We start from the raw sequence: 63744 nt of genomic DNA on the forward strand, positions 1-63744 counted from the left end.
CATAGCGTATATTGATGACTGCCACAACAAGAGTTTTCCTCATAGCACAAGCGAGTGAGGCCGAACATTAGACATCACAAAGAAATAATTAAAACTGAACTGACGTAATACCCATCTGGCTATTTACAAGCCCGATCGAGGAGTTTCACTCGGGGCTACCGAGAAACAACTCCAGCCAGCGGCCCCGGAGTCAAGCGCCCTAACCGCTCGGTCACCTCTTAATTAAATGTTATCACCAGGTTAAAATGTCTTGATTTTAAACGTATTCTTCAATCTAAAATCGTAAAAATATATTGCAAACGGTGAGGAGAGTAGGTTAGTACGGCGCAAAAAGGATTATGGAGCAAAATTGCGCCAATAAAGGAAACATATGACACTGGAAAACAATCGTTTTCGTTGCAAAACATTTCTAGATATCGCGGCACCAGGTAATTCCGCTTGTGTTTAGGTGTGTATAAGAAGTAGGGATGCGTTTCCTTTTGGGAGTATCCAAAAACGGATTTGTGATCTCAGATCATTCGGATCATGGTACATCAAAGGAACCGACGAATCCTTAGCCAGAGTGGATTCGTCGGTTTCTCTGATGCACCATGATCCGAATGATCTGAGATCACAAATCTGTTTTTGGATTCTCCTAAAAAAACGCAACCTAGGTATTTTATGAATCGAATGCTAACGCTCCTACCATTAAATCTTATAAAAGAAAACAAACCCACTTATTCTCAAACTGACATATTACCTTTTTATAGAAAGAGGAGAATACTTGTCCGCAAGGGATCGCTGTCTTGCCTTACATTGATGACCAATGTCACGTTGGTAAGTAATCGAAATCCACATTTTGGGGGAGAAACCACTTTGTCAGCCTCTTCGATTTGCAATTATACAGCGTTTTTTCCAGTGTCAAAAAAACAAAATTCTCAGTCGATTATACCTAAATGTCTTTTACGCGAAATTCAGGTTTCTATTTTATTTCCTTTGTAGAAACCAGTCTCATTATACTAAGCAAAGGTGAAAGGAACGTAACGGACATTACTCACGCATCTTTCAACCCGAGGTATGTGTTCAACTTTTCTGAGGCCGTGCGGGTGTGTCAGATTTTGGGCGGATCTATGGCGTCCTTCGAACAAATGCAAGTTGCGTGGAAGGCGGGATTTCAAAAATGCAGGTTTGTTATATTCTGTTTTGGCTGTGCTAACGACTCGTTAAGTCCGTTAAGTCTGCTGTGACAAGCCCAAGTGCCAAAGCCCCTACAAACATCAGAAAAACATTCTGAAGCGCAAACACGATGTTTTGATTCTTAAAAACGAGAGTAACTTTGCATGATCGAAATATATATTTTTAAAAAATTGTATTTATTTTTCTGACTGACTGGGTCTCCTGTCTGTCTTTTGGTGAATTTATTGATCTTTTTTATTACAACTATTTTAGGGATGGCTGGCTAGCTGACGGAAGAATAGTTGTCCCGATGCATAAGGGCCATGAAAACTGCCGTAACTACAGCGTTGGCCCGAACCCATCAAGCCCCAATATCGACAAAAGCAGGGGCGCTGATGCCTATTGCGTTGGTGTTCGTGTCTAGAAACGTTAATCGCAAGACCCTCTTACTTCTTCTAATCTGTAGATAAGGTAGTTTGGTGTGTCTATTCTAATCATGATTGTTCAGCGTAGGTAGCGTAGCGATGGCAATGGCAGTAGCACTGACAATCAAATTACGACTCAACCACAGGAGTGGGTGTGCAGCTCGAACTGTGAACTGCCCGAGTGTTTAATGCTGTCATCATGCATAAATACAAGATGCTGAAGACATGATTAGAAACAAATTAAGATCAAAAGCCTACATCTCGGGCTAAATATGTGCATCTGCCTGATACGAAAACCTAAAAACCCAGTGGGAAAAATGGGAATGTATTCCCAGACCAAATGCACCCGCACAAACCTCAGGGAGTTAGACGTAAACTAACAGACTACTAAAAATTCCAACATAGATATAAAAGCGATAATATAGATATTTAACAAGGCTCAAGTGTCAAAATTCCAACTTCTGAAAACTAAAGTTTGAAAGTTCGAAAGATGAGATGAATAAATTACAACCGTCAAAACCTTATATACAAGAGACTCAATTAACACCATTCCAACACGAAATCGTTCATACCAACAGGAAAATATTTACGTTAGACCAGGGCTAAGGGGTTAGTCCAGCGTTTTTGGTCAAAAAGGACAAAATTTTGAAGTCGGCATTTTTACAGTAGTTTATGTCCCTAGGGATCTCAGCGTATCGTAAAACTCCCTTGGGAATGATTTTTAAGTGCAAATAACGCCATGACAAAGAATTTTCTGTTAAACTCATTACTTATTTTATTTATTTATTAATTTATTCACCACGACATACATTCATAGAAAGTTACAGTGAATAATACACTAGATCTTACATAAGTTCACAGTGAATAATAATAGTAAAAGAAGAAGTACGAAGTGGCAAGCAGACCTCAAGAAACCCCCAAACTTATACTCTCACGTTAACTTCATCGTTTTTTGGCTATTTCTTTGTCCCTCGTCCTTGGGAGGAGAGTGAAAGGCAAACAGAAAATTCTTTGTCAGGGAGTTATTTAAACTTAAACATGATTCCAAAGGGAGTTTTACGACACGCCGAGATCCCTAGGGACATAAACAAGTGAAAAATGCCCACTTGAAAATTTGGTCATTTTTGGCCAAAAAGCATGGACTTACCCATTAGAAAAAAGTCGATTTTTGGACGAAATACAAATATTCTTTTTAAAGCTTCCAATCGAATCAGTGTGTCCAAAAATATCCCCTGAGATACTTTTTAGGCCTCCCAAGGGACCAGGGACAAAGAAATAGCCCAGAAAAGTTGAAGTCAGGGTGAGAGTTAAACAGAAAATTCTTTGTGAGGGAGTTATATGCACTTAAAAATGATTCCCAAGGGAGTTTTTCAACACGCCAGGATCCCTAGGGAGATAAACAAGTGAAAAATGCCGACTTGAAAATTTTTGTCATTTTTGGCCAAAAAGCATGGCTTACCACTTAGCAAAAAGTCGATTTTTTAACGAAATACAAATATTCTTTTTAAAGCTTCCAATCAAATCAGCGTGTCCTAAAATGTCCCCTGACACACTTTTAAGCCTCCCAAGGGACCAGGGTCAAAGGAATAGGCCAGACAAGATGAAGTCAGGGTGAGAGTTAAAAAGAAAATTCTTTATCATGGCGTTATTTGCACTTAAAAATGATTCCTAAGGACGTTTTTCGACACGCCGGGATCCCTAGGGACATAAACAAGTGAAAAATGCCCACTTGAAAATTTGGTCATTTTTGGCCAAAAAGCATGGACTTATCCTTTCAAAAAAGTCGATTTTTGGGCGAAATAAAAATATTCCTTTAAAAGCTTCCAATCGAATTAGTGTGACCGAAAATGACCCTGAGACACTTTTTAGGCCTCGCAAGGGACCAGGGACAAAAAAAAAAGCCCAGAAAAGATGAAGTCAGGGTGAGAGTTAAACAGAAAATTCTTTGTCAGGGCGTTATTTGTACTTAAAAATGATTCCCAAGGGAGTTTTTTTGACACGCCGGGATCCCTAGGGACATAAACAAGTGAAAAATGCCCACTTGAAAATTTGGTCATTTTTGGCCAAAAAACATGGACTTACCACTTAGCAAAAAGTCGATTTTTGGACGAAATACAAATATTCTTTTAAAAGCTTTCAATCGAATCAGTGTGTCCGAAAACGTCCCCTCAGACGCTTTTCAGGCCTCCCAAGGAACCAGGGACAAAAAAAAGCCAACAAAAGATGAAGTCAGGGTGAGAGTTACACAGAAAATTCTTTGTCAGGGCGTTGTTTGCACTTAAAAATGATTTCCAGGGGAGTTTTAAGACACGCTGAGATCCATCTAGGGTCATAAAAAAGTGCAAATGCCGACCTTAAAATTTCGTCATTTTTGGGCAAAAAACCTTGGTTTTACCCCTTGGAAAAAAATCGATTTTTTGACGAAATACAAATATTCTTTTTAAAGCTTCTAATCGAATCAGTGTGTCCGAAAATGTCCCCTGAGACACTTTTCAGGCCTCCCAAGGGACCAGGGACAAAGAAATAGCCCAGAGAGGATGAAGACAGAGTGAGAATTAAACAGAAAATATTTGGTCAAGGCTTTATTTGCGCTTACTAAAGATTCCCAAGGGAGGTTTTCGACACGCCAGGATCCTTAGGGACATAAACAAGTGAAAAATGCCGACTTGAATATTTGGTCATTTTTGGCCAAAAAGCACGGCCTTAAAGCGGAAGTATCACGAAAATTTGGTGTCATTTCAAAACCCAAAAATGTTTGACTGTCAGCAGAAACAACAAAATAATTGTCAAGTTTGTTAAAAATTATCACCCCAGTACAATAAAACTGTCGATTAGTGCCTCTGGCCGGGGACAGGGTAGGCCGGTCTCGATTGAAACTTAGGCTAATGTTTTTCAAGTTCTCGCATTTTTGTTTTCAAAATGCGCTAGAACAGATCACAAGTTGTTTCTTTTAAGAATTGAGTTGATTTCGATCCTCTCGTCATTCTTGAATTATTTGGCAGGTGATTAAAGGTCTTATTTCATCATTTTTAACAAAAGATATCAAAAACCCCATGATACTTCCCCTTTACCCCTTAGAAAAAGGTCGATTTTTGGACGAAATAAAAATAATCTTTTCAAAGCTTGCAATCGAATCATTGTGTCCGAAAATGTCCTCTGAGACACTTTTTAGGCCTCCCAAGAGACCAGGGACAAAGACATAGCCAAGAAAAGATGATGTCAGGGTAAGAGGTAAACAGAAAATTCTTTGTCGGGGCATTATTTGCCCTTAAAAATGATTCCTCAGGGCAATTTTCAACTTGCCGGGTTCCCTAGGGACATAAACAAGCGAAAAATGCCGACTTGAAAATTTGGTCATTTTTGGCCAAAAAGCATGGACTTACAAAAGCCGATTTTTGGACGAGATACAAATATTCTTTTAAAGCTTCCAATCGAATCAGTGTGTCCGAAAATGTCCCCTGAGACACTTTTTAGGCCTCCCAAGGGACCAGGGACAACGAAATAGCCCAGAAAAGATGAAGTCAGGGAGAGAGTCAAACAGAAATTTTTTTGTCAGGGCGTTACTTGCACTTAAAAATGATTCCCAAGGCCGTTTTTCGACACGCGGGGATCGCAAGGGACATAAACAAGTGAAAAATGCCGACTTGAAAATTTGGTCATTTATTTACTCCTTACAAAAAATATCTATTTTTTGACGAAAAACAAATATTCTTTTTAAAGCTTCCAATCGAATCAGTGTGTCCGAAAATATCCTCTGAGACACTTTTTAGGCCTCCCAAGGGACCAAAGACGAAGAAATTTCCCTAGCAAAGATTTAGTCAGGGTGACAGGTAAAAAGAAGATTCTTTGTCAGGGCGCTAGTTGCACTTAAAAATGATTCCCAAGAGCGTTTTTCGACACGCCGGGATCCCTTGGGACATAAACAAGTGAAAATAGCATATTTAAAAATTTTGTCATTTTTGGCCAAAAAGTATTGAGCAGACTTACCCTTAGAAAAAAGTCGATTTTTGGACGAAATACAAATATTCTTTTTAAAGCTTGCAATCAAATCAGTGTGTCCGAAAATGTCCCCTGAGACATTTTTTGGGCTTCCAAGGGACCAAGGAGAAAGAAATAGCCCCGAAAAGATAAAGTCAGGGTGAGAGTTAAAAAGAAAATTCTTTGTCAAGGCGTTATTTGCACTTAAAAATAATTCTCAAAGGAGTTTTTCGACACGCCAAGATTTCTAGGGACATAACCAAGTGAAAAATGCCGACTTGAAAACTTGGTCATTTTTGGCCAAAAAGCATGGACTTAACCCTTTGAAAAAAGTCGATTATTAAACGAAATACAAATATTCTTTTTACGCGGGATGCCCTGAGGGGGCATACCGTGTCTAAAAACGGGACGATTTCTTTTTCTTCGTCGTAGCTTCAAATCGGTACATTAATTTATTCATTAAACTCACCCCTCTCCTACTCGGGGTGTATTGTTCTGATTGTCTTCAACAGAAGCAGGCTAATCAAAATCCATTCTTGTCGCTTACATTGCGAGGGAGGGGACCCACTCACCCCTACCTGTGTGACGTCAACGCATCATTTGATCTATTTATTAAAAACGGGTTAAATTTGGGGCCATATTGTTTATAACATGTTCTGGACTCAAGTGTGCCGTTTTCAAACGGAAATTTCACCATTTTAAAGCGGCAAATCGAAAGAATAACTTCTAAGAAGCACTCGACATTTGAAACGGTAGAAATTGGTGAGTTCATGGCGAAGGAATCGTGCTTTGTTTGACAGTCCTTGACCACGACGCGAGACTAAAAAGAGGTCATTGAGAAGCTTACGTTATCGTAATGGAATTCCACACATTTCCGGTGAAAGTCTGAGTCGCGTAACACAAGGAAAACAACGTAACGCGATCGTCGTGACTCAAACTATTCCATTAGCAAGGATAGTTTTATCAATCGGCGAAGCATACAGTTGGAAAAAATGAATCAGCCCCAGCATCACGCGTAATGCCAGTAAAGCAGGCATCTTGTTAAAGCTTACAATCGAATCAGTGTGTCCAAAAATGTCCCCTGAGACACTTTAAAGGCCTCCCAAGGGACCAGGGACAAGGAAATAGCCCAGAAAAGATGAAGTCAGGGTGAAAGGTTAAAAAAAAATCTTTATCAGAGCGTTATTTGCACTTAAAAATGATTCCCAAGGGAGTTTTTCGACACGTCAGGACCCCTAGAAACATAAACAAGTGAAAAATGCCGACTTGAAAATTTGGTCATTTTTGGCCAAAAAGCATGGACTTTAATACTTCTTAGAAAAAAAGTCGATTTTTGGACGAAATACAAATATTGTTTTTAAAACTTCCAATCGAGTCATTGTGTCCGAAAATTTCCCCTGAGACACTTTTTATGCCTCCCAAGGGACCAGGGAAAAAGAAATATCCCAGAAAAAATGAAGTCAGGATGAGAGTTAAACAGAAAATTCTTTGTCAGGGCGTTATTTGTACTTAAAAATGATTCCAAAGGGCGTTTTTCGACACGCCGGGATCCCAAGGGACATAAACAAGCGAAAAATGCCGACTTGAAAATTTGGTCATTTTTGGCCAAAAAGCATGGACTTACCCCTTAGAAAAAAGTCGATTTTTGGACAAAATACAAAGATTCTTTTTAAAGCTTCCAATCGAATCAGTGTGTCCGAAAATGTCTTTTTAGACACTTATAAGGCCTCTTAACGGACCAGAGACAAAGAAATAGCTCAGAAAAAGACGAAGTCAGGGTAAGAGTTAAACAGAAATTTTTTTTTGTCAGGGCGTTATTTGCACTAAGAAAAGATTCCCAAGGGAGTTTTTCGACACGCCGGGATCCCTATGGACATAAACAAGTGAAAAATGCCGACTTGAAAATTTGGTCATTTTTGGCCAAAATGCATGGACTTACCCCTCAGAAAAAAGTCTATTTCTGGACGAAATACAAATATTCTTTATAAAGCTTCCAATCGAATCAGTGTGTCCGAAAATGTCTCCTGAGACACTTTTTAGGCCACTTAAGGGACCATGGAAAACGAAATAGCCCAGAAAAGATAAAATCAGGTTGAGCGTTAAACAGAAAAGTCTTTGTCAGGGAGTTATTTGCACTTAAGAATCATTCCCAAGAGAGTTCTAAGGGATAAGTCCATGCTTTTTGGCCAAAAATGACATAATTTTCAAGTCGGCATTTTTGACTTGATTATGTCCTTAGGGATCTCGGCGTGTCGAAAAAATCACTTGGGAATCATTTTTAAGTGCAAATAACACTCGGAATAAGCATTTGCTGTTTAACTCTCACCCTGACTTAATGTTTTGTGGGCTATTTCCTTGTCCCTGGTTCCTTGGGATGCCTAAAAAGTGTGTCAGGAGACATTTAAGTACACACTGATTCGATTGGAAGCTTTAAAAAGAATATTTGTATTTCGACCAAAAATCGACTTTTTTCTAAGGGGTATGTCCATGCTTTTCAGTCAAAAATGACCAAATTTTCAAGTCGTAATTTTTAACTTGATTATGTCCCAAGGAATCTCGGCGTCTCGAAAAACTCACTTGGGAATCATTTTTAAGTGCAAATAACACCCGGAATAAGCATTTGCTGTTTAACTCTCACCCTGACTTAATGTTTTGTGGGCTATTTCCTTGTCCCTGGTCCCTTGGGATGCCTAAAAAGTGTGTCAGGAGACATTTAAGTACACACTGATTCGATTGGAAGCTTTAAAAATAATATTTGTATTTCGTGCAGAACTTTTTTCTAAGGGGTAAGTCCATGGTTTTTGGCTAAAAATGACCAAATTTGCAAGTCGGCATTTTTCAGTTGTTTATGTACCTGAGGATCTCGGCGTCTCGTAAAACTCCCTTGGGATCTTAAAAGGTGTCTAAGGGGACGTTTCCGGTCACACTGATTCGATTGGAAGCTTTTAAAAGAATATTTGTATTTCGTCCAAAAATCGACTTTTTTCTAAGGGGTATGTCCATGCTTTTTAGTCAAAAATGACCAAATTTTCAAGTCGTAATTTTTAACTTGATTATATCCCAAGGGATCTCGGCGTGTGGAAAACTCACTTGGGAATCATTTTTAAGTGCAAACAACGCCCTGACAAAGAATTTTCTGTTTAAATCTCACCCTAACTTTATTTTCTCTCGGCTATTTTCTTGTCCCTGGTCCCTTGGGAGGCCTAAAATTTTTTTCCATGGACATTTTTGGACACACTGATTCGATTGAAAGCTTTAAAAAGAGTACTTGTATTTCGACCGAAAACAGACTTTTTTTTAAGGTGTAAGTCAATGCTTTTTGGCCAAAAATGACCAAATTTTCAAGTCGGCATTTTTCAGTATTTTATGTACCTAGGGATCTCAGCTTTAAACTCCCTTGGGAACTTAAAAAGTGTCTCAGGGGACGTTTCCGGTTACACTGATTCCATTGCAAGCTTTTAAAAGAATATTTGCATTTCGTCCAAAAATCGACTTTTTTCTAAGGGGTAAGACCATGGTTTTCGGCCAAAAATGACCAAATTCTCAAGTCAGCATTTTTCACTTTTTTATGTCCCTTGGGATCTCGGCTTGTCGTAAAACTCCCACGGAATCATTTTTAAGTGCCAAAACGCTCGGACAAGGAATTTTCTGTTTAACTCTCACCCTGATTTTATCTTTTCTGGGCTATTTCCTTGTCCCTGGTCTCTTGGGAGGCCAAAAACGTGTGTCAGGGGACATTTGCGGACTCACTGAGTCGATTGGAAGCTTTAAAAAGAATATTTGTATTTCGTCCAAAAATCGACTTTTTTCTATAGGGTAAGTCCATTGGTTTTGGCCAAAAATGACCAAATTTTCAAGTCGGCATTTTTCACTTGATTATGTCCCTAGGGATCTCGTCGTGTTGAAAAACTCCCTTTGGAATCATTTTTAAGTTTAAATAACGCCCGGACAAAGAATGTTCGTCCAAATCGACATTTTTCTAAGGGGTTAGTAAAGGGGTTTTGGTCAAAGATGACCAAAGTTTGAAGTTGGCATTTTTCACTTGATTATGTCTTTAGAATCTCAGCATATCGTAAAAATCTCTTTTGAGTGATATTTAACTGCAAATAACGCCCTGACAAAGAATTTTCTTTTTAACTCTCACCATGACTTCATCTTTTGTGGGCTATTTCTTTGTCCATGGTCCCTTGGGAGGCCTTAAAAGTGTCTCAGAGGAGGTTTTGGGACACCATTATTTGATTGGAAGCTTTTAGAAAAATATTTGTATTTCGTCCAAAAATCGACTTTTTTTAAAAGCTTGTAATCAAATCAGTGTGTCCGAAACGTCCCCTGAGATAGTTTTTGGGACTCCCAAGTGTCCAGGGACAAAGAGATAGCCCACAAAAGGTGTAAGTCCGGGTTATAGTTAAACAGAACGTTCTTTGTCATGGCATTATTTCACTTAAAAATCATTCTCAAGGGAGTTTTACGACACGTCGAGATTCCTAGGAAGATAAACAAGTGGAAAATGCCAACTTCAAATTGTGGTCATTTTTGACCAAAAAGCCAGGACCGGGTTAGAAAAAACTCGATTTTCGGACGCTTTCAATTGAATCAGTGTGCCTGAAAACGTCTCCTGAGACACTTTTTAGGCCTCCCAAAGGACCACGGACAAAGAAATAGACCACAAAAGACGACGTCAGGGTGAGAGTTAAACAAATTTCTTTGTCAAGGCTTTATTTGAACTTAAAAATCATTCCCAAGGGATTTTATGACACCCCGGGACCAACTTCAAAATGTTGTCATTTTTGACCAAAAACCCTGGACTTTAGAAAAAAGTCGATTTTTTAACGAAATATAAATATTGTTTTAAAAGCTTCCAGTCGAATCAGTGTATCCGGAAACGTCCCCTGAGACACTTTTGAGGTCTTGCAAGGGACCAGGGACAAAGAAATGTCCCAGAAAAGATGAAGTCAGGGTGAGAGTTAAACAGAAAATTCTTTGTCTGGGCGTTATTTGTACTTAAAAATCAACACGAGATACGTAGGGACATAAACAAGTGAAAACTGCCGACTTCAAAATTTGGTCATGTGTGAGCAAAAAACCCTGGACTTACCGCTTGGAAAAATGTCCACTTTTGGAGGAAATACAAATATTTTTTAAAAAGTTTCCAATCGGTCAGTGTGTCCGAAAACGTCACATTAGACACTTTCAGGCCTCCCGAGGGACCAAGGACAAAGAAATAGCCCACAAAAGATGAAGTAAGGGTGAGAGTTAACCACTGTAACATTTCTTTCTCAGAGCGTTGTTTGCACTTGAAAATCATTCACAAGGAAGTCACACGGTGCTGGTCTTGTTGAGCCCAGAGTACTTTGTTGTAACATGGTTATTTAAAGTGACAACCCCCTTACTTGCACTTTGCGTCTTGATACGACACTAAGTGAGCTCAGCAAGGCTTGTGCCAACTACCCCACCCCTCTAAATCCTTATCATTTACTTAGATTTACACAAAACTTTGTAGTGTTAGTAGTACTACAAGTTATTATTAGTTTGCATAGTTTGCGACATCACAATGGAAATATACTAACGAAAAGAAAATTATTAATAGATAATAACTGTTGGTTTTGAAACGTGATCGATGTTTTTTACTCCATTTCCCATTTTTTATTCCTTATACTGGATGTTACTATGTCTTAGAAATTACTGCATCCGTTAGGGAAATGCAAACATCTCTAGGTTTTTCTGCACACGTACGCCTTTGTTAGATAAGCAAGCTTTCGATTCACTAACATCACTTTTGGTGAAGAGTCTACGGTGTCAACTACTACTACTCGGCAATCGGGCCGCTCTACTCTATCCACACTGGTATCAGTCTTCTTCATTTAGTGCGTGTGCAAACCAAAGTGAGTACTGTCTTTTCTTGATTTTAGTTTTTCTGTAATTCGGTTTATTGTTACTAGTTTCAGTCTAAGATTTTTTATTCGCTATTAGATTTTAGGAGTATCGTTGCCAATTTAGTCTTCGTATACTCGGAACGCTGTATTACTATTTTCGCTAGGTTTATATCATCAAGTAATTAGTTTTTATTGGTCGTAAACTTTTTAAGGATCCATTATCACTACATACTAGTTTTATCGTTTTTACTTCAATATATTATGCACTGTAGTAAGTACATAATTCTTCTTGGTCTCCAGTCATTTCGCACCAAAACAAGGTGCAAAAGGATCAGAATTCTGACTGACAGGGGATAGATATAGGACTCCGGTCCGATTTCGCACCACTAAATATTGGGATCGGAATAAGGATTCTGACCTGTGTGGGATAGGGTTATTGAACTGCAGTCATTTCACTCTACATCAAAGCGGTCTGTCTGATGTGGGAGGGCGATATTAGAATCGAGTCATTTCGCACAATGCCAACCGGCGATCCTAACCAAAGCTAATTTACACGCACCAACTTTCCAGTCCGGGGCAAGTTTCAGGAAGCCCTCCTAACTGAACAATAGTCTATTGTTAGTCTAACAATAGGCTTTTGTTACGAAACAATACTTAGATCTACTTCAGATATACCGTAAAATTCCAAGAATAAGTCCCGGTGCTTATATTTTCCAAAGGCCCTTTTTGAGGGACTTATGTACGGAGGGAGTTTGCGTTAGAAAATCGGCTGGGCTTATACTTGGAGGGAAACTTGTGTCTCAAAATCGATTGGGCTAGCTTATAATTGGAAGGAAATTTGTGTCAGTAATTTTGTACTGTGCACGGAGTTTTTACTGAAGCTCATGAGAAGGTAGATCCTTCTAAACACTCAGCCATGCAAACTTAAAACACAACAGCAAATTACTTTATTGAGAATGCAATACTCAGTTCAAAAGAAAGATAACATCAGTAATAAGGTACGCTGTTCACATGTACAAATAAAACTAAACAAAAAGCTCCTTTTTGGTTTATTTTGTAGTTGATGGTAATTTCCAAGGACAAGCCCCAGGGGGCTTATATTCCGAGGGGCTATTTAACGGAGGGTTTTTTGTGTTTCGAGTTTGGGGGGATTATATTTGGAGGGGTTTATTTTCGGAATTTTACGGTATGTTAACACAGGAGGACTTAAATCTATGAATTTTGTACCATTTTTATGTCACTAACCTTTTTTCATCGGAGATTTTACTGCTAAACATACATCCATTAATGACTTAAAGTTGTTTTGATTCGTACTGTCAGATATATCTACTAAACTTGAAATGAAAACTATTTATCTAAAAAATTGGACTTTAAGTGAACTTCATTGATTGCAAATTCTTAAAATTTATCACAGGATAAGCATAGATTCGAATGTTTTATTACATTTTCAATCATTCCATTCTTTTTTCGATTGTTCTGATCGAGCCGTGTGAAGTTCAGCCATTAATTACAGCAAAATTTACGCAGGAAAATTTTCCTAGCTGCGAAAGTCAAACACAGACGGCCTTAGCGGCGCAAACTAATTATTTTCTCTCACTGCTTATTGGCTTCATTATTATATTGGTGACAGTATGGATAATGTATCAGTCCCATACAGTTTGTTCAGTTATTTAGCTGTAAAAGCAAGAATTTGTCTCCATGGTTACATGATTTGCCCAGCTGGGTCCTCGCATGATAGACATTTTCTCCTTGATGAGTTCTTAATCACAGATTTATTCTACAGGAAAAGAAGATGTTGCTCTTTCTGTTGTCTTTGTTCCTGTTTTCCAGCACTGTTCAAAGCAAAGGTTAGCAATGAATTTCTTTTGATTACGGGAAATCGTTTTATTCTGAGGGGGTCTTTTTTGCAATTGAGCCCTGATCCAAAACAAAAAGCTATGGGGCCTTGGGATCCTGATTTTTCTGTCTAAGAGCACAAAAGCCCTGCGTTTATTTTTTCATGCCAGAGTCCTGGAGCGCTAAGCCTTTTGGAACCCTGAAAAGTCAGTGAAAAAGTCTCCCACAAGGAGACGCGAGGCCTCGTGGAAGGTAATTCTTGCGCGCGCTCGGTTAGTATCCTATCCGTAGGAAAAATGCACAGAACGTGTGCAGAGTACCAAAAGGATACAGCGTCCTTAAAAGAAATGAATTCATTTTTCATTACAGTTTCTTGCTCACAAGGATACATGGTCAACAGTCAAGGTTACTGTGATGGTAGGTTTGTATCCTGTGTTTCCTCGGGGGTTTGCCTTGGTCTGTTTGTTTATATATTTTTTTTCAACCAAGGCGCATATTGTTGTGTCTTGCTGTTATTTCCTTTAAAAAGATGTGATATACATCAGGAAATTAAATAGAGCAATTAGTTAGTTAAACCTTTTTCAGTCATGAACAGTTGAGATCAAGAATTGATCAATACCACGCAGATTCCCAATTTTAATTTCGGTTCGGTGGTTTCCTGGCTCATGTATAATTTGACCTGATTAAAATACTCTTTCCATTATTTCATTTCATCCCCCCAAATTTCTTGACTCGGCTTAGCCCCTTTAAATAGTGATATCATAAGCAGAAGTTAGACGTCGGTGAGGATTTTCCAACAACTAAGGAGTATAGAGACTAACATTGATTTGTCGCTTTGATCTGTTCCCCAGCATGTGTTTTATCGGGTCTAAAATATTAAGTCAGACTGTAAGAACTGTGCTGGTGGTTTCCGCTGCAATTGTAAGCGCGAAGCCTGATGCCGAGTATCGTAGTCCGTTCAAAGCCTGGGCAGTGTTAATCGCAATCTCGTACCCAGTCCCACGGTGATACGGAAACACAAAATCGATTGTGATCTGGGTACGAATTATGTTACTCGGTGACATCTCCTCGCTAAGCAAAAGGAGCAAGCGGGAGATGAACTATTTGAAGTTTGAATCTCTTAGTTTTCTTACTCTTTGATTTCCAGCGTCAAATCAATGGCCGTGTTTTTCTTCCATTTTTGATCCTCTGGATTCTCTTTTTGGATTTGCTATCCAAATGAAAGCAACTGAACCGTATTTTAATTTGGTGCTGTTTACTCGGCTGCCTAAGGAAATTCTACCTTTCAGGTAGCGGATAAAATTCTTAAGAGCAACCATTCAAAGGAAAGCTCGGAGCCAAATGAACTTATTTCCTGTTGAGGACACAAATGACGGCTCAGAGAATTAACCCTGTAGTGTATGTTAAAGTGCTAAGTGAAATACCTTCTGAGCATTAACCATAGTTAAGAAACGGGAGACAACACGGCAAAGAAAAACTATTTGACCTCACCGGGAATCGAACCCACGATCTCCAAATTTGATCGGATTTGACGTGAATTTCTTGTGGTGCTTTTTATTATCCTGTACAAGGTTGATCTAACTTTTTGAGTTGGTGAGAATTGAATTTCTTAGTTTTCTACCAGGGCTGTTTACTCAGGCTACATTGCTTAATGAGTTACAACATTTTTTGTATTCTGTACCATTCTTCAGCCCTGCTCACTATACTAGTATGTCATATGCGAATTACATTAGATAGCAAAAAAGTAAATTTAAGTTACAATGTCAAACGACAATGCATGTGAACTTGACGAATTTAATCGGAGTATTTTGTTATTGCAGCCAGACACACACTTACAATTCATAGTTATGTTGATCATGAAATTCAATTCCCACCAACTCAAAAGTAAGCCCTTAATTGTACACCATAAAAAGCACGACAGGAAATCCACGTCAAATCAACAGATAAAATGTTGGAAATGAAATAAATTTTGCAATATAACTCGATCCTCGAATACCGTAGACTTAGTCCTTTTGACTATTATATTCCAAGAAAATCGTTCCTTGTGTACTAAAACGGGCAAACCTCGGCCTTGAGTTAAGTCTCCAGTCCTTGGCATTAATTTAGGTCCGTGTAACAAAGGAGTTTGAGGGCCTACATCCGCACACATCTTTATATTATTCTGACGAACTGAAGACGACTGGAAGAAGTTATCTCTCTCACCAATTTCTAACAGTACACTTTGTAACATTAAAAAAAAATTCCGGTGTTGGTGCATGATTTCTCCTAAAGTTTCAAATCTCTTAAGTTTGAAGTCGATTCCACTGAAACTTTATTAGGATATTGGCGGTTGATAAATTACATCGTGGTTGTGTTTTCACTAGGACCAAGAAAGAATGTTCAGCTAGTAAATTGGCCTAGTGAAAACACAACCCGTGATTGTCGTTTTACAAGCGAGTCGCGCTTTGTGGCGATATATAGACCTTTTTCATAAATGGCGGCCGATTTATTATTCTTTTCAATATATGATAATTAGCCCTACTAACCTCATTTCAGCGTAAAAATTCTCTTGAATTTTACACACGCTGACGAGGCTAGTAGGGCTAATTTTCATGAAAACAAAAGAATAGTTTCTCGGCCGCCATTCATGAAAAAGGTCTTTTGAGTTGCTAAAGTAAGAACAGCGGAAATCAATTTTTGTATCCACGCTTTCAGCTTGAGAAGCTTCTCTAGTTGAAGTTGGTTTTTCCCAGACGTGAATCAACCTCTGGTGATGTGAAAGAAGCAGCTTTTGCATTTTCAAGACTCGTTGAAAGTTATTCACTACTAAGGGAGTTAAAACGTAAAATATTAATTAGACTTTTGAAACATTTGCCCGTCTTTCTGGAAGGCTTTTCTACTTAACTCAGGCTTCTGTTACATTCCAAAATGTTACTCTGAAGCCCCATTAACACAAACAAAACATATTCAAGAACCGCCCTCTATAAATAACGAGTATTCAGGCGTACGTGTCGTTTCGTTTTCGTCCACCACATATCATCATCATCATCATCACTATCAACTGTCACCATTATGAAAAAACTTTTAGTAGTGAAGGCCCTCCCATGGACAAAACAAACAATAACTGTTCGTTTCTCGTAAATACACGATTTGGTCGTTACTTAGAAGATATTTGCCTTTAGATTTGGATGAATGTTCCCTCGGCACACACTCGTGTGATCAAAAGTGCATCAACACTCTAGGATCATTCAAATGCCAGTGTGTAGCCGGATACGAGAGCGTGTCACAACACAAGTGCCAGGGTGGGTGGACAGACAGACAGACCCACAAACATACAGAATGGTAGACAGATAGATGAATGATAGACAACTCTTACCTAGACGATATCCAAAACGAACAGACGGTTGGCCACATACAAAGATAAACAGATGGATGATCTGCACATAGTCCAATCGATTTACATGAAAGCCGTAATAAGTACAAAAAGGACAAATATTTTCAAAATAAAAAATATTATTTTATAGGTAAAACGATAAGATATTGCGATATTGAGGATAATCAAATGTGTAGAGGGTAATAGACAATTTCTTATTTACGTTTCCCCAAGCAGCAACACAGAAGTCGATGAACTACGAGAGTAGATGCCTTTCCTGGCTTTTGAATCAAAAACCGGGAAAGAATTAATAAAAGAAAGATGAAAGAATGGTTAAATGTGAGAGCATCGTACAACAGTATGCATCTAAAGAAGCGGTCAGTCAGTCAGTCGGTCAGTCAGTCAGTCAGTCAGTCAGTCAGTCAGTCAGTCAGTCAGTCAGTCCGTCAGTCAGTCAGTCATTTCATTTCATTTTCATTTCATTTCAGTCAGTCAGTCAATCAGTCAGTAAGACAGATAGTTGGGTAGACAGACGGAGGGACAGCCAGCCAGCCAGCAAAACAGACTGACAGATGGCACTGAACAGACAAGCCGCCGTTAGAAAGAAAAGTCGTGGATATTGCCACCTGTAGGCTATACAGCTTTAGTATAAATCTACTAGTGTTCTATCACGAATGCCGTTCTCTGATTGGCTACGCTACTCGCTATCTATTCTGTGATAGATAGTGAGTAGCGGTTTTCAACAAAATGGCGGCCGCTGCGTCGCGTTTTCGAGGTGTCTACGATGAGGAAATAGATAATTTACTTGTTTAGTTTTGAACGACTAGTAGATTTATACTAAAACAATTAGATTATTCGCTCTCGATTTCTATGCGTGATAGTTTATTCGGGCTTCGCCCTCATCAACTATCACGCGATAGAAATCTCGAGCTCACAATCTAATTGTTAATTAGTATATTCTCAGCCCCGACTATTGCATTTCTAGCTCTCTAATTGGCTCAAAAACTCCGACTATGAGCCAATAGTCGGAGTTTTACCTAATATGGAAAATAGTGCGCCAAGTTTAAAAATTTTCCGCACGAAGTTTTTTACTTCAGCTCTCCATAATGACTGATACTGGCAGGTTTCAGGAGCTGTCTCCCACTAAACTTCAAGAGATACTAGACAATGCTGTTCCAGAAAAAACGAAGAAAGCCACAAAGTTCGGCATGAACATATTTAATGGTACGTATCTGGGAGTTTTACTCAAAAACAAGCAACAATTGTTACGTTCACTGTCGATATTTTGATAATTTTATAACTGCGTAACAACGACAAAAATTCTCACCTTGCTATTTACAGAATGGCTGTCAAGTCCTGTTGCCACAAAATTTTCAAAACGAATTGAAGACATGTCCAAAGAGGAGCTAAGTGAATGCCTTAAATGTTTCTACACCTCCGCAAGGAAGAAAGACGGCACGTACTACAAAAACACACCCATGAAGTCCATTCGAGCCGCCATAGATCGCTTTCTTCGCTCGCCACCAAACAACAAGCCTTTTTCTATCATCTCCGACGCTGTGTTTACCCAAGCCAATAAAATTTTGGATGCGTTTGTAAAGGATCTCAGAAAAACGGGTAAAATAGCTGGAATTGTCCACAAGAAAGCAGTGTCACAAGATCAAATCCAGAGGCTCTTTGAAAGCGGTGAACTTGGGCCGGCCGACAGTCAAAATCCAGCCCAACTGCAGAGGACCGCATGGCTTTATCTCACCCTTTTCTTCGGACGACGAGGAAGAGAAAATCAGCGGCAGTTGAACCCTGGAATGCTCTCCCTAAGAACAACGCCACAAGGTGTCGAGTATTTTGAGTTAAACAGACGACAGCCAGGTTCGCTGCTCAGCACAAAAAATCATCAAGGCGGCCTTGGAGACTCTGAGGACGAAAGCGACGCGAAGATCTTTGCCGTTGCTGGTTCTCAGAGGTGCCCAGTGAAAACAATCAAGAACTACCTAGATCACCTGAACCCGAGTTCCGACGCTCTTTTCCAAAAGCCGAGAGACGGCCAAAGTCAGAAATTCAGTCCAGCAGATGACAAAATCTGGTATTGCGATTCGCCGGTTGGCTCGAGCACGCTGGACAACATGTTGAAAAATATGAGCAGGCGAGCTGGCATAGAGCCCCATCTAACCAACCACTGCCTCAGGGCGACAGCAGTTACAGTTCTGTCTGACCACAACTGTGAAACCAGACACATAAAATCTGTTACGGGACATAGATCAGACCAGGCGGTCGAATCGTACAATGATCGCCCATCCATAGAACAGCAGAAGAAGATGTCACACGTTCTCAGTGATTTTGTCTCAGCCGGAGCCTCTAAAGCTTCCCCATGCACTGGTATCTCTGCAGCTAAGAAAGAAAACGAATGCCATGGCCAGCAAGAACGGCAACCTCAAAGTGAAGGGACAGTTTTAGTCCAAAATCAGTTCGTAAATACCGAGGTTCGGCAAAGCGAGCGAAGAAGCTTTCCGCAGGTTTTCTTCAACTGCAATGTCCAAGTTCACAACCATTACGGAGGCGGAGAATCAGGAAAATCTTCCTGAACTTTGAACACTATTTGACCACTTGAGAGCTTCCGAAACTGTCTTTTTTCCTTGCATTTGAACGGTTGAATATTTCAAGGTTGATTTTCGTTAACAGTTGACCACAGTTTGTCGTAGCTGTCAAATTTCATTCAGCTCATCCAGTGATGTAATAATCAGGTGACCACGGCGCGCATGTGACCGGAAGTTGTATGCTCTTTTGACCGCTTTGTAAAATTGTTGAAATAAAAATCAGCGGCAAAAACTCGATTTGAGAATATACTAAAACAATTATTCCATTCGACCTTGTTGGATATGAAGTGATCATAACCAACTCGCGCTACGCGCTCGTTGGTTATTTATCACTTCATATCCAACGCGGTCTCATGGAATAATTGTTATGTAGACGTGGGGTGAAAAGGGGGTATTTAACTACGATCTGATTTTCCTGTATACTTAGATATAGATGAATGTATGACTGGTCTTCCCTCCTGTGATTTGTGTGTGAACACTCTGGGATCATATACATGCCAGTGTAGGCCTGGGTATGAGAAAATATCACAAGACAAGTGTCAGGGTGAGTAAACAGATAGATAGACCAAAATCTCTGGGATCTTTTTCATGTCGCTGTGTGGATCGACATGTCAATACGTATCTACACAAGTGTCAAGGTGGCTGAACTTACAGTAGAACAGAAACTGGCAGAAAAATGCTTAAGGCGCAGCTGTGCATCCTTTTTGAATAAATGTTAAGTTTTAGTTATTTCTTTGTTGGTTGATTGTTAAATGTTTCAGCTGCTTCTTCAAACTAACGTTAAAGCACGTTAAGTTAAGGTGTATCCTAAGTACTGTTTCTTAACAATGGTCTATTGTTGGAATAACAATTTCCTATTGTTAAGAAACAAACAATGCTTAGGATGCATTTTAACATACAAGGGCCTCGTGAATCCATGCACAGTACTTGAAGACTCTTTTAATCCCTTAGATTTGGATGAATGTGCTTCTGGAAGGCACTCGTGTGACGTAGGAACTTCAATATGTGTGAACACTCTGGGATCCTATACATGCCAGTGTAGGCCTGGGTATGAGAAAATATCACAAGACAAGTGTCAAGGTGAGCAGACAGATAGGTCGACCAAAATCTAGGGATGGATGATTGACAGACAAACCGACAACCAGATAGACAGTGAGACACACAGACATATAGATGGGCCGACGGACCGACAGACAACCAGACTGGTAGACAGACAGACAGACAGACAAACAAACAAATAGATGTAACGATTAAGTATAACGTCATACCGATAAAAAGGCAAATAGAAATACAGACAAGCAGAGGAGCAGATAAATTGACGGATAGATAGCCAAGCAGACTGATAGACAATTAGACCAACTACTAAACTACTAAATGTACAGGAAGAAGCTACGACGAAAGAGGGAAAGCCAGACGGTCAGATAGCAAGTAGCCAGACTGAGAGTCAGACTGACAGGCTGTCTTGTTAGCGGGTATAATTGAGTCAAACTGAGCTCAGTTTTCATATGTATACTTATCCTAACAGTGAGTCACGATGAACTTTCTTGTTCAATGCATGTGATAGTTAGTTTTTGTTTATGGGGCTTTACTGAGCAAAACTAGATCAGTTAACAACAGAACTAAAAAAAAATAATTATTTATTCAATATTCATGGATGTGAATGAATGTTTAACTGGTGACAACAGCTGTGACCTGGCAACAACGGAATGTGTAAACAAACCTGGCTGTAGCTTAACAAAATTTCAAGCGGGGAGCTTCTTCATGCCCTCCACATTTTTAAGTCACCAGATGTCACTTTTATTAAGAGTAAGAAGGGTACCTCCACCCTGACAACAACTTGACGTTAAATTGTGGGAAATAGTGTCTAAATTGTAAATCTTATTTTAAAATGTAGAAATGGTATTCACGGTTGCTAAAATAGGATGTGATTATCACCTATTTTAGCTTTTAGATTTACTGCGCGACCCCATTTTGGATTTTATGACGTGATACGGTTGCCGCTATTGTCAGTAAGCAGAAGCTCTTGTGTGAAACAATTGGGTAATCGATGACGTCACGAAATTTGGCAATAATCAAATCCTGCTTTGTCCGACACTAAAATAATTATTTCCAGGTTTTCCGACGAAATTTCAAATTAGATCGCATTTTTAAGAACTTAACACTTATCTATTTCAAGAGTGGAGGTTTGCTTTAAAAGAAATTTTGTCTATGGTATTTTTTTCTGATGGCGCGCATATTTTGTTTTATCTGAATTAGCAATCTCATGCAGACCTCTTGCTGGGCCCACCGGTGGCATTTTAGTACCTGCGCGCTGCACGCAAGCCAACGCTAACGTATATGGAGACAGATGCGTCATGAAATGCCAAGTGGGTTACGTTATTTCCGACGCTTCGCATGGAACTCTCACGTGCGGTAGCAGCGGAATGTGGGAAGGCACCATGGGAACATGCAATGGTAAGATAATGTCGCTCACCTTATGAGATGAGGTCTTACTATCGATCGATCTGCGAGCGGCAGAATATTAGAAAACAAATAGCATCCTATACTATATTCTTTTATATCACGGTAATTGAGTGAGTGAGCTTGGAGGTGAGTCTCCGTACTGATAAGCCAGCCCCCCGGTTCCTTCAGTACATTGAAGTGGAAGCGGACCTTTGTTGCCATCACATACTATGCTGATAAAAATCTGTTTTAACCTAGCTGTAACATCCCCTCGCTAGGCAAAAGGAGCTAGCGGGAGTTGAAATTTCGCTAATATTTGGAATTTTGAATTTCTTAGCTTTCTTTCTCTTTGATTTCCAGAGTCAAATCGATGGCCGTGTGGCGTTTTTCTTACATTTTTGATCCTCATGATTCTTTTTGGTTGTGATCCTAAAATGCGACCATTCAAATGAAAGCAACTGAACCGTATTTTAATTTGGTGCTGTTTACTCGGCTGCTAAGGACGTTCTACATTTGAGGTAGTGGATAAATTTCTTTAGTGCAACCATTCAAAGGAAAGCTCCGGAGCCAAAAGAACTTATTTCCTATTGAGGACACAAATGACGGATCGGAAAATTAACCCTGTAGTGTAATTCGCATATGAACATACTAGTATAGTGAGCAGGGCTGAAGAATGGTACGGAATACAAAAAATGTTACTCATTAAGCAATATAGCCAGAGTAAACAGCCCTGGTGGTAACGCAAACCGACGTCTGTGTTACTCTGGTTTTCTCTAGTCATTGGGCGGATGATCATTTGTATTTCACATTGATCCACAACATGCAGCGATTATTGGCTGGTTATTTACGAAACCTGGGTAACCGGACTTAACAGGGTTACCAGGGTAACCCCGGTTGACAAAGAAGGCTTTGATAATGAAACGCGCGGACAGAAATTTCACTGGTATCATTATCATTATCATCATTGACAACAACATCATAGCTCGATCGTAATACGTCTCAAATAAATATAATAACATTAATTTCAGAATAGTGCCAAGGTATATATATTGAAGAGAAAGTAATATAACTTATTTTCTTATTTTATAATTTAAAAGAAAAATACATGATCAAACAATGCTTTCTTGAAACGTGAGGTTGACTTTCTCCAGCGTTAATAATAATAATAATAATAATAATAATAATTTACCAATTTATATAGCGCGTATTTACATGTGCTGATCAATAGCGCTTTACAATCATATGTTTAAAAGAAAACGAAAATACATTAAAAGAAAACGAAAATACATTACCGTGAGAATAAAATAAACTAAGTTACAAACTATAAAAATACTTCTTAAAAAGATAGGTTTTAAGTCGAGATTTAAAACTGTCAAGTGATGTTGCTTGACGAAGCTCCAAAGGTAGCTCATTCCAGAGTTTCGGAGCTGCTGCTGAGAATGATCTTGCTCCCAATGTTCTTTTAATTTGAGTACAAAAACAACAGCAATAATAATAATAATAACAATAATAATAATAATAATAATAATAATAATAATAATAATAATAATAATAATAATAATTTAGATTATATCCGGGGTGTAAACAACAAGATATTTGAAAGTACGTACCCGTAAAAGGAAGCAAGGGGGAATGGGGGGGGGGGGGGGGGGGGAGGGTGGCTCGGTTCTCTTAACACTGACCCTATTTCAGACCAAAAATTTATTGTTTTTCTGTGGTGTAGCGGTTATCACGTCTGCCTTGAATGCGGAAGACCAAAGTTCGAGTCCTCGCCAGTGAACCATATTTCCACAATGTTTGTTGGTCTTGCTTTTCCACGTCACCTATTTTGTTTCTTTCGCATAACAGATCATTAATTTCAGCGTGTAAAAATATGGCAAAGATTCCTTCTTGTCTGTTTCTGGTTGCTAGAATCCTTACCCATTTCCATACGCATTTTCAGACTTTAAGACCAAAACGGTGAAAATCTTTATCCTATTTCACACCTAAACGGCTTAAAAAAACATACCTTTTAGCGCCGCACATACCAATACAGCTTATATGGGGGGGGGGGGGGGTACTTAACCCTTGAAAACGTCTGCTTATTTCCCTTTTTTAGTTCTCTTCATTTTTTAACATCAATAGCGACAGGAAGTGATTGTAACCATGTACCATTCTTGACAACAGAGATCGAAAAACCTTTACATTCATTTCTGTTTCTAGATCGACAATTAAGTTCACCCCCAGGGAGTTGTGAGGTCAAATATGTCCTCACACTACAGGAAAATGCTATCTTTTTGTCAGGCGGTAGCTGTCCCTGTAAAGAAGGCTATGAACAAACAAACAGCACCCCCTGTACTATTTAGTAAGGAATCCAACTATCTGAGTTAAACCTGCTGCGTTATTTACCCAGTGGCAGTAAAACCAGGCTTGTGCCCTGGTTCAAGTCTGGTTTAAAACCAAGGATATCCTGGTTCGTGAACCAGAATTACCAGGCTTTAGCTGCAACCTATGTGCAAAAAGTCTGGTTAACCCTGGTATTAAGGGGTAAGACTGGTAACCCTGATCTTACAAATAACCATGGCTACCAGGGTATACTTACTTACTTATCCTCTTTGGGCCCACGTGGACTCTTAAGGCCGGGCTACCAGGGTATAAGCAGGCTCAAACCCTTCTTGGTCAACCGGGGTTACCCTGGTAACCCTGTTAAGTCCGGTTAGCCAGGTTTCGTAAATAACCAGCCAAAAATACATTCGAAGAGCTACGATCACCAAGCATACAACAAGGAACTCCCAGATGCTAAATATTCTTTTGTATAAAACAGCCACAGGGCAAAGAACTTTCTACTCCAGGACAGTCAAAGTCTGGAACTCACTGAATTCTTCTCTTAAGTTGAAACCGACACTACAAGATTTCAAACGTTCCCTGAAGAGAAGCCTTGTCTCAAACTTTTTGGTGACTTAATTGTTCCACTTTTGTCGTTTTTATCAATTAATTAATTTATTTATTTATTAATAATTAATCGGTTTGATTAAGTCATTTTACTTTCTAGTTAATTACTTAATTAATTTATTTGTATATAGTATTAATTACCTTTTTATTCTGGAAAAGCCCATTTGGGACGAATAAAGTATGTATGTATAAAGTATGTAACGTATAAATTATGTATAATCGCTTCATGGTGTGGATCAAAGTGAAATACAAAGGATCATCCGCCCAATGACTAGAGAAAACCGGAGTAACACAGACGTCGGTTTGCGGTACCACCAGGGCTGTTTACTTAGGCTACATTGCTTAATGAGTTACAACATTTTTTATATTCCGTACCATTCTTCAGCCCTGCCCACTATACCTAAAAAGTAAATTTAGGTTACAATGTCAAACGACAATGTATGTGAGCTTGACGAATTTAATCGGAGTATTTTGTTTCTGCAGTTCAGACACCCACTTATAATTCATAGTTATTTGATCATGAGGATTTTCGAAACTAAGAAATTCAATTCATAACCAACTCAAAAGTTAGACCTTGTACAGCATAAAAAGCACCACAGGAAATCCACGTCAAATCCGATCAAATTTGATGGTCTCCGCTGAGGTCAAATAGTTTTTCTTTGCCTCGTGTGCTCTCTCGTTTCCTAACTATGGTTAATGCTCAGAACGTTTTCTTTAAACGGCCTGAAATTTCTCGTTTCTACACGTTTCTTCCTTTGCTCGCTTATTATGTCTTTTGCTTTCATTTAGACTGTTATCGAACTATTGCCTAGATTTGACACTTATTTTGTACCATTTTATACTCCTAGTAAAGCCATGCAGCGCAAACGAACCTCTTGGGATGGAAAATGGTAAAATTAGTAACCAGTCTATCACAGCCAGTAGTTACTACGTAAGTTACCCTCCTTGGAGTGCGCGACTAAACGCTGTAATCTCAAAGAGTTGGTACGCTAAGCCTTATGACCCCACACCTTGGATCCAGGTGGATCTTGGGAAGTCAACATGGGTGAAAGGAATAGCGACCCAAGGAAAGGCGTTTACATTGTACGTGAAGTCTTATAAGCTGGCTTACTCACCGGACCAACTCACGTGGTTTCCTTATCGTGGAAATGATGGGATTGAAAAGGTACAACAGTGAAAATGTATCGTCTCATTAAAAGTGCTTAACGTTGCCATTTGAAATATAATTTTTTGTAAATTGTAAGCCGGGAAGGAGGGAGGGCGGCAAGCCAGGAATAATACCGGACGAAATCCTAAGTTTGAGGTCTTCAGTTAAAATTATGTATCCATGGATTTCACTTGCTCTTCTTTTTTCCTCACAGATTTTCAATGGAAACACAGAACCATACGGAGCGGTCAAAAACAACTTGGACAAACCGGTTTACTCCCGTTTCGTGCGAGTTTACCCGGTTTCTTGGAACCATGCTGTGGTTCTGAAGTTAGAGTTGTATGGCTGTGTAAATTCATAGGAGAACGACCTGTGATTGATTAAATTGAATAACAGATGAAACGATTTACTCTCTGACTGATCAAATATTATTATTTTATTGATTACAAACTTAAATCTCTCTCTAGTTTAGTGCCTTTGGCCACCTTCTTGGATTCCTCTTGGTATTCCACGTCATTTTATACCATTTTGACAGAAAAGGTAATCCTTTCATATACGTCCCTAAAAATGGCACCCCTTCGCATACCTACAGTAGAAACACTGCATCTCTTTTCTATACACTTGGAATTAACTTAGGCCCCGTTTTAAATACGTAAATGACAGTTTTCCCTGCCTTTTTCTATCAGGTTCACCTCGTGAATTCCCTACCCTTTTATATACCTTTAGTCTGGCAAAGGTTCCCCTTTCGGGCGTGGCCCGTCGGCTCACCAGGAAAAGCAATCACCTTGCTCTCACATGTTTTTATCCAATAATAAATTTAATTGATAATATACTTGAAATGATTTACTCTGTGTTTTTCGTTCGACGTTCTAAGTATACTCTGATTCCTCACGATCAGGTGTTGATAGCGTCCTCTCTGTCTGTGTCCTCTTACATTGTTTTCAGATTTCTCAGAACATTATTTTGTATTAATAAGGGCTTTTACTGATTTTCATAGCACATTTTACAACTGATAAAAAAAACAGCAATTGGGAGACGGAAATAAACAGGACTTTGAAAACCCTATAATAAAAATTTCTCATTTAAAAACAATGTAGCACAAAACAGAACGTAAAATAACAAGGGTTAAAAATTTAGCTTTGTTTGAGGCTTTGAAAAGATGACACTCTTTATGTAACTTAGTTGGCTCACCTGTAAAGTTCTTTTCTTTTTATCTGACAAATTGAATGATACACCAAAACGTTTAATTTATTATTCAACTTGTCTACATATACTTAAACGACAACATGGTTTGTTTTAGAAAATACATTTCTGATATACGCTCGGCTCCAAAGTACAGTCCCTTGCGCCAAAAAACAATTATAATGATACACATAGAAGATTAGAAAGCAGCCAATTCGGAGGTGTTGCACAATTGTTTTTATTCGACGCTTTACGTTTCCCAGTTATGACCGAAATAAATTTGATTTTGAACTGAGCTGTCTAGGTATGTAAGACCATAGGAATGAATGAGAAAATGATGTTGATTGCAATTGTTGTGAGGTAAACTAGAGTATTCACAAAGGCTGCAAAGGCCTTACGAGAACGTGTAGTGGATCATGGGACACATAAAAAAGGTCACGTGACAAAAGGAGAACAGAGAACTCTTCGCGCGCGTTTATCGAGTACCAGCTAGTATTGTCATGTCTTTCCTTCCTACAGTTTAGAATACAAAGTTGCGTTACTACAATCTCAGTTGATCGCTCAGCTAATTCCCCGTGATACGTTTACAAGTGGTGGAGAATCCAAATCTCAAAAAAAAAAAAACATGGAAACAATAGAGGAACTACAAGGAGTTGTGGCCGGACTCGTCAGCGTTGTAAAGGACCTCACTACAAATGTTTCTCAAGTCACTCAAACAGTCGGTCAGATGGCCGAAGCAGCTCCTACAGCCTCTCATCACGACAAGAATCAAGGCCTTCGCATGCCTTCCATGCAACTTCCATCGTTTCGTCGAGATTCTGTGATACAAGACGACATATGCGAATTTTTGGAGCGATTAACCCAGCAAACATCGCATCTCCCCGCCGAAACACGCTTGTCGCTTCTGGAACAACAATGTGTTGGCGACTGGCCAAGGTCGGTGTTGTCAATCGCCAAAAGTACAGAGGGCTACGCAGAAAAAGCGGCAGAGGACAAACTTAAGAGTGCCTGACTGTAACTTTCGAGAATTGCTGGCCAAGCTTGAAAAATCGAAACCCCTGATAATTTGCCTGAAGTTTACTTTTGGGGAACTATCTTCGAAAATATTATTTGAATGTTCTGGAAATTTATAGTTTTCGAGAATTTTGGAGAAAACGAAATTGCTGGTTTTACCTTATTAATTATGCAAAAATCTCACTCAAAATTAGCCAAGTTCAATACGCTTGCGTTGAAACAGTACGCAACGCTAGAAAACGAGGTCGGTTTTGAGTAAGAGCATTACTCACCTTCTTTCTACCAATGGGACCTATGTAAACTTTTGTAGAGCTTTGGAGGGTCTTATGGCTCTTTGAAAAATTGACATTTTGAGGACTTCGCGATGAGGTGAAAATTGAGTAAGTTGGAAGGTTTAAAATGCATCTTGGTATGTCAGATATCGACTCGAGAGGAACATTGCGATGAAGCTTAGGTCTTCGTCTTTAATAACACGAAATAAAAAATCTGGGCAATCAATGCACGCACTGACGAAAACCAAAGGTAGTGAGGCTTCGTTAACAAATTTGCATAATTCTCAACTGTTGAGAAAATGCTATGTTGTGTTGACTCGGTGAAAACATTTACCCAAGCTATCTTCAAATGGTCATTTTGTCTCATATTGCATTTGCCTGTTTCTCTTTCTTGTTTAATAACGTGGTAGAAAAGGTCTGGACAAAAAAAAATTTTGATCGGAGAAGAAAATATATTCGCCAAATTGTGGTGGGAAATTTGCATAATGCAAATCTCCCAATAAATCTTTCTGCAAAGGAATCTGATTGGGAAGGTTTCGTTAAGAGTCTATTTGAGCGAAACCCTCCATATAAAAGAAGTCAAAGCAACGTTTAATAATCCGATTTCAACAGATAATTGTCGGATCTGAACCTTTAAATAATAGTGCCAAACTGATGCTCGCTATTGCGTTACCTGCGTCACGTCAATAGCTGTCGATATTGCAGGAGTGCTCAACGACTTCTTTTTCTAAAAATGATTTTTATCCATCCACGCAGCAAATTAACATTAGCGCAGTCGCAACCGATCAATAATTAACTTTCGTGGGAAAAACAAAGCCGATCCTCACTTCCAGTACTAACTTGTGCTGCAAAATTGCCATTTACAACAACTAGAAAAAAGACCTCACCTTGCTTTGTTTACTGGCATAAAAGCGGTTTTGCTAAAAATTAAACGTTCACATGACACTGGAATCACCTTTAAAAAATACACGCTTGTCAAATGAGTGCCAAAGTCAGACATAGAGTCGGTCACATGAAGTGAATATTATTAATTAAATCAAGTTTGTTTACTGGTATGCTTTTTCAAATCGGTCAGTATAAAATGCAGACTGCAGACTGCAGATTGCAGACTGCAGACTGGGTATAAAATGCAGACTAGGTATAAAATGTAGACTGCAGACTGCAGACTGGGAATAAAATGCAGACTGAGACCAAAACCGCCTCTTTGTCAAATACAGGATACATTTTCAATTTTCAACTTACCCCAGTGTCACACAATCACATTTCCAAGATCATCTCCCATCTCTGCAGTCTGCATTTTATACTGACCGTTTTTCAAATAGCTAGTCCAACCTTTTTCAGTGGCCTTCCAAATAATAATCACCCAGAAGCGGGTCAGTAAAAAAAAAAAAAAAAACTTTCGTTCGTGCTGTTTGATACTGTACTTTCGCAAGCGACTGAAAAACAATGTCAGCCGGCACGCCATATTTTAACGTAATTACTGGTATGAAATATCAGAGCGTCAAAACCTGTGTGTTTCCGTTTAACAAAATAATAACTCAGTTTATACCTATAGTTCACATTGGCTGTAGGGCATGTATTTATCTTTGACGAATGTCAACAACAGAAACACGTACGGGTATCTCAGTAACACTGTATACGCGAAATGTCTACAGCATACATCACAAGGTCGATGAGTGTTACACAATGGCGTAAATTATAAGGGTTTGTATGGGAATTTACGAACATGTTTTGGAGTCGAAAAGTAAAGGGCATGAATTGAACAAAAATGGCTTACCTTGTCTCCTTGATATTTTGCCAGGTATTGTGTGCCATATTTTGGTCATTTCAGTACGATTCCAGTGGGTTTTAGGTTCACTGAAAATTTTCCTCTCTCTATACGGTATCCTACTATGTATATATTTCCCCAAAATCTCGGTAGCAATAGTATTCTTAGAAATAAATTGCAACGTTAAACACGTGGTCGGTATAAAGACGAAGAACTGTGGACCACGGACTGGGTATTTTAACATTTGTATCGAACGATTACGTGCAGAATTCGGTGAATCCAAAGAAGACAAGTGCCGCCGATTAGCCGCCGAGTTAAGCGCTATCCAGCAAGAGCGTGGCGAGTCAGTGGAACAATTCGCGTTCAAATACAAGAAATTACTGCATCAATTGGAGAAACTTGGGGAAAAGATTGCGAAAGATTGTCCCACGTTTGCAATTTCTCAGTTTATTTCTAAAGTCAATTCCCGTATTGCTCAGCAGCTCGTTGTGAAAGCAGCAGAATTTGAAACACTCGATAAGACCGTCGAAGCGGCTCGTCGCATTGAGTTGTCATTTCAAAAACTGCCCACCGCCTCAAATGATGCAAATCAGTCGCTCGATGAATGGAAAGTAACACCACCGAATGCCTTTGTTTCTTGGACCGCCATGAAATCTCCAGATCAGCAGTTTCAACGACAGCAGAGAGTTTGTTACACTTGTGTCGACTTGTGGAGAAACAAATCATTTGTCACGGTATTGTCCGAAAAACCGCAAAGAAGCTTAAAAAAAACCCGAGGTCTGCAACAATTACAATCGATTTCCGAAATCTAATTGTGAGGAAGATGGCAACAAGTGCTCATATGGCCGACCACACAAATGCCAACGCTGTAATAAATGGGGTTGTAAAGCTATCAGACATTTTGAAAATCGCCCGTTCAGCACATCTCGCAGCACTGTTCCATTCGATGAGGTAAATTCTCTCAGGCAGCAACTTGTAGTCTTGTCTACTCGTCTGGCCAAATTCGAAGTCAGGGTGAGAGGTAAAAAGAGAATTCTTTGTCAGGGCGTTATTTACACTTAAAAATGATTACCAAGGGAGTTTCTCGATTCCCCGGGATCCCTAAGGACATAACCAAGTGAAAAATACCGCCTTGAAAATTTGGTCATTTTTGGCCAAAAAGCATGGACTTACCCTTTACGAAAAAGTCGATTTTTGGACGAAATACAAATATTCTTTTTAAAGCTTCCAATCGAATCAGTGTGTCCGAAAATGCCCCCTGAGACACTTTTTGGGCTTCCCAAGGGACCAGGGACAAAGGAATAGCCCAGAAAAGATAAAGTCAGGGTGAGAGTTTAACAGAAAATTCTTTTTCAGGGCGTTATTTGCACTTTAAAATGATTCGCAAGGGAGTTTTTCGACACGCCGGGATCCCTAGGGACATAAACAAGTGAAAAATGCCAAATTGAAAATTTGGTCATTTTCGGCCAAAAAGTATGGACTTACCCCTTAGAAAAAGTCAATTTTTGGACGAAATACAAATATTCTTTTTAAAGCTTGCAATCGAATCAGTGTGTCCAAAAATGTCCCCGGAGACATTTTTAGGCCTCCTAAAGGGCCAGGGACAAAGAAATAGCCCAGAAAAGATGAAGTCAGGGTAAGAGTTAAACAGAAAATTCTTTGTCAGGGCGTTATTTGCACCTACAAATGATTCCCAAGGAAGGTTTTCGACACGCCGGGATCCCTAGGGACATATAAAAGTAAAAAATGCCCACTTGAAAATTTGGTCATTTTTGGCCAAAAAGCATGGATTTACCCCATAAAAATACTCGATTTTTGGAGGAAGTACAAATATTCTTTTTTAAGGTTTATATCGAATCAGTGTGTCGGAAAATGTCCTTTGAGACACTTTTAAGCCTCTTTAGCCGGACCAGGGACAAAGAAATAGCCCAGAAAAGGTGAAGTCAGGGTGAGAGTTAAAAAGAAATTCTTTGTGAGGGCGGTTTTTGCACTTAAAAATCATTCCCAAGGGAGTTTTTCAACACGCCAGGATCCCTAAGGGCATAAACCAGTGAAAAATGCCCACTTGAAAATTTGGTCATTTTAAGCCAAAAAGTATGGACTTACCACTTAGAAAAAACTCGATTTTTGGAAAAAATAAAAGGAATTTCTTTTAAAGCTTCCAATCGAATCAGTGTCTCTGAAAATGTCCCCTGAGACACTTTTTTGGCCTACCAAGGGACCAGGGACAAAGAGAGAGCACAGAAAAGATAAAGTCAGGATGAGAGTTAAACAGAAAATTCTTTGTCAAGGCGTTATTTGCACTTAAAAATGATTCGCAAGGGAGTTTTTCGACACGCCGGGATCCCTACGGACATATAAAAGTAAAAAATGCCCACTTAAAAATTTGGTCATTTTTGGCCAAAAAGCATGGATTTACCCCTTAAAAAAAGTCGATTTTTGGAGGAAATACAAATATTCTTTTTTAAGGTTCATATCGAATTGGTGTGTCAAAAAAATGTCCTCTAGGACACCTTTTTGGCCTCCCAAGGGACCAGGGACAAAGAAATAGCTCAGAAAAGATGAAGTCAGGGTGAGAGTTAAACAGAAAATTCTTTGTCAGGGCGTTATTTGCACTTAAAAATGATTCCCAAGGGAGTTTTTCGACACGCCGGGATCCCTAGGGACATAAACCAGTAAAAAAAATGCCCACTTGAAAATTTGGTTACTTTTGGCCAAAAAGTATGGACTTACCCCTTAAAAGAAGTCGATTTTTGGAGGAAATACAAATATTCTTTTTAAAGCTTCCAATCGAATCAGTGTGTCCGAAAATGTCCCCTGAGACACTTTTAAGTCTTCCTAAGAGATCAGGGACAAAGAAAAAGCCAAGAAAAGATGAAGTCAGGGTGAGAGTTAAACAGGAAATTCTTTGTCAGGAATTTATTTGCACTTAACAATGATTCCCAAGGGACTTTTTTGACACGCCGGGATCCCTAGGGACATAAACAATTGAAAAATGCCGACTTGAAAATTTAGTCATTTGTGGCCAAAACGCATGCACTTACCTCTTTGAAAAAAGTCGATTTTTGGACGAAATTCAAATATTCTTTTTATAGCTTCCAATCGAATCAGTGTGTCCGAAAATGCCCCCTGAGGCGCTTTTTGGGCTTCCCAAATGACCAGCGACAAAGAAATAGCCCACAAAAGATGAAGTCAGGGTGAGAGTTAAACAGAAAATTCTTTTTTCGGCGTTATTTGCACTTAAAAATGATTCCCAATGGAGTTTCTCGACACACCGTGATCCCTAGGGACATAAACAAGTGAAGAATGCCCACTTTAAAATTTGGTCATTTTAGGCCAAAAGCATGGACTTACCCCTTAGAAAACATTCAATTTTTGGACGAAATACAAATATTCTCTTTAAAAATTACAATGGAATCAGTGTGTCGTTAAATGTGCCGTGAGGCACTTTTTATGCCTCCCAAAGCTTTTTTAAAGCTTTCAATCGAATTAGTATGTCCGAAAATGTCCCCTGAGACACTTTTAAGTCTTCCTAAGGGACCAGGGACAAAGAAAAAGCCAAGAAAAGATGAAGTCAGGGTGAGAGTTAAACAGAAAATTCTTTGTCAGGGCGTTATTTGCACTTAGAAATGATTTGCAAGGGAATTTTTCGACACGCCAGGGTTCTTAGGGACATAACGAGTGAAAAATGCCCACTTGAAAATGTGGTCATTTTTAGCCAAAAAGCATGAACGTACCCCTTTAAAAGAGTCGATTTTTTGACGAAATACAAATATTCTTTTTAAAGCTTCCAATCGAATCAGTGTGTCTGAAAATGTCCCCTGAGACACTTTTTTGGTCTCCCAAGGGACCAGGGACAAAGAAATAGCACAGAAAAGATGAAGTCAGGGTTAGAGTTAAACAGAAAATTATTTGTCAGGGCGTTATTTGCACTTAAAAATGATTCCCAAGGGAGTTTTTGACACGCAGGGATCCCTAGGGACATAAACAAGTTAAAAATGCCTGACTTAAAAAATTTGGTCATTTTTGGCCAAAAAGCATGAACTTAGGCCAAAAAGCATGAACTTACCCCTTAGAAAAAAGTCGATTTTTGGACGAAATGCAAATTTTCTTTTTAAAGCTTTCAATCGAATTAGTATGTCCGAAAATGTCCCCTAAGACACTTTTAAGTCTTCCTAAGGGACCAGGGACAAAGAAAAAGCCAAGAAAAGATGAAGTCAGGGTGAGAGTTAAACAGAAAATTCTTTGTCAGGGCGTTATTTTCACTTAAAAATGATTTCTAAGGGCGTTTTTCGACACGCCGGGATCCGTAGGGACATAAACAAGTGAAAAGTGCCCACTTGAAAGTTTGGTCATTTTTGGCCAAAAAGCATGAACTTTAATACGCCTTAGAAAAAAGTCGAATTTTGGACGAAATACAAATATTCTTTTCAAATCTTTTAATCGAATCAGAGTGTCCGAAATTGTCCCCTGAGACACTTCTAAGTCTTCCTAAGGGACCAGGGACAACGAAAAAGCCAAGAAAAGATGAAGTCAGGGTGAGAGATAAACAGAAAATTCTTTGTCAGGTCGTTATTTGCACTTAAAAATGATTCCCAAGGGATTTTTTTCGACACGCTGGCATCCCTAGGGACACAAACAAGTGAAAAATGCCGACTTAAAAAATATGGTCAGTTTTGACCAAAAAGCATGGACTTACCCCTTAAAAAAGAGTCGATTTTTGGACGAAATACAAAAATGTCCCTTGAGACACATTTTAGCCCTCCAAAAAAACCATGGACAAAGAAATAGCCCAGAAAAGATGAAGTCAGGGTGAGAGTTAAACAGAAAATACTTTGTCAGGGCGGTATTTGCCTTTAAAGATAATTCCCAAAGGAGTTTTTCGACACGCCGGGATCCCTATGGACATAAACCAGTAAAAAAAATGCCCACTTGAAAATTTGGTTACTTTTGGCCAAAAAGTATGGACTTACCACTAAGAAAAAAGTCGATTTTTGGACGAAATACAAATATTCGTTTAAAGCTTTAAGCTTAATCAGTGTGTCCGAAAATGTTCCCTGAGAAACCTTTTTAGGCCTCCCAGGGGACCAGGGACAAAGAAATAGCCCAGAAAAGATGAAGTCAGGGTGAGACTTAAACTGGAAATTCTTTGTCAGGGCGTTATTTGGACCTAAAGATAATTCCCAAAGGAGTTTTTCGACACGCCGGTATCCCTATGGACATAAACCAGTGAAAAATGCCTACTTGAAAATTTGGTCATTTTTGGCAAAAAAAATAAACTTACCCCTTAAAAAAAAGTCAATTTTGGACGAAATACAAATATTCTTTTTAAAGCTTTTAATCGAATCAGTGTGTCCAAAAATGTCCCCTGAGAAAATTTTAGGCCTCCCAAGGGACCACGGACAAAGAAATAGCCCACAAAGGGTCAGGGTAAGAGTTAAACAGAAAATTCTTTGTCAGGGCGTTATTTGCACTTAAAAAATGATTTCCAAGGGAGTTTTTTAACACGCCGGGATCCCTAGGGACATAAACAAATGAAGAATGCCGACTTGAAAATTTGGTCATTTTTGGCCAAAAAGCATGAACTTACCCCTTAGAGAAAAGTCGATTTTTGGACGAAATACAAATCGAGTCAGTGTGTCCGAAAATGTCCCCTGAGACACTTTTTAGGCTTCGCAAGAGACCAGGGTCAAAGAAATAGCCCAGAAAAGTTGAAATTAGGTTGAGCGTTAAACAGAAACGTCCTTGTCGGGGAGTAATTTGCACTTAAAAATCTTTCCCAAGGGAGTTCTAAGGGGTAAGACCATGCTTTTTGGCAAAAAATGACCGAATTTAGAAGGCGGCATTTTTCACGTGATTATGTCCTTAGGGCTCTCGGCGTGTCGAAAAACTGACTTGGGAATCATTTTTAAGTGCAAATAACGCCCGGAAAAAGAATTTTCTTTTTAACTCTCTCTTAATCTTTTCTGGGCTATATCCTTGTCCTTGGCCCCTTGGAGTGCCTAAAAAATGTGTCAGGGGACATTTAAGGACACACTGATTCGATTGGAAGGTTTAAAAAGAATATTCTTATTTCGTCCAAAGATCAATTTTTTTTAAGGGGTAAGTCCATGCTTTTTGGCCAAAAATGGCATAATTTTGAATTAGGTATTTTTCACTTGTTGATGTAGCTAGGGATCTCGGCGTGTCGGAAAACTCCCTTGGGAACTTAAAAAGTGTCTCATGTGACGTTTACGGTCACACTGATTCGACTGGAAGCTTTAGAAAGATTATTTGTATTTCGACCAAAAAACGACTTTTTTCCTAAGAGGTAAGTCCATGGCTTTTGGCCAAAATGACCAAATTTTAATGTCAGCATTTTTTACTTGATTATGTCCCTAAGGATCTCGGCGTGTCGAAAAACTCCCTTGGGAATCATTTTTAAGTGCAAAAACGCTCGGACAAGGAATTTTCTGTTTAACTCTCACCCTGATTTAATCTTTTCTTGGCTATTTCCTTATCCCTGTTCCCTTGGGAGGCCAAAAACGTGTTTCAGGGGACATTTTCGGACTCACCGATTCGATTGGAAGCTTTAAAAAGAATATTTGTATTTGGTCCAAAAATTGATTTTTTTCCTAAAGGATAATTCCATTAGTTTTGGCCAAAAATGACCAAATTTTCAAGACGGCATTTTTCACTTGATTATGTCCCTAGAGATCTCGTCGTATTGAAAAACTCCCTTTGGAATCATTTTTGAATGAATGAATGAATTCTTAAATAACGCCCGGACAAAGAATGTTCGTCCAAATCAACATTTTTCTTAGTGGTCAGTAAAGGGGTTTTGGTCAAAGATGACCACAGTTTGAAGTCGGCATTTTTCACTTGTTTATGTCCCTAGGAATCTCGGCATATCGTAAAAATCTCTTTTGAGTGATTTTTAACTGCAAATAACGCCATGGCAAAAACTTTTCTTTTTAACTCTCACAATGACTTCATCTTTTGTGGGCTATTTTTTTTCATGGTCCCTTGGGAGGCCTAAAAAGTGTCTCAGAGGACGTTTTTCGGACACAGTTATTCGATTGGAAGCTTTTAGAACAATATTTGTATTTCGTCCAAAAATCAACTCTTTTTTAAAAGTTTGTAATCAAATCAGGGTGTCCTAAACGTCCCCTGAGATAGTTTTTGGGACTCCCAAGTGTCCAGGGGCAAAGAAATAGCCCACAAAAGATGAAGTCCGGGTTATAGTTAAACAGAACGTTCTTTGTCAGGGCATTATTTTCACTTAAAAATCATTCCCAAGGTAGTTTTACGACACGTCGAGATTCCTAGGGAGATAAACAAGTGGAAAATGCCAACTTCAAATTGTCGTCATTTTTGACCAAAAACCCTGGACTAACCCCTTAGAAAAAAACTCTATTTTTGGACGAAATACAAATATTGTTTTAAAAGCTTTCAATTGAATCAGTGTGTCCGAAAATGTCCCCTGAGACACTTTTTAGGCCTCCCAAAGGACCAGGGACAAAGAAACAGACCACAAAAGACGAAGTCAGGGTGAGAGTTAAACATAAATTTCTTTGTCAAGGCGTTATTTGAACTTACAAATCATTCCCAAGGGATTTTATGACACCCCGGGATCGCTAGGGACATAAAAGAAAAATGAAAAATGAAGAAGTGAAAAATGCCAACTTCAAAATGTTGTCATTTTTGACCAAAAACCCTGGACTTTAGAAAAAAGTCGATTTATTTAACGAAATACAAATATTGTTTTAAAAGCTTCCAGTCGAATCAATGTATCCGGAAACGTCCCCTGAGGCACTTTTTAGGGACTTATGTACGGAGGGAAATTTGCGTTAGGAAATCGGCTAGGCTTAAACTTGGAGGGAGATTTGCGTCTCAAAATCGATTGGGCTAGCTTATAATTGGAAGGAAATTTGTGTCAGTAATTTTGTACTGTGCGAGGAGTTTTTACTGTAACTCATGAGAACGTAGATCCTTCTAAACACTCACCCATGCAAACTTAAAACACAACATCAAATTACCTTATTGAGAATGCAATACTCAGTTCAAAGGTCAGGTAACATCAATATAAGGTACGCTGTTTACATGAAAAAATAAAACTTAATAAAAAGCTCCTTTTTGGTTTATTTTGTATTTGATGGCAATTTCCAAGTATAAGCCCCAGGGGGCTTATATTCCGAGGAGCTATTTAACGGAGGGTTTTTATTGTTTCGAGTCTGGGGAGCTTATATTTGGAGGGGTTTATTTTCGGAATTTTACGGTATGTTAACACAGGAGGACTTCGTAAATCTGGCCTCCGATTAGTAGATACCTTCAATGCAAATTTACACGGTTTGTGTAGCGGGTAGTCTCCCTCGCAGCCATTGTGTCTCGTCACGCAACGCTCCTCCGTTGTGGGGAGGAGCGTTGCGTGACGAGACACAGAACGGCTGCGAGGGAGACTATGTAGCGTGGGGTGGAGATCAGCCTGATTCGAAAAATCTGTAGCACTACATCTTAACACTAAAGGGTTTTAAACATAGGATACATTGGCACCAAGGGTCGCTCTGAAGCTATTATCAACACTCGTTGATATATTACGATGGGATGTCCTCCATGCAGTTGGTGAATTAAAGACCAACCTCCCATTAGGTAATTGATTTAGGTTGACTCCGTGTTAGCTTGCGTGAGGTGTCTACCGACAGTTCGTGTAGACTCAAGTCATTTTAATGTGGATTTTTGCACCAAAATCGATGAATTTTGTACCATTATATGTCAGTAACCTTTTCACCGAAGATTTTACTGCTAAACATACATCCATTAATGACTTTAAGTTTGTTTTAATTCGTACATGTCAGATATATCCACTAAACTTGAAATGAGAAATATTTAGCTAAAAAATAGGCCTTATCACGGTTTTCGACGTTATTTTGACGAGTAGGCAAACAGGCTCGAAATAACAGTGTTTGTATGGAAATCCGATGTCAAATAATTTTCATAAAACATCGCTTCTGAAAAATTCATGAATTGGAAACTTTTGGCACTAGGAAAAGGATTTTAGGAAAAAACTTGGAGGGATGTAGCTGTGCCAGAAAGCGTCCAGTCGTGTATTGAACTTTCCATGCATTTCCCTGTATTTTTTTTCCCGCGAGCTATTTTTAGAGCAGTTCACGGCTGGTTCGCTATACAGACAAATGAATGGAAAGTTCAAAACACGAATGGACGCTTTCTGGCACAGCTACATCCCTCCAATTTTTTTTCTTAAAATCTTTTTACTAGTGCCAAACGTTTCCAATTCATGAATTTTTCAGAAGAAATGTTTTATGAAAATTATTTGAAATCGGATTTCCATACAAACACTGCTATTTCGAGCCTGTTTGCCTACTCGTCAAAATTGCGTCGAAAACCGTGATAAGGCCAATTGCAATTGGACTTTAAGTGTTTGCAAATTCTTAAAATTTATCACAGAATAAGCATAGATTCGAATGTTTCATTACATATTCAATCATTCCATTCTTTTCTCGATTGCTTTGAGCCGTGTGAATTTCAGCCATTAATTACAGCAAAATTTACGCAGAAAAATTTTCCTAGCTGCGAAAGTCAAACACAGATGGTCTTAGCTGCGCAAACTAATTATTTTTACTCGCTGCCTATTGGATTTATTATTATATTGGTGACAGTATGGATAATGTATCAGTCCCATACAGTTTGTTATTATCCAGCTGTAAAAGCAAGAATTTGTCTCCATGGTTACATGGTTTGCCCAGCTGGGTCCTCGCATGATAGGCAGTTATTAGTGGCATAATTAATCTTTTGGTTCATCTTCTCCTTGATGAGTTCTTAATCACAGATTTATTCTACAGGAAAAGAAGATGTTGCTCTTTCTGCTGTCTTTGTTCCTGTTTTCCAACACTGCTCAAGGCAAAGGTTAGCAATGAATTTCTTTTGATTACGGGAAATCGTTTTGTTCTGAGTATTGAACGGATGTGAGCGAAGCGTTGATTGATAAATGATTTCTCAAATAAAACATTGATTAAAATCCGACTTGTAGAAGATTTTAAAAAGTTCCCAGATTTCAGTACTCCCAGCATACAATTATTAATGTTGCAGTTAAGCTGTTAAACTAGAAATAAAAAACACGAAAGAAATAAAGAAATGATCACAAAACGTGCGTCGTTACGATATTTCAGAAATTTGCTTCAAATGGATTGCCAACTTGTTCAGTCGAAGTCTGTAAAAGTCATTCCGGCATACTGTCTGGCATTTATGCGGCGAGTTTTAAGCGTGATATTACTTCAGTACAATCTACAAAAGAATAGATCGCTAAAACGAAGACTTGTCCGCGGCAACTATACATGAACGCTGTTTTACCATAAAAAGTCTTCTAACTTAAAATCACAATCTGATGTGAATATTACCAATTCCAGACTAAGTTTTAACAGTTTCAAAATAATTCAGTTGCATGCCACTATAAGAAAGCATGGCCTCTTGACTCCATTAAGTTCAGCAAAAACAAAAATATCTGTGTACTAGCTTACGATTTTGTTTCTGGAAACTCAATTTGTTAGTTTTTATATATCAATATAAGTAAGCCCTGCTTTTCGCTAAGCGACGCAGTTACCAATGCGAGTATAAGTCCATATAATTAGATAAGGAGGCCTGGTGAATTTCTGAAGAAACTGTGGTGCTGCGTCGGTGGGGTTAGATTCGCTCTAACAAAGCGTGAACGCTCGAAACGTCAGCACTCGAATCTCTTTACGGCGGTGAACAAACTACATTATAAACGCTATGAAATAAATGTGATGGTACATTTCAAGCCTGGTGAGTAAATGAGAATGATGTATTATTCCAGAAAGTGACACAGGCATACTCGGAAAAAGAAATCCGAGTGCTCCTATCAGGAGTCGAACCTAAGACCTTCCGATTACTAGTTCGGATGCTCTACCACCAAGCTACAGAAGACTCGTGGGAGCTAAGGCCATTAAACTAGGTTCATGGGACAAACATCCTGTATACTGCTAGGATTTGAATGTCGAACGTATGTGGTATATGAAATAAATGTGACGGTATATTTCAAGCCTAGTGAGTGAATGAGAACGATGTATTATTGCAGAAAGCGACACAGGCATACTCGGAAAAAAGAAACCCGAGTGCTCCTATCAGGAGCATCAGACTGACCTCACTAGTAGAGAGGTATGTAAAAGATAAGGATCACAATATGAGGCAGAGGCTCTGCAGTGTGACATGGACTTTGGGAAACGCTTACATCTGTGCTTGGTAGGTTAGAGAACACCAGGGGCTGTTTACCATTTGCGCAAAAAAATCCCATCGGAAATGAAATCGCTTCTAAAATTTCGGAAATTTGGGTACCTCTAAAGGCACTCCTATTATTCCATTCGGTACGAAATGTCGGAGAATTTCGTAACATTTGTCATTTCTCCTGTCGCCAGGCTAGTAACCAAGAGAATCACGCCTCGGCGCCATCCCTTTCGACACGATAAAATGCTTTGGGTTAGTGTGCTGTTTTTGACAAAGCCTTTACCATTATTCAACGGTGATCCCAATCGGTCGATTAATCCGTTGTTCTTGCCGAATGGTAAACACTTCATGTAGGTCTTACTTACTATCTCGACTTGATTAGAAAGTGACTGGAAACATTAAAAAAAGGAAAAAAAATTGTAACATTTCTAAATGGCAAACATTTGATTCCGCAAACCATTCCAAAATCCGGAACCAAAAAATAAGCAAAATTAAACTCTAGGCACAAACTTTATGCCGTGCGAAGTTGATCTAAACATGTTTGTAGCCGTCGATTCCAGTTACTGTTTTTTTTTTCCAGGGGAAAGTTCTTTTTGGTTTACTGATCCTGATAGGCCAATCTCTTTTATATTTACTTTCAGGTTACAAAGTAGTAGTAAAGACGTCGGGTGATCGTTGGGCTAGTACCGATGCTACAGTGAAGATCCGAGTTCGAGGCACTAAAAACCAAATCTACAGACCACTTCCTGGACACTATAATAGTTTTGAACAAGGACGGTAAGTGATTATATCGTTCGTTATCATTCTATGTTATGATTATCTTTTCCTTACACGAGGGAACCCAACGAGAAAAAAACTGATGTCTCCTGTGTTGCTAGATCGTTTAACTGCCTTTTAAAGAAATGTTTCCGTCAGTTAGATAATACAGTTTAATCTGTTCGGATGCTTTCGCTGAAAATTTAAGATGCAGAAAGTTTTAGGGAAAGGAATATTGTGTCCCGAATTAACGAGCTGCTAAGTCAAGCTGACCTTATTTCGCATTTTCAACGAGACATTTTCTCGCCACAAAGGAAAGCAATTGACTTTCCAGTGTTGCCAAATTAAGGGGGTAGAGCGGTTTTGTCGAAAGTGATTTCGCCTTTACGTTGGTTTTGCATTACTACGCTCTGTGATTGGTTAACAAAACTCGCGCCACTTTCTCAACCAATGGAACTCCAAACCAAACCAATCGAGAACCAATCGTGTTTTCCCGCGCGTGGCGCCAGATACATGTATTTGCTTCGAATTCTGATTGGCTTAAATGTGTTGTTTACATCTGCTGCGATTGGTCAGAGTAATAACTTTGGTTTTGGTTTAACGACACTCAATTGGAAACCGCTCTAAAATACCTACTGAACATACCAGAGACTAAAATAGTCATAGTAACAAGCCGAGTCGACTACGCATGTATATTTCAGTTTAGAGTTTAGATAGTTCACAATACATGTGTTCCAATACAATACATGTGCTCCAAAGAAGTTTAGCTGTTATTGAAATGGTTGCATAAAAGTACAAATACTCATTAATGTGATAATGATGACGAAAGAAAAGATGATGATGATGATGTTGGTGACGATGATGATAATGATGAAGAGAATATAAGTTTCAGAAAGGATTCCGGTCTCCGGGTATAATCACGGGCAATCGGTCACAACCCCATACATCAGTAGTTTGGGAATTGGAATAACCCTGACAAAAACCAACGAAATTGACCGTTAAACAATTAGCAAAATCATGCATAGCTAAAACATTTCTCTTTTTTCCCGTAACATTATAGGACAGATACCTTTACTTTACAAGACTATGACATTGGACGCGTGACAGGAATGGACGTTTATCGCGACAACAGTGGAATCTTCCCCGATTGGAAGCTTGATTGGGTAATTAATTTACAGCGGTCAGCCTCGGAAATGGCTGAGTGACCACTTAATACAGGTTACACAGAATACACGTTAAACACAATAAACGGGACATTTTATAAGCAAACATTATGGCCTGACATAGTGTAATTTAAATCGAGGCAAGGTGCTCACGTGTTAATCCGTTGGAACTGGGATGTACCAGGTACGGGTAGTAGCATAAGTCTAGCCAATGAGTTTAGAGTAAATGATAAGCATGGTTATAAAATAGAATATTTGCCAAGGTAGTCTTTCAAAACTTAGTGCACCGTCTATGCACCCACAAAATCACCTACTTGGTTAAGAAAATGCAGCGATAAAATGGTATGACAAAGGAGTACATGGTATATACACGTTTTGTTGTGTTCTGTCAGATTAATAAGAAAAACTCTCGCCATTTTCTCAACCAGGAAAACCCAAACCAATGATGCTTTTGCTGTACAAGTTTTCCCGCGCTAATGCATCAGTCATTTCAGGCAGCAGTTCCCATACTTTCCCGGCTGACCACCGGGCATTAGGATTTTTGAAGACAAACTGGGAAATGCCCCACGGCGGGAACAAACGAGCTGTTCAAAATGCCTGGTGGTAGAGTAAAAAAATCAGTTAATTTCTTTGTTTCTGGGCTTACCTCATCCTCGGAGACCCAGGGGAAGATAGTTGGGTCAAAAGAAAGTCGAAGCGGCCAAGTTTACTGGGCTTACCTTCATTCTAATGAAAGTCAATTCAGGCCAAAGTAAGTTTTAAGTATTAAGTGATGAGCATTACTGCTCATCATCGTTCCAGTCACCGTTCTCTTTGTGGATCTACGATGTCATTTAGTAGTTTAACCGACAAATTTATGAAAGGAAACAACAGGGCTATGAAGTGAAAATCACGAGGCCATCCAAGACCCTGAGGTAGTCAAATGTATAAACCCCAGGGACGGAAAGTTACAATTACAATTTATATAGCGCCAAAATCCAAAAGTTCTTAGGCGCTTTACAAAAGTCAGAACAATTCATTAAAAAAACAAGCATGTTAAAAATATATACAAAAATTGTTTAAGTAATATGTGAAAATGACTAGATATTAAACTAAATTTTCGTTTGGAAAGAAGTTGTTTTAACTTACGTTTGAGAATGTCAACTGAAGCACAGTTCCTTATTTCAATAGGTGAAGAGTTCCATAATTAAGGAGCACAGACAGAGAACGCTCTGTCTCCATAACTCTTCAGATTAGACAAAGGAATAACTAATAATTTTGAAGAAGAAGATCGAAGGTTGGGTGCAGGGGTGTGGACGAATGCCCCACCAATAACTGGTGTAGCCGTTTTTCCTTACACCATTATGTCATATGACCATTTATGGAAAATGTGGGTCACGTGTGAGCAGAGATTAAACAGAGTTCAAGTTGTTGTTGTATCGAGTAGTCGCGATATGTTTTCGCCTACTTTCTGAACGCTACAAATCTGGTGGAGAATCCAAAAATCTCGAAATGACTTCCGTAGAAGAATTACAAAGTATCGTGGCAGGCCGTACGGCAATTGTCAAGCAACAGGCAGAAGCACAAAAGGCAACAAACGCTCAAATCGCTAACCTCACTGAGGCATTGCTCGCACCTGGCGGACCCCCTGCAGCTCCGCCTACTGTCCAGGCAAATTCACCGGCTTTACGAATGCCTGCTCTTCAACTCCCGCAATTTCGTTATGACCAGAACACTCACGACGACGTTGACGAATTCCTCGAATTATTCGATGTTCAAACGACCCATTTGCAAGCCGCAACTAAGCTCACCTTGCTACAACAAGCATGTATTGGCGAATGGCCAAATTCCGTGTTGTCAATGGAAAAGACTAAATTTACAGATAAAACAACACCTCTCCAAAAGCTGGACAGTTTTAAACAAGCTTTAAAATCAGCATTTGCCGAACCACCAGAAGTACAACGCCGTCGTCTGGCGTCTGAGTTTTCTACGATGAAACAGCGAGTCACAGAATCGATCGATCGCTTCGCATTTCGCTTCAAAAACAACCTTCACCGCCTTACTAAATTAGGCGAACCCGTGGACCGAGACTCGCCTCAGTTCATCGTGTCGCAGTTTATCTCCAAAACGAAACCAGACATTCAAAAACATTTGATGCTTAAAGCAGAAGAGTACAAAGATCTTTCTGATCGTCGAAGCCGCAAAACGAATCGAGTGTTCGTTCAGCCCCGCGCACAGTCAACCCAATAAACAATTGCCGGAACAAACTATCGCTCTTACCACGAATCCAGCTCCTGGTTTTCCTCGTGATAGCGGCAAAGGATCCCGCTGTTATAGCTACAATTCCTATGGCCATACCAAAGGCAACTGCCCCGAGAAAAGGCAGAAAAACCACAATTCAACGAATCCCCGAAGAAGTAATGAAGTTTGCCGTTTATGGAACAAGCATCAACGATCTCCCTGCGTCTTACCAGACCAATTATGCAGATATGGCCGTCTTCACAACTGTAACACTTGTTCCAAGCCGGGGTGCAAGGATATTAATCATGCAAACACTTGTCCACCTGTTGCAAACTCCTGCGAAGTTCAACCACCACAGGCCACCCAGCCGGGACTATGCACTTCTCAACCACCATCCCCTGGTGTCCAGTCTCAGTCTTCCAACCCTCCGCCATTTTTGATGCCGACTTTTCCACATTCTTCAAATGAATTGTCTGTTAACTTGAATCGTTCTATTTTGTCATGTCAAGTCACCTCAGCTGGTAAAGTCCTTCAGCTCCCACTTGATTCCTGTTGTTCTGTTACACTGTGTAGCCTAGATCACGCACAGCACATTCACTCTGCAAAACCTGAATTGAAGTACTAGAAACTTGAAAATCCCGTTCCAGTACAAATGGCTGACACTAGTGCCTCTCTGAATGCTGTTGCTGTCCAAGAGGTACCAATTGCCTGGCTTCCAGACAAAGAAACTGTTCATGTCGCTCTTCTCGTGCCCAATATGTCTTGGCCACTCTTGTTTGGCGAAAATCACTTAGCAGGTACTCACGCCTTGTCTGACCACAGAGAAAAGACGGTGACATTCCGTCACCCTGCTATGAAATTTACTATTTCATGTGATAAAGCACCAGTCTCACAGGAACCCCATGCACAGCTACCTGTCGTCTTACTGGACATCCAAATAGCCACGCTGCACCCACCAAGACCACTGTTTACCGCGGCCTGAACCTACTCACCGTTTACCTCACTTTAAGTGCAGCATCCATCGGGTTGCTTGGAAACGACTTATGGCTAACTGGTCATGAACTTGAACCGGGTGTAAGAGTCCTCGATGGCATCTTCAGCGCATCCGCAGTACGAACTGTCATGGACTTCCCTTCCGACACAGGTACCTCCGAGGGTGATCTTCCTGATTTTCAGCAACTTAGAGCTATGAATGTTCTTGTGCAGTGTATAAAGAAGAGTGTTCATGTTGATCATTCCACCTTTGGTTACCTGTCACCTTGTACTGCTCAAAGTAAAGCTGATTTCCAGGATGCACTACACCACACAGCTGACATCCTTTCTTCATCACTCGATGCCTATGACTCGCTCTTCTGTCAGTCTCCTGTCGATGCATCTCCTCTCATGAAGACCCCTTCATCTATCAGGTTTAGTAAAAGAGACCCAGTACAGCCACACTGCCCTAAGCAGGCCAATCAAGAAACGCTTACAGCTGGTCTTGTTCAAAGCTCGCGTTTACTCCATCCTTTCAATCAGCCTGATGACATGGATGATCGAGACCTACCTCCTCCATCTGTAGTTGAACTTGATCCGTTTTCAGAGGAATACCATCAGAAACTGCGAAAAGAACTGCGCCTAGATACTGATGAATACAGTCACGTGCACCCTGCAGTCCTAAATCAATTTGACACTTTACTTCGGAAGTACCCTCATGCATTTCTCTACCTGGTGCACCGCTTAGGCGTATCCATGGCACTGAGCACCAAATTAACACTGGTAATGCACCGCCTTGCTACAAGCCACCATACAGGATGTCACCGTCAGAACTTCACGCCGTGCGCGATCAAATCAATTCAATGCTAAAACAGGACATTATTCAACCCTCCAAGTCTCCCTGGGGTGCTCCACTAATTCTGGTACGTCGTAAGGACTTACACGGCAAACCCCAACCTCCTAGCTTCGTGGTTGATTATCGTGCACTTAACTCAGTCACCAAGAGTGATGGATTTACTCTTCCTCAAGTCATAGACATCCTCGACTGGCTTGGTGGTGGCAAATCATTTGCAAAATTGGACCTCGCTAATGGTTATTGGCAGGTTCCCGTCCGAAAGGAAGACCGTGAAAAAACAGCTGTAGTCACCCACTGTGGATTGTTTGAGTTTATCTCCATGCCTTTCGGCCTTAAGACAGCTGGCGCCACCTTCCAAAGGCTTATGCAGGCCACATTTTCAGACTTCCTCATGGGAAATGTAACAGGCAGTAGCAACACTCAAGTCGGTTTCTGTATGCCCTATGTTGATGATTTGATTGTACGCAGTATGTCCGACTATGGCGCCTTAGAACACTACGAACAGATATTTAAACGTGCTGCCCAAGTTGGAATGCAGTTTAAACCGTCCAAATGCACATTCTTTTCAACCCACCTCGAAGTACTTGGCCACATTGTTACCCCTAATGGTCGCATCCCTGACCCCAAGAAGGTCCAAGCTATCTCTGATTACCCTATGGTAAACTCCCAGACTGCTGTTCAGAAGTTTCTTGGAATAGTTGGATTTTACAGGCACCACATCCCAAGCTTTTGCCCAAAGAACTTACCACCTACGTGGACTCCTACAAAAGGACAAAAAGTTCCAGCTAACTGCTCAGGTCGAAGCAGAATTCAATGACCTCATTGCAGCCGTCACAGGCCCTGATGTTTTGTTACGATATCCAGATTGGTCCAAACCTTTCCATGTACACACAGATGCGAACCAGCTTGGTGTCGGCGCGGTCCTTATGCAAGAAGATGACCAGCATCACTTGCGGCCCCTTCTGTATGCGAGCCAGGCGTTTTCACCCACCCAGAAAAGATGGGACACGCGCGAACAGGAACTATATGCTGTCAAATGGGCAGTTGAACAATGGCGCCCCTATCTTTTGGGTCGAAAATTCATTATAGAAACCCATCCCGCTAATTTGAAATGGTGGTGTTCTATTGCTCCACATAAAGCCAAGCTAGCATGCTGGGCCTCCTCACTTGCTGAGTACGATTTTGAACTACGTCACCGCCCTGGTCGCAGTAATACAGTTCCTGATGCCCTTTCGCGTTACCCCGTAACCCAGTTTATCATGTCTGAAAACAACGTTTCATCTGCCACTTTTGTTGACATATTGCCACCGGTCGACGTGTCAGCTTACTTGGTCACTGCACTGGGACTAACTCCATACTACTTCGTCCCTCTTACGCCGACTATCTCCTCTTCTCTTATGACAGTCCTTGTTCTAATAACGGCAGATACAAGCACTTCTCCCCCTACCAAAGCAGAGCATCTCCCAACTACCAGCCAGACAGAAGAACCCCTTTAGTTACTCTCCTAGGATCCAACAGACAAGACTTCATCAATCTTCAACTCCAAGACCCAACCTTAAAGCTCATCCACAAGTATCTATCAGCCGGAAGTAAGAAGTCTTGCCTTCATGACTTATCATCCCGCGAACAAACTCGCATTCAAAACCTGGCTCAAAGATGACCTCTTTTGGAAGGACTTGTTATGTATACAGACGAATTTCTTGACGACCCAGGCCACCTTTGTATCTTCGTTCCCGACAACAAAGACTTAAAGTCCCGGTTACTCCGTGCGTATCATGACCCGGCACTCGGGATGCATAGAGGACGAGATAATACCTACCATGCCCTCGCTAGAGATTTCTATTGGAGAGTGATGGGGAAGGCAACAAAACACTGGGTTTCAAGATGTCTAGAATGCCTCAAGCATAAATCCGCCGATCAGCAACATGGTCTCATGCATACTCGGTTCTATGACAAACCAATGAATGTACTTGGAATTGACTTTGCCGGACCATTCCCGAGATCTGCCAATGGGAACCGTTATATACTTACCGCCGTCTGCCCATTCTCTCACTTCCTGGTAGCAATACCAACGGCAGATCGGAGTGCTACTACAGCTGCAAGGGCACTGTTTGGTAATGTGTTCCTTAAACTAGATTTCCCGTCCACTCTTCTCCGTGACCGAGGAGGAGAGTTCCTGAACGCTGCACTACGTGAAGTCTCCAGACTCTTGTCCATTAAACAAGTGTTTACATCCAGTTATCGCCCTCGAGCTTATGACGCTACAGAACGTGTTCACCACTTCATGAATTCGGCTCTTGCTATTTTCGCGTCCAAATGGCAAAAACAGTGGGAAGACTATTTGCAGCCAGCAGTGTACTCGCACAACACCTCAGCTATCGATGGCACTGATGGTATCACACCATTCTTCCTCATGTTTGGCCGTAATGCAACATCACCCGAGACAGTTGCTCTTCAGCTCCCAAGCGAGCCAATCAGCAAGAAGGAATATGCAAAACATTTAGTTCAAAGGATTTCAGAGGCACACAAACTATTCTCCAGCATCAAAAAGGACCTAAGGAGAAGGCAACGAGATTATTATGATTTGTCTGCTAACGTTAGAGAATTTTCTGTCGGACAACAAGTCCTAGTCAGGAAACCACCTCCTTCAAACGTAGAAAAAGGATCAGCTACCAAACTCATCCGAAGGTACGCTGGACCTTATATCGTCAGCGAGCGTCTGAAGAATAGTGATCTTTATCGTCTAAGGCATGTCATAACCAATGAAGAATTACCTCCTACTAACGTTGAGAAGCTGATACCAGTTGCAGAAGCTGAACCTGGCGAACTAAGAGAGTCCTGCGCACAAGGAGCGTTTCTTCCTGTTCAATCAAGGGAGAAAGAGAAACAATACAAACCTGGCCAATTCATCATATACCTTCCCAAGAGCAACAATCAAGCAGATGAGGGGATCTCACTCAAACTGGCCCAGTATCTTGAACCCCTTGGCAAGGTTCCAGTTAGCGAGGCTTGCAAACATCTGTACTCTGTCTACCCAGCAGCGAAGCAAATTCTCAACAAACTTGGAAGGTTGCGCAGTCTCACAGCGCATTGCCCGCACTTATCTCTCAAAGGAGATCCCTCTGGAGGAACTTATTATCTAGTCTTAGACCAAGCTGCGTATCGACAGTCTCACACCGATCAAGGGATCCTGGTTGGAGAAATTGTGGAAGCTGATGAAGTCCAAGACACTGTTGTAGTTCACACCTATGCTCCTACTGGACGTCGCTCAAGACTTGCAAAATCTCGCGTTTGGAAACCTGTCTACAACCATGACATATCAGGGAAATCTGTCTCTATGGACAAGGACAAGCGCTTGATGGACTATAGCCCAGACTTTAATCGTGTTGAGTTTAAACAAATTATTACAGTGCGAGACACTCTGGAGCAATTGTTGTCTGTTAGAGACATGGACGAAGTAGTGACAAAGTTATTTGTTAGCATTAGGTCGTTGCACGTTTAGAGACAAAACTACGCTCGCTCTAGGGCCTTAAGCATTTGAGTTAATTTTATTGTACTTTTCCTCGCTCCTGTTAGAAGGGAAGGAATGCAGCCGTTTTTCCTTACACCATTATGTCATATGATCTTTTATGGAAAACGTAGGTCACGTGTGAAAAGAGATTAAACAGAGTTCAAGTTGTTGTTGTATCGAGTAGTCGCGATATGTTTTCGCCTACTTTCTAACCGCTACACTGGTTGGGAGGGGGGGGGAGGGGGTGAGCCTGCATGCTGGAGTTGACTGACATGGCGAGCCGCACACCTTAGCAACCGATTTTGCCATCCAATTTTTTCCTCGATCGCTTCAGGAGGCCTATTGTTTACGGGCGTGCTGTTGACAGTTTAAAACCACATTTTCGTGCAATACGAGCCCCAGTGCGTTGTAAAAAGTTTACAGCAATCAACATTCACTCACTGCGTGCAGTCGAATATATCCGGTTCAGTCAAAAACCTCCGGACAATTCAGAAATCCGGAGAATAATAAAGTTACAGATGTATAGTCGATGTGCAGCGAGTATTAAACACGGCAAAGCAAAGGCGACACACCCGATTGCTCGTCCTTATCAGGCGACTCACCCGAGATAAGAACGGCCGAGTTAAAAATCTCTCTGTGAAGAAATCTCTAATATTATTATCAGAGTTAGCTCACGAAGCAAAGGCGACGCACCCGATTGCTTATTGTTCTCAGGCGACACACCCGAGAGAACAACTGTGACCTAACTATGTCTTTTACCTCTACATAATAAAACCGTGAATATTTAGCCGGTAATTTTGGACACTTTTGTCGCACTCAGTGTGGTGAACATTGATTGCCAGTATCTATTTTGGTCTTACCGTCTGAAATACTAACACGGTACCGCAACAATAATATCATCATAAATATGCAGTTTGTGTTAACGCTGATTCTAAGAGTTCCTACACACGTGGAAAATGGAAGCTGGAGATCGACGCCGTTACACTTTTTTCCCAAATCACGAAATCGCGAGTCCAGATCAAACATATAACGTAAACATAAAAATCGCACTTACCTTTGCGGACAAATGAAGGATGACGATTGACTTTATTTATCATTCAGTTATTGGAAAAGATGCAGAAAATTAGCTTGCCGAAAAATAAACTATAAATTTGCATCGTAGAGACGATGGCCATGGGCGAACAAATCATTGATGTTATGGTTCGTCGATTTAAGACCATTTAGCGCGCCAATTAGATTGGCGGGAAATAAAAAACCCTTAGTAAAAATTGTCATTTTTCCGTTTCCGACGGTCGATGTGTAGCCAGGCTTCTGGACAGATCAGAGGAGTTTTCGTTTCCATTTAACTGTGCGTTTCCACAAAAGCCAAGCTTTCTAGTCACAGACTTCATTGCTTTGCGGCAAGCTCGATCCAGACATTACACGGGACTGAAAAAGATTCTTTACTATACTGTTGATAGATTGCTCCTTTCGAACTCCGGAATTCGATCATAGCAACCGTCACTCAACCTAATTAATTTTAACACCTCTACGCGGCTCCTCATGCATTACAAACGGTTACGGTTGCTTCAAAATTTTATCGCCTTGTCGGCGTTGTTGTCTTTTTTTTCTACCTTACATCAGCTCTATGAACCCTTTATCTTTTTCTGGCCCGGCAATTGGCCTTCTTTATACTTAGGATCGAGACAGCAAAGTAAGGCTGGATTCAGGGTTGCAAGTGCTAGTAATTCGAGTTATGTGCTAAACAGAGCTGCATTAAGGCATGTTCGTCTGGTAAAATAGGATAACAAGGTGAATTTAGATGATCTTTTGCTACGGGGTCTCTTATCGGTTTCCACCGAGTTCCGTCGAAGTTACTCGAAGAGCTTAGAACAGGCTACTGTTGCTATTGCAGAGAAATAACTGTTTGTCTTCTTTAGATAAAAATCCAGATCGCTGGAGTTCCGGACAGTATTTTCAAATACTATGGTTGGGTTAGAAAGAATCATTGGACTCCACTGACACGTAAGTGACTCTTAGTTACCTTAGTGACCTAACCCCCAAACAATTTTTGGCCCAGTTTTTATTTCATCAAATAGTGGTTCCATAGATGCCATCCGCATTCTTAAAAAGTCGCTGTTGTTGTTTTCTCTAACTAATGTAATTTTGTACTTTTCTGCGCCCGAGCGGACAGGTCAGTTTTAAGAAGGCCTTTATTTTTAAAAGCTTTTTTGATGTATAGTTTTTGAATCTCCGGTTTCGTGACCTGATTCCTTCTGTCAACCGTTATAAGAGCTTTGCGTTTCCCAATCGAGTTCATATTGTTGATACGTGAAAGTAAATATGTGCAGGCCACCGGATAGGAGCCTCTATCTGTATTAATTCCTTGAGACAACCCTTTCCTGAATAGACTGAATTTTGCACTGTAGCGCGGATCCCAAAGCTTTTTCCTACTTAAAGCCCGAACAAAAATGTTGATTCTGGTTAAGTAAAGCTATGGGGCCTTGGGGTCCTGATTTTTTTGTGTTAGAGCCCAAAAGTCCTGCGTTTATTTTTTCATGCCAGAGTCCTGGCCCCAGTTGCTCAAAGGGGGGATAACTTTATCCAGTGGATAAGTCACTATCCAGCGGTGCAACTGTACTCCAAACAACGCTTCTGGCAAGTTTTCCACACAATCCCATACTTAAATTAGACAGACGCTTCTACTCTATACGCAAATTATAGGGCTATAGGGAAATTTTTGCACGCATTTATTTGCCACATAGCGACCTATCCAGTGAATACAATTAGCTGCTCTTTGAACAACCGGGGACTGGAGTCCTAAGCCTTTTGGAGCCCTGAAAGGTCAGTGAAAAAGTCTCCGATGAGGAGACCTGAGGTCTCGTGGAAGGTAATTCTTGCGCGCGCTCGGTTAGTATCCTATCTGTAGGAAAAATACACAGAACGTGTGCAAAGTAACAAAAGGAGACAGCGTCCTTAAAAGAAATGAATTCGTTTTTCATTACAGTTTCTTGCTCACAAGGATACACGGTCAACAGTCAAGGTTACTGTGACGGTAGGTTTATATCCTGTGTTTTCTCGCGAGTTTTTGCTTTGTTTTTTTTTTTTTTTTTTCTTTTATTAACCAAGACGCATATTGTTGTGTCTTTCTTTCTCTCCAGGAAATAGAGCAGTTAGTTGTGAAATTTTGTCAGTAATGAACAGTTAAGATCAAGAATTGATCATTACCACGCAGATTCCCAATTTTAATTGGATATAATAATAATAATAATAATAATAATAATAATAATAATAATAATAATAATTAGATATTTTTGTTTAGATATTTTTGTTTACTCATTATGATTTCAGTGGAAGATGTGGATGAGTGCGTGGTTAACGACCCTTGCATTTCTCCAGCAAAATGCAGAAACATGGTTGGCTCGTATGCTTGTGATTGTCCCAAGGGCTATGAACAGAAGTCACAAAATGAGTGCCGAGGTAATAGAATTAAGACTCAAAAGTTACTGAGAGCCTGCAGGCTCTTTGGTCAGCGGATGGTTGCCAGGGCAATCACACCGACCGCTGGCTGAAGAAGTAAAGAACATACGGAAAAAAAGGGGCTGTTCATTTTACCACAATACCTTGCGAACCTAACACATCCAACAGACCAAAAAAGCCAATTAAGTCGTCCATGTACTAACGTTAACAACATTTTGTATGCTAGGTTTCTTGTATTTAGAGCTATTCTGAGCGTTGTTATGGTTTTCAGACACCAAAAATTACAAGTAAATGTACTAGCCGCCATCATCTTTCTCCGTTCTTTGGATTCCTGCGTCATGTATAATTTGACCTGACTAAAATACTCCTTCCATCATTTCATTTCATTCCCTCAAATTGCTTGACTCGGCTTAGCCCCTTTAAATAGTGATTTCATAAGCAGAAGTTAGGCACCGGTGAGGATTTTCCAACAACTAAGGAGTATAGAGACTAACATTGATTTGTTGCTTTGATCTGTTCTCTAGATAAGAACGAATGCACACTGAATCCATGTAATAATGTTAAGTCGGACTGTAAGAACTTTGCTGGTGGTTTCCGCTGCGATTGTAAGCCTGGATACGAGAACGTGAATCCCACGACATGTCAAAGTGAGTGCGCTCTCTAATCCTTCTTGCCTACTTTGCCGCGCGAAGCCTGATACCAAGTATTGTAGTCCGTTCAAAGCCTGGGCAGTGTTAATCGCAATCTCGTACCCAGTCCCACGGTGATTCGGAAGCACAAAATCGAGTGTGATCTCGGTACAACATCATGTTACTCGGTAACATCTCCTCGCTAAGCAAAAGGAGCAAGCGGAAGATGAGCTAATTTGAATTTTGAATTTGTTAGTTTTCTTTTCTTTGATTTCTAGAGTCAAATCAATGGCCGTGTGCCCTTTTTTCTTACATTTTTGATTCTCTGTCTGGATTCTCTTTTTGGCTGTGATCCTAAAATGAAACCATTCAAATGAAAGAAACTGAACCGATTTTAATTTGGTGATATTTAATCGGATGCTATAGGAAGTTCTACCTTTGAGGTAGTGGATAAAATTCTTAAGCGCAACCAGGGACACAAATGACGGCTCAGAGAATTAACCCTGTAGTGTATGTTAAAGTGCTAAGTGAAATACCTTTTGAGCATTAACCATAGTTAAGAAACCGAAGACCACATGAGGCAAGGAAAAACTATTTGACCTCAGCGGGAATCGATCCCGCGACTACCAAATTTGATCGTATTTGACGTGGATTTCCTGTGGTGTTTTTTATGCTGTACACGGTTGGTCTAACTTTTTGAGTAGGTGGGAATTGAATTTCTTAGTTTTCTTTCTTTTTAACTTCCAGAGTCAAACCACTGGCCGTGTGACACTTTTGTAAACGCGTCGAGACTTTTAAGTGGACGAAAAGTTCTTTCTCTTATCTAGTCTTTACGCTTACTACTTACCTTTATCTAGTTCGCCGCTCAGATTAAGAGAACGCTGGAGAACGTCAACTTCATGGCTTAAGAAAGCATTGTTTGATTGTTTTTTATTTATATAAAATAAGAATGTAATTTTTTGATCTGGAATAAGTTATATTGTAAGTGCTGCTTTATCTTAATGTATATAGTTGGCACTATTATGTAATTTATTTTATTATATTTGTTTGACACACATTACGAACGAGCTAATGATGATGATAATGATGAACCGCGCGGACAGAAATTTCATTGGTAACATTATCGTCATTGACAACAACAATAATAATAATAATAATAATAATAATAATAATAATAATAATAATAATAATAATAATAATAATAATAATATAATAATTTTTTAAAAAATTATAATAACTTTATTGAAATATTCCGAGCAAAATCGATATTTACAAGTTAAAACTACAAAAAAGAGCTATTAAAAACCTATTTACAATTCATGCATCATCACTAAAAATATATTTGGAAGTTAAAATACGGTCCAGCTAAAATTGCGAAAATTAAGAAAAGAAAAGATAAAAAAAACTGAGAAATAATAATAATAATAATAATAATAATATTATTATTATTATTATTATTATTATTATTATTATTATTTTTGAATTGTATATTTAATTATTGAATTAAACTGAATTGTTTTATTATTATAATTAAATAATTTAAAATAATAAGTTATAATAGTAATAATTATTATTGTTATTGTTATCATCATCATTATTATTATTAAATTTCCTCTGGTGTCGTTTCATACTCTTTCACTGTTTTAGAAATGACACATTATTTTGGTTTGTTTTGAAGGAGAAATAATTTGAACCTTTTTGTTTTTTTTCTTTGTCAGATGTAAACGAGTGTGCTAAGAACACACACTCTTGTAACCCGACTGCATCCACCTGTGTGGATTCAGAACCGGGTTACTGGTGTGATTGCAAGCCGGGATATATCCGGGGCGAAAACAACAAGTTATGTGAAGGTACGTACCCGTAAAAGGGGGCGGAGGGGGCGGGGGGTTGAAGTTGTGTGGCTCTGTTCTCCCAACACTGACCTTATTCCAGACGAAAGAATTTGATGTTTTTCTGTGGTGTAGTGGTTATCACGTCTGCCTTGAATGCGGAAGACCAAGGTTCGAGGCCTCGCCGGTGAATCGTATTTTCACAATGTTCGTTAGTCTTGCTATTTTGATTCTTTCGCATAACAGATCATTAATTGCAGTGTGTGAAAACATGGCAAGGATTCCTTTTTGTCTGTTTCTGGTTGCTAGAATCCTTACCCATTTGCATACGCATTTTCAGACTTTCAGATCAAATTATTAAAATCGTTATCCTATTTCACACCTAAACGGCCAAAAAATATCCGATACCTCTAGGCGCCGCACATACCGATACAGCTTTTATGGGGGGGGGGGGGGGGGGACTAAACATTAATATTAATAGCCAGAGGAAGTGATTGTAGCCACGTACCATTCTTGACAGCAGAGATCGAAAAACCTTTACATTAATTTCTGTTTCTTGATCGACAAGTTCACCCTCAGAGAGTTGTAAGGTCAAATATGTCCTCACACTATGGAAAAATGCAAAATGTAAATATAAAATGTAGAAATGGCATTCAAGGTTGAAATAAGATGTGATTATCCCCTATTTTAGCTTTAAGATTTCCCGCGCGACCTTATTTTGTATGACGTCATACGGTTGCTGCTATTGTCAGTAAGCAGAAGTTCTTGTGTGGAACAATTGGATAACCGATGACGTCATGAAATTTGGCAATATTCAAATCCTGTTTTGTCCGACACTTAAAAACTAATTCCATATTTTCCAACGAAATTACAAATTAGATTACGTTTTTAAGAACTTAAAGCTATATCTATCTCAAGAGTGGAGGTTTGCTTTGAAAGAGATTTTGTCTACTGTTTCTTTTTCTGATAGCGCGCATATTTTGTTTTGTCTCTATCAGCAATCTCATGCGAACCTATTGTTAGACCCGCCGGTAGCATTTTAGAGCCTGCGCGCTGCACGCAAGTCAGAGTTAATGAATATGGAGACAGATGCGTCATGAAATGCCAAGTGGGTTACGTTATTTCCGACGCTTCGCATGGAACACTCAGGTGCGGCAGCAGCGGAAGGTGGGAAGGCACCATGGGAACATGCAATGGTAAGATAATGTCGCTCACCTTATGAGATGAGGTCTTTTTTTTTTGCAAATCTTTATTAACTCAAAAGAATTACAATATTACAAACATACGAATGAATATTGATGGTAGTGCAAGATCATTGGACAGAATTTTCTACAAAAGTTATTACAACATATACATTTGCGTTATAAACTACACATATTGCACGGCACATAAAACGAGAAAGACACAAAGATATTATTACCATAAGACATAAAACAAAAGTTTATTCTATTGAAGATTGATTAGAATTATAGTCAGCACTCGCCAAAACACACAAAAACAAAACAACACGAAACACAGGTCACAACACGTATTCCTTCTTTCTAAGTTAAATTGACTCTTTGTTGAGCTACACACCTTTTCTTTACCTTTTCTTTAGGGACTTAAGCCAAGCCTTCAATGCGAAATTTGAAGGCAATTTGTTGTTTGAATTCATCAAAATTTAATTGTTTCTTATTTAGTTTTTGAAAGTGCAAATAATATTTAGCAACTAATATAGACAATAATTTAACTTTTCACAGTTCTGTATGAGCACGCAAACTGACTATAATTTAATTTACCAAATAAACGTTCTTCGATAGAGAGTGAAAAGGAGGTAGCATGTTCCCCGTTAAAACATTCCATAATATTGTCCAGAGAAGATTTTGCAACGAGGAGATAAGGTCTTACTATCGATCTGCGAGCGGCAGAATATTAGAAACCAAATAGCACCCCATACTTTATTCTTCTATATCACGGTAATTTACTGATTTTAATACGTAAGCCAGAAGTGAGCTTGGAGGTGAGTCTCCGTACTGATAAGCCAGCCCTTCGGTTCATTCAGAACATTGAACTGGAAGCGGACTTTTGTTGCCATTACATACCATGCTAATAATCTGTTTAAACTTAGCTGTCACGTGTCCAAAGCTGGCCCCCATTTCAAATGGAGACCTACTGCCGTCAACATGCAAATCAATTGGCGGGAAATATGGACATACGTGCTCGTATCATTGTGCCAACGGATACCAGCTCGTGGGGAACCCCCGCAGGGAGTGCCAAGCAAACGCGGCTTGGGACAAGGCAGTGCCAACTTGCAAAAAAGGTGAACTGTAATGAAGGCTATGAACAAACGAACAAACAGCACTTCCTGTACTTTTAGTAAGGAGTCCAACCTGCGGCGTTATTTACCCTGGCAGTAAAACCAGGATTGTGCCCTGGTTCAAGTCTGGTTCAAAAACACAGGGTATCCTGGTTCTTGAACCAGACTTACCAGGCTTGAATTGGACCCTATGTGCAAAAAGTCTGGTTAATCCTTGTATTTCAGCTATCACTGGAAACCCTGGTCTTGCAAATAACCATGGTTACCAGGGTATAAGCAGGCTCAAAGCCTTCTTGTTCAACCGGGGTTACCCTGGTAACCCTGTGAAGTCCGGTTACCCAGGTTTCGTAAATAACCAGCCAATGATCGCTGCGTGGTTTGGATCAATGTGAAATACAAATGATCATCCGCCCAATGACTAGAGAAAACCAGAGTAACACAGACGTCGGTTCGCGGTACCACCAGGGCTGTTTACTCAGGCTACATTGCTTAATGAGTTACATTTTTTGTATTCCGTACCATTCTTCAGCCCTGCTCACTATACTAGTATGTTCATATGCGAATTCATATGCGAATTACGTTAGATGCCTGAAAAGTAAATTTAGGTTACTATGCCAAACGACAATGCATGTGAACTTGACGAATTTAATCGGAGTATTTTGTTACTGCAGTTCAGACACGCACTTACAATTCATAGTTATGTCGATCATGAGGATTTTCGTGAAACTGAGATATCACGTTAGGTTTTCTTTAAACGGCCTGAAATTTCTCGTTTCTACACTTTTCTTCCTTTGCTCGCTTATTATGTCTTTTGCTTTCATTTAGACTGTTATCGAACTATTGCCTAGATTTGACATTTATTTTGTACCATTTTATATTTCTAGTAAAGCTATGCAGTGCAAACGAACCTCTTGGGATGGAAAATGGTAAAATTAGTAACCAGTCTATTACCGCCAGTAGTTACTACGTAAGTTACCCTCCTTGGAGTGCGCGACTAAACGCTGGAATCTCAAAGAGTTGGTACGCTAAGCCTCATGACCCCACACCTTGGATCCAGGTGGATCTTGGAAAGTCAACATGGGTGAAAGGAATAGCGACCCAAGGAAAGGCGTTTACATTGTACGTGAAGTCTTATAAGCTGGCTTATTCACCAGACCAAGTCAATTGGTTTCCTTATCGTGGAAATGATGGGATTGAAAAGGTACAACAATGAAGATGCATCGTTTGTTTTAAAGTGCTTGACGTTGCCATTTGAAATGTAATTTGAGGGGGGCAAGCCATGAATAATGCCGGACGAAATCCTAAGTTTGAGGTCTTCAGTTACAATTATGTATCCATAGATTTCACTTGCTCTTCCTTTTTCCTAACAGATTTTCAATGGAAACACAGAACCATACAGAGCGGTCAAAAACGACTTGGACAAACCGGTTTACACCCGTTACGTGCGAGTTTACCCGGTTTCTTGGAACCATGCTTTGGCTCTGAAGTTAGAGTTGTATGGCTGTGTAAATTCATAGGAGAACGACCTGTGATTGATTAAATTGAATAAAAGATGAAAAGATTTACTCTCTGACTGATCAAATACGATTATTTAATTGATTACAAACTTAAATCTCTCTCTAGTTTAGTGCCTTTGACCACCTTCTTGGATTCCTCTTGGTACTCCAAGGGGGGGTTTAATACGGGGATGCTCCGGCTCGAGTTTCAAACCCTTCCCTTCATTTTATACCATTTTGACAGAAAAGGTAATCCTTTCATATACGTCCATAAAAATGGCACCCCTTCACATACCTACAGTAAAAACACTGCATCTCTTTTCTATACACTTGGAATTAACTTAGTCCCCGTTTTAAATACGTAAATGATAGTTTTCCGTACCTTTTTCTATCAGCTTTACCTCGTGAAATCCCTACCCTTTTATATACCTTAAGCCTGGCAAAGGTTCCCCTTTTGGCTGTAGCTCGCCGGCTCACCAGGGAAAGCAATCACCTTGCTCTCACATGTTTTTATCCAATAATAAATTTAATTGATAATATACTTGAAATGATTTACTCTGTGTTTTTCGTTCTACGTTCTAAGAATACTCTGATTCCTCACTATCAGGGCTGAGTTGCTCGAAGCATGGTTAGCGCTAACCATTGGTTAAGAGGTATTAAAACCTATAGGTTTTCATGGCATTTAACCCGGGTTAGCGCTAACCATGCTTCGAGCAACGTTAACTGGTCCCAGGTGTTGATAGCGTCCTCTCTATCTGTGTCCTCTTGCATTGTTTTCAGATTTCTCAAGACAATATTTTGTATTAATAAGGGTTTTTATGATTTTCATGATGGCACATTTTACAACTGATAAAAAACAGCGACTAGGGAGACGGAAATAAACAGGACTTTGTAAACCCTATAATAAAAATTTCTCATTTAAAAACAATGTAGCGCAAAACTGAACGTAAAAATAACAAGGGTTGAAGAATTAGCTTTGCTTGAAGCTTTGACAAGGTGACTCTCTTGATGTAACTTAGTTGGCTCACCAGTAAGGTTCCTTCCTTTTAATATAACAAATTGAATAATACACCAAAATGTTTAATTTATTATTCAACTTGTCTACATATACTTAAACGACAACATGGTTTGTTTTAGAAAATACATTTCTGATATAAGCTTGGCTCCAAAGTACAGTCCCTTGCGCCAAAAAACAATTGTAATGATACACATAGAAGGTTAGAAAGCAGCCAATTCGGAGGTGTTGCACAATTGTTTTCGTTCGACGCTTTACGTTTCCCAGTTATGACCGAAATAAATATGATTTTGAACTGAGCTGTCCAGGCATGTAAGACCATAAAAATGAACGAGAAAATGATGTTGATTTCAACTGTCGTGAGGTAAACTAGAGTCTTCATAAAGGCTGCAAAGGCCGTACGAAAACAGGGGGGAGGGGGGGAGGGATGGGAGTGGTAAGAGCACTCAGCGGCCTCCCACCAATGTTGTGCAGGCTCAATACCCGGACTCGGTGTCATATGTGGGTTGAGTTTATTGTTGGTTTTCGTCCTTGCTCCGAGAGGTTTTTCTCCGGTTACCTCGGTTTTCCCCTCTCCTTAAAAACCAACATTTCCAAATTACAATTCGATGGATCTGGAGAGTGTTCCCATTCTGTAAAGTGCATTTGATTATCTCGCCATGGAATTATACCCTTTGCAAGTTTACAATTTATTTATTTTAGTTATTATCCTCAGCGGCATTCCGAGTTACTGCGGCCTTTTTGCGTATTTTTTTTTTATAGCCGGTGTGATGAGGATTATGAAGCCGCAGGGAGCTATTGTCAGGTCCAAAGTAATATACTTTCATTTTTATTTATTTATTTTTATTTAATTCAATATTTATCCAGGGGCATCCAATTTAGCAGAGCTAGTTTAAATGGAGCCCTGACACAGCACAAGACAAAACACAAAACATTGAAACAAAAAAAAAAAAAAAAAGCAAATAAAAAACTAGAAAAATAATTAAGTTATAAATGCAGCATGTACCGCGGGCGTTACTGCTTAAGGTGGCACTTTAGTTTGGTTTTAAATTTACTGAACGCCACTACCTGTTATCAGCTGTACACGTGATATAAATCATATAGGTGAAAAATACAGGTGACAAGTAAAATGGCGAAATGTGTTCCATACAAAGAAATCTCACAAGAAGAAACAAACATTTGTCTCTGCAGCGGGTTTCGGACAAATGAGATTTTCTTTGGGGAAAAATGTTTTTAACAAATATAAAAGATGTATTTCAACAGTCTGTGACATAGGCATACTCGGAAAAAATCCGAGTTCTTCCAGTGACAGTCGAATCTATGAACATTCCAATTACTAGTCGTGCGGGCCGGATGCCCGAGATTCTCCTGTAGCTCAGTGGCAGCGCAGCAATACATTACAACGCTTATATTTTCCCCAGCCGCTGGCTGTATTAGTCACTAATGAAATACGGTTTCTTATGTAATCACCAGGCTTAACTGATATACCATCATATTTCTTCCAAACGTGTTAGTGTTTTCAATTAATGATATGTTCGCAGTCCTTTTGTTACTTAATTATTAAGAGATTATTTTCCAAGCACTGAAAATTAAAAAAGAAAAAATGGAAGAGGGAAGAAAGAAGAGGCCAAAATTGATAAGAGACATATATTTATGTAGTTACTGCGCTTTTTCATTCTTTGAGATACCAAACATTGCATACGATGTTGAAACGAAGTCATTGCTTTTGTACATGTATGTTTAACAAATGCATGCGGTTGTATTATTTGTTCAATGCCGGTGGAACATTTTAACATTTTAACCAAGTCGACACACATAATGACCGGTTTAATTAACTCTCTGGTTGCACTTTGTTGTAGTGGTCTGGTGGTTTCATTTTTAGTCGTTTTTATCTCAGATTAACGTGTTAAGACAAAACAACATAAAATTCAGTGGTCCACTTATTGAAAGGTTGACATGTAAGTCATATGGGTGCAATTCCGTCTAAAACAAAATCCTTCTATCTCGATCTACTTCTAGTGCCGGCACATGATTCAAAACTGTGAAAGTAAGGTACGTTTTTTTTTATGTAAAGTTGATGCTGACGGAAGTTGCTTTGTTTTAAAGAAAGGCCATCAAAGTTAGATTATTGTCCCACTTAGTGTATTTTTAACAATTTTTTTAGCTTGCTCACGGAAATTTTGACTGCAAAGAGATGGCCTTTTGTTCAGCTAATTTTTTACAAGCAAACGAGCCCTTACTTCGAACGTTTTCAAAGGGGTAGGCTAGAGTTAATTGTTACATACACAGCTTTCCATTGTCGTAAAATGAACTTTACCATGGGAATTTGCACCTGGCG

General features: G+C 39.6%; 4 protein-coding genes across 8 annotated transcripts in view; all 4 read left to right on the top strand.

The window, feature by feature from the left end:
• The window catches only part of LOC146471945 (uncharacterized), a 4487-nt gene extending 2093 nt beyond the window's left edge, over positions 1–2394 (top strand). The window contains exons 2-4 of one of the 2 annotated variants that reach the window (XM_085120859.1): positions 750–816; positions 982–1165; positions 1429–2394. In XM_085120859.1, coding sequence (XP_084976985.1) covers positions 750–816; positions 982–1165; positions 1429–1579 — 402 coding nt within the window. In that variant the 3' untranslated portion in view covers positions 1580–2394. The remainder of the gene's footprint in view (positions 1–749; positions 817–981; positions 1166–1428) is intronic. The other variant, XM_085120860.1, reaches the window with a different exon arrangement.
• Positions 2395–13193: 10799 nt separating this feature from the next.
• On the top strand, positions 13194–60460 carry LOC146471946 (uncharacterized). Of its 4 annotated transcripts, none has more exons than XM_085120513.1 (12): positions 13194–13278; positions 41846–41981; positions 43021–43123; positions 52602–52686; positions 53669–53716; positions 54013–54141; positions 54666–54788; positions 56489–56620; positions 57598–57795; positions 58707–58898; positions 59780–60096; positions 60266–60460. In XM_085120513.1, the coding sequence occupies exons 1-12, from the start codon at positions 13224–13226 to the stop codon at positions 60410–60412; spliced, it is 1665 nt and encodes a 554-aa protein (XP_084976639.1). In that variant the 5' UTR covers positions 13194–13223; the 3' UTR covers positions 60413–60460. The 4 variants fall into 4 exon arrangements, with proteins under 4 accessions (XP_084976639.1, XP_084976641.1, XP_084976642.1 ...); XM_085120514.1 differs by lacking the exon at positions 13194–13278 and adding an exon at positions 39773–39872; XM_085120515.1 differs by lacking the exon at positions 58707–58898.
• LOC146471947 (retinoschisin-like) lies at positions 15905–26150 on the top strand. The gene is made up of 6 exons (XM_085120518.1): positions 15905–16548; positions 19641–19757; positions 20165–20293; positions 21470–21667; positions 25435–25751; positions 25948–26150. Exons 2-6 carry the CDS (start codon positions 19655–19657, stop codon positions 26092–26094), a joined length of 894 nt encoding a protein of 297 aa, XP_084976644.1. The 5' UTR covers positions 15905–16548; positions 19641–19654; the 3' UTR covers positions 26095–26150.
• Positions 17596–19572, top strand: LOC146471948 (uncharacterized protein KIAA1958-like). The gene is made up of 2 exons (XM_085120517.1): positions 17596–17843; positions 17961–19572. The coding sequence occupies exons 1-2, from the start codon at positions 17726–17728 to the stop codon at positions 19199–19201; spliced, it is 1359 nt and encodes a 452-aa protein (XP_084976643.1). The 5' UTR covers positions 17596–17725; the 3' UTR covers positions 19202–19572.
• Positions 60461–63744: the final 3284 nt, after the last annotated feature.

The sequence above is a fragment of the Pavona decussata genome, unplaced genomic scaffold (assembly GCF_977016875.1).
Source record: "Pavona decussata unplaced genomic scaffold, jaPavDecu1.1 SCAFFOLD_102, whole genome shotgun sequence".
NCBI lineage: Eukaryota > Metazoa > Cnidaria > Anthozoa > Scleractinia > Agariciidae > Pavona > Pavona decussata.

Coding starts and splice junctions, on each gene's coding strand:
- LOC146471948 (XM_085120517.1), top strand. CDS start 17,726: ATGACTGATACTGGCAGGTTTCAGGAGCTGTCTCCCACTAAACTTCAA. Junction 17,844..17,960: donor CGGCATGAACATATTTAATG/GTACGTATCTGG, acceptor TGCTATTTACAG/AATGGCTGTCAAGTCCTGTT.
- LOC146471947 (XM_085120518.1), top strand. CDS start 19,655: ATGACTGGTCTTCCCTCCTGTGATTTGTGTGTGAACACTCTGGGATCA. Junction 19,758..20,164: donor ATCACAAGACAAGTGTCAGG/GTGAGTAAACAG, acceptor TTAATCCCTTAG/ATTTGGATGAATGTGCTTCT. Junction 20,294..21,469: donor ATCACAAGACAAGTGTCAAG/GTGAGCAGACAG, acceptor TATCTGAATTAG/CAATCTCATGCAGACCTCTT.
- LOC146471946 (XM_085120513.1), top strand. CDS start 13,224: ATGTTGCTCTTTCTGTTGTCTTTGTTCCTGTTTTCCAGCACTGTTCAA. Junction 54,789..56,488: donor GAATCCCACGACATGTCAAA/GTGAGTGCGCTC, acceptor TTTCTTTGTCAG/ATGTAAACGAGTGTGCTAAG. Junction 56,621..57,597: donor AAACAACAAGTTATGTGAAG/GTACGTACCCGT, acceptor TGTCTCTATCAG/CAATCTCATGCGAACCTATT.